General features: G+C 48.1%; 5 protein-coding genes across 5 annotated transcripts; 2 read left to right on the top strand and 3 right to left on the bottom strand.

Moving 5' to 3' along the window:
- The first annotated feature begins 34,770 nt into the window (after nt 1-34,770).
- LOC124686171 (putative disease resistance RPP13-like protein 1) lies at nt 34,771-45,068 on the top strand. The gene is made up of 4 exons (XM_047220157.1): nt 34,771-34,965; nt 35,355-35,895; nt 42,273-44,518; nt 44,818-45,068. Exons 2-4 carry the CDS (start codon nt 35,530-35,532, stop codon nt 44,999-45,001), a joined length of 2,796 nt encoding a protein of 931 aa, XP_047076113.1. The 5' UTR covers nt 34,771-34,965; nt 35,355-35,529; the 3' UTR covers nt 45,002-45,068.
- Nucleotides 45,069-45,975: 907 nt separating this feature from the next.
- Nucleotides 45,976-48,131, bottom strand: LOC124686170 (phytochrome-interacting ankyrin-repeat protein 2-like). The gene is made up of 3 exons (XM_047220156.1): nt 47,764-48,131; nt 46,902-47,073; nt 45,976-46,200 (listed from the first exon to the last, which is right to left on the bottom strand). Exons 1-3 carry the CDS (start codon nt 47,878-47,880, stop codon nt 45,989-45,991), a joined length of 501 nt encoding a protein of 166 aa, XP_047076112.1. The 5' UTR covers nt 47,881-48,131; the 3' UTR covers nt 45,976-45,988.
- A 506-nt stretch (nt 48,132-48,637) lies between these two features.
- On the top strand, nt 48,638-50,516 carry LOC124689432 (protein ENHANCED DISEASE RESISTANCE 2-like). Its single transcript, XM_047222965.1, has 9 exons — nt 48,638-48,898; nt 48,989-49,019; nt 49,131-49,276; nt 49,350-49,451; nt 49,559-49,603; nt 49,707-49,847; nt 49,931-50,026; nt 50,152-50,253; nt 50,337-50,516. The coding sequence occupies exons 1-9, from the start codon at nt 48,638-48,640 to the stop codon at nt 50,514-50,516; spliced, it is 1,104 nt and encodes a 367-aa protein (XP_047078921.1).
- A 2,169-nt stretch (nt 50,517-52,685) lies between these two features.
- LOC124686169 (multiple organellar RNA editing factor 2, chloroplastic-like) lies at nt 52,686-55,329 on the bottom strand. Its single transcript, XM_047220154.1, has 4 exons — nt 54,907-55,329; nt 54,685-54,782; nt 54,507-54,572; nt 52,686-53,134 (listed from the first exon to the last, which is right to left on the bottom strand). The coding sequence occupies exons 1-4, from the start codon at nt 55,296-55,298 to the stop codon at nt 52,989-52,991; spliced, it is 702 nt and encodes a 233-aa protein (XP_047076110.1). The 5' UTR covers nt 55,299-55,329; the 3' UTR covers nt 52,686-52,988.
- A 2,039-nt stretch (nt 55,330-57,368) lies between these two features.
- Nucleotides 57,369-60,004, bottom strand: LOC124686168 (wall-associated receptor kinase 4-like). The gene is made up of 3 exons (XM_047220153.1): nt 58,942-60,004; nt 58,666-58,824; nt 57,369-58,357 (listed from the first exon to the last, which is right to left on the bottom strand). Exons 1-3 carry the CDS (start codon nt 60,002-60,004, stop codon nt 57,369-57,371), a joined length of 2,211 nt encoding a protein of 736 aa, XP_047076109.1.
- Between the last annotated feature and the right edge of the window lie 10,228 nt (nt 60,005-70,232).

Below are 70,232 nucleotides of genomic sequence, written 5' to 3'. Positions count from 1 at the left end.
CCCGCATCCGCGGCGGCGGAGTGCGCTATGCCCTTGTTAAACAAAGGATTGGTGGAAACTGGCTCAACGCATCTGGTGCGTGGCCTATCACTTTATATATGGGTACCAAGGGGTACAATACAGATACAGATGCAGTTATACAAATATACAGTCTAACACCCTCCCTCAATCTTAACTGTGGCCTGAGGTACTCAGTAAGTTAAGATTGCATCTACAGCCTGTGAACAAAGGAAGAGACAAAGGTTTGGTGAAGATATCAGCAAGTTGATCCATAGAAGAGATGAACTTGATCTGCAGAAACTTCTTTGCAACCCGCTCTCTCACAAAGTGATAATCAACTTCGATGTGCTTCGTTCGGGCATGAAATACCGGATTCGATGAGAGATATGTGGCGCCGATGTTGTCACACCAAAGGACAGGAGGCTGTCTGTGAGAGATCTTCAATTCTCGAAGAAGAGCCTGGACCCAAATAAGCTCAGCAGTAGCATCAGCAACTGCCTTGTACTCAGCTTCAGTGCTACTCCGAGAAACTGTGGCATGTTTACGAGCACTCCAGGCGATCAGATTTGGACCAAAGAACACAACATATCCCCCAGTTGATCGCCTGTCATCAGGATTGCCAGCCCAATCCGCATCACTGAAGGCAGAAAGCACACCAGAGGGTGCCGGCCGAAGGTTAAGGCCATAAGTAGCAGTGGGGCGAATGTACCGCAGAATACGCTTGACAACAGTCAGGTGAGGCTCGCGAGGAGCATGGAGATACTGGCAGACACGGTTAACTGCATAAGAGATATCAGGTCGCGTGATGGTAAGATACTGAAGAGTACCAACAAGGCTTCTGTAGTCAGTAGCACCATCAGCAGAGAGGGCGGTCCCATCAGTAGCAGAAATAGTCTCAGTGGCAGACATGGGAGTAGTAGCAGCCTTGCACTCCAGCATGCCATCACGACGCAAAAGATCCTGAGAGTACTTCTGCTGAGACAGAGCAAGACCATCCTGGGGATAGATGACCTCCAAGCCAAGAAAATAGTGGAGTTTGCCCAGATCCTTGACAGCAAAATCAGAACTGAGAGCCAGAACCAAACGATCAGTCGCCGCAACAGAGGAGCTGACAAGGATGATATCATCAACATAGATCAGAATATACATAGTAACTTCAGGTCGTTGGAGAATAAACAGGGACGTATCAGCAGTGGAGGGCACAAACCCATGATCACGAAGCGCAGATCCCAGGCGAGCATACCAAGCACGAGGAGCCTGTTTGAGCCCATAGAGTGCTTTCACCAAGCGACATAGATGCTGAGGACGGTCAGGATCAACAAACCCAGGGGCTGCCGCATATAGACCTCCTCCTCAAGGACACCATGCAGAAACGCATTCTGAACATCCAGCTGACGAAGGGACCAACCACGGGTGACAGCAAGAGACAGCAGTAGCCGAATAGTGGTCGGCTTAACAACCAGGCTGAAAGTATCCTCGTAGTCAAGACCATACCGTTGTTGAAGCCCTTAGCAACGAGCCGAGCCTTATACGTCTCGATAGAGCAATCTGCATGCCCGTTTAACCTTGAAAACCCATTTGGAGTCAATAACATTGAGACCGGAGCGAGGAGAGACCAGCTGCCAAGTGCCATTGTTACGAAGAGCCTGGATCTCAAGGTCCATGGCAGCACGCCAGTGAGGAATACCCAGAGCTGCTTGATAATGGCGCGGTTCCGCGGTAGGATCAGACTGCGCGTGAGCTACGCAGGCAGCGATCCATGCAACAGTGCCATCCGTACGTTCCTTGGGCCGATGAATACCCCTGCGACTGCGCGTATGTGGACGAAGAACCACCGGAGCTGGGGGTGGATCAGCACGTGCCTCGTCGAGAGAGGCAGATGACGGTGCAGGAGACGGACTCCCTGGTACCGTCGAGGCGGACGGTGGCATGTCCGTTCCAGGGGAGGTGGGCACAGGCGAGGCCGACCCAGGTGAGGCCAGCGAGGGCGGTGGCGACCGTGCAGGCGACGCGAGTGGTGGCGACCGCGCAGGCGACGCGAGTGGTGGCGACCGCGCAGGCGACGCGAGTGGTGGCGACCACGCAGGCGACGCGGGCGGTGAAGACCGCACAGGCGACGCATGAGGCGAGGACGGCCCACGGCCAGCTGAGTCGGGCGACGGAGCAGCTGGGCCGGGCGAGGCCAAGGAGGAATCCTCATGACGCGTGCCCGCTGCATGTCCCATGTAGCGATCGACGTCGCAGTCGACAGGGGGAAGCTCCTGGTGACGCAGGGTCATGAAGGAGCTCAAGGCGGGCACCGCGTCCAGTACCTGCACCGTGATTAGGCAATAACACAGGCGAATATGCAACATCCTCAAGTTGATCAGGCGAAATAATGGAGGTATGAGTGGATGATGACAGCGAGGGAGAGGATGGCATAGTCAAAAAGGGAAACAGGTTTTCATCGAACACAACATCACGAGAAATGTAGACTCTATTTGTGGGAACATGAAGGCACTTGTAGCCTTTGTGAAGAGCACTATACCCAAGAAAGACACATTTTTTGGAGTGAAACTCAAGTTTGCGACTGTTGTAGGGGCGAAGGTGTGGCCAACAGGCACAGCCAAAAACTTTCAAGAAGGTGTAATCAGGGAATTCATTAAACAACAGTTCAAGTGGTGTCTTCATATTGAGTACTCGAGTAGGCAGTCTATTGATCAAGAAGCAAGCAGTGGTAAACGCATCACTCCAAAACAGAAAATGCACAGAGGCATAAGCAAGGAGTGTAAGGCCAGTTTCTACTATGTGACGGTGCTTGCGCTCAACAGCACCGTTCTGCTGATGTGTATGTGGGCATGAAACACGATGAGATATCCCAAGCTTAGTAAAGAAAGAATTAAGGTTGCGATATTCACCCCCCCCCCCAATCCGACTGAACATGAATTATTTTATGTTGTAGGAGTCTCTCAACATGCAATTGAAACTGAATGAACACATTAAACACATCAGCTTTTGTTTTCAGAAGGTAAAGCCACGTAAAGCGACTGTAGGCATCAATGAAACTGACATAATATTTGCCCCATACATCAGAGAAAACAAGCTCTAATGGTGAAGTAACAACTCGAGATGAAGACACAAATGGTAACTGGTGACTCTTTCCCTGTTGACAAGCATCACAAACTGCTAAAGTTTTATTACTAGATGAGGTAGGAAGCTCATGTCGATGCAAAACATGGCTAACAATGGGAGACACAGGATGACCAAGTCGGGCATGCCAGTGAGATGCCGACGTGCGAACAGCGCTGAAGACCTCCGGAAGGGATGGCGCCTCCAACGCATACAGCCGCTGATGGATGCGACCTCTAAGCAGAACCTCCTGTGTGGCCCGATCCTTAACGAACAGATGAAACGGGTGAAATTCACAAAACAAATCATTATCATAAGTAAACTTACGAACAGATAATAAGGGTCTAGTGACATGCGGGACACGAAGGACATTACGAAGATGAAGCCTACGAGAGGAACTAGACAGAAGGGAAGCCTGACCAACATGAGTAATGGGCATACCTGAACCATCAGCGGTGCGGACCTGGTCACGGCCACGGTAGGGCTCCTGCGCATGAAGCCGACCAGCCTCATTGGTCACATGACCCGTAGGCCCTGTGTCGAAGTACCAGGCGGGGTCGATCGGATAGGACGGGGTGTACCCGCCTCCACCGTGAGGGGCAGCGCCAGGTGACATAGGCATCCCAAATGGGCCTGCCGAAGATAGTACCCGGGATTTACTGAAGGCCCACTACCCGAAGAATAAGAAGATTCGGGAGCCCAAGATATATTAAGGAAAGTTAGAGTTGTAATAGGAAGTGTTATTTGTAATCTGGCGGGATGAGTTAGAAACCGTCCCAGACTCTGTAAACTTGTACAATACGAAACCCTCGGCTCCACCTCCTATATAAGGGGGAGTCGAGGGACAAACAAAGGATCGAATCTACTGTCAACATAACCCTAGTTTTCATAATCGTCGAGTACTTTTCGCCTAAACCTTCGAGATCTACTTGCCCTCTACTTCTAGCAAAACCCTAGTCTACAATCTGTAGGCATTGACAAATTAATCCTTTGTCAATTGGCGCCGTCTGTGGGAATTAGAGGTTGCAAGGAGCTGATCTCGATGGCACGTTCAAGATCTTCGACATCGTCAACAGCAAGCAACACGATGGATCGAGGTAACAAGGGAAAAACTGATCTATTCAATTTTATTCCTCACCCGCCCTCCCGTATGGATGCATGTGCCTATCTGGAGGAGCCCATCATCATGACGTTCGGAGAATTCCGATTTGGCGTCAACAAGGAAGGATCCTACCGTCTCGAAGTTCCGATCTCGTCGGAATTGTCAGCGGTCGATTCTAACTTTTCGTCGAGTGACGAGGAGTTTTCGTCGCCATACTTCGTCGACAACAAGGCAAGCGGAAAGCTCGCCAAGATCTTCAGCAACACATCCTTCGAGTCGTCTGCGGACTCCTTTATAAGCAGCGACTCCGACGAGCGTCGCATGACTTCAACTTCATCGACAAGTCTGTTGCCATCGGAAAGGTCTTCACCACTCTATATGATGGTGTCACCAATCCTGATAAAAATCAATACGCAAAATATCATCAGATCTATGTGATAGAAGGGGCAGGTACATCAGAACCACAAACGTCAGAAGCTTTCGACGAATTGGGAAATCCATACGTCGATCCCGCTGATCTCAGACATGGCTTAGGCACTAAATATGCCGGATCCTCAACTCGCGCAAGAGTACAGCTCCCGCAAGAAGCATGGGATAGGGCTGCGAAAGCCATGGATGGTTCAGAACCTATGACCACCACTGCTACTGTACAAGAACTTCAAGCATATCAATATAGACTTGCTCGAGTAAGCAGAGAGTTGGAAAAACAGACAGCATCCCTGAATAGGAGGAAAGAAGCAGCTTCTGCATCAAGCAGACGCCGAGCAGACTTAAGTCGCCTTTCAGGAAATACGGGAGATAGTCACAGAGAAGCTCGGAGGAGAGCAATGTCTCGGCTGCAAAACATACCCGAAGCAGAAAGAGGAAACATAATCCAAAATCTCGACATGTCCTTTATGTCGATTGATGAAAGAGGAAATATCATCCCAAAAATGCCAGAAGCAGGTTACATGGCAACACAAGCGTACATCTTGGCGTCTAGACCACCTCCTGGGGACCCGAGAGAACCATTGTTCAATATGGCGATGGCTGGAGTAGGCGTAATGGGAACAGCGTTTACAACAACGCCTCCCGAAGAAAATCCTAGGCAAAATAGTCCACGACCCAACACAGCAGTCCAAGATCCCCCAAGGACAAGTGGAGCGAGAGACACAGCAGTCCAAGTAAGGGTGGACAGAGCACGACAAGAAAGAAGGGAGCGCCAGCACTCACCAGAGGTTGCCGATGAAGATATGTGTGGGCTCCCGTGTTTCACGAGAAGAGTTCGAAAGACTCGAGTCCCTAAAGGGTTCAAACTACCCGAAAATTTCAAGAAATTCGACGGCCTGCAAGATCCTGACGATTGGCTCGTGGATTATCTCGAGATGGTGAAGCTGGTAGGAGGAACCAGAGCAACAGCTATGCAAAGTATTCAAGTTCACCTGAGCGGTGCCGCGAGATCTTGGATAAAGAAACTCCCCCTAAATTCCATCGACAGCTGGGATAACTTTGAGGACATCTTCGTGAAAAACTTCCGATCCACCTGCAAGAAACCTGCGTCGTTGGAAGAGTTGAGGGCGTGTCGACAAAAACACGACGAGTCGATGAGGAAATATATACAGCGGTGGAACATCATAAAAAACTCGGCAGAAGATATATCTGATGAGAGGGCAATAGATGCGTTCGTAGCAGGAGTCCGCCGAGCAGATTTCATCGAAGACTTAGGGAGAACTAACCCTAAGACCATATCAGCACTCATGGAGATAGCCAATAAATGGGCAGATGGAGAAGACGCAATATACAACAAGCGACACAGGTCGCCAGAAGAGGATCGTGGTCGAAGTTATCAAAATAGAAGGCGATTTTCTCGCCAGTTCTACAACAACGATGCTCCCGGCCAAATATTGGCTGGTTTTCGAGGAAATCCTGGAGGAAATAATCGAGATGATTATCAAAGAAGTAATGAGCAACAAGGCGACAGTAGAGGTGATTTTCGCGGCAACAGGCAAAATAGTGGACCCAGGATTCAAAGACCTTACGTGTCTCCCGAAGAGATGATGAACGGTCCATGTCAAATGCACTTTTACCTCGACAACAATGGAAAAAGGCAGTCAGGACATCTCCAGAAAGACTGCCGTAATTTTCAGGCAATGCTACGAGCCGCAGGAATTGCAAATGCTCAAGCAAATAACAGAAACCCTCGGGAGCCAAGGAGCGAGATCCACCTTCCACCTCCTTCCGCAATTACCGACGAAAATCGACACCAGCTCAGAATAGCGGCAGCACCACACCCTCCTCCATATGTTGATCCTAACTCTAACGGTGTGGTCTCCATGATTCAGAAAGCTAGGCCATCCAACAGGGCGCAGAAGGTAATCTCTCGACAAGTGTTTATGGCAGAGAAGATGCCTCCACCAACAGTCGAGTACTTAAATTGGTCGGGGCAAGACATCGGCTTCACAATCGCAGACCATCCACAGCAAGTCCCTCGACCAGGACAATCAGCACTCATCTTACCCGCAGTAATCGCTGGTTTCGACGTGTCGAGAGTTTTCATAGATGGCGGCAGCAGCTTAAACCTCATGTATGCAGATACATTGAGGAAGATGAACATATCCTTGGCAAACTTGAAACCAACTGATACACGTTTCCACGGGATTACAACAGAGAAGCCAAGTTACCCATTGGGCAAAATAAACCTCGACGTTCAGTTTGGAACCCGAGAAAACTACAGGATAGAGAATCTGGAGTTCGAAGTTGTGGATTTCCCGTCGCAATATCACGCTTTGTTGGGACGACCAGCGTATGCCAGGTTCATGGCAGTGCCGCATTATACATATCTGTTGTGGAGGTTGCCTGGGCCCAAGGGACCTATCACAATCAAAGGAAGTTTTGCGTTATCTGATAAATGCGACAAAGATTTTCATCGACTGTCAGAAACCTTCGGGATGCAAGCAGAATATGCGGCGCCACGGTTCACCGATTATGATGTACTGCCAGAGGTAGGGAGATCTTCTAAGGAGACGACTTTCAACACAAACAAGGATTCAAAAGAGGTACAGATCCACCCGACAGATCCAAAGAAAATGACGTCCATTGCCACAAACATGGATGTCGCATAGGAAAGCGCGCTCGTCGAGTTCCTCCGTGAGCACTGGAAAATCTTCGCATGGTGTCCAGCTGACATGCCAGGAGTACCCAGGGAACTCGCCGAGCACCACCTCAATCTGGATCCTCTCGCACGACCAGTCAAGCAACCTTTGCGACGTTTTTCGGAACCTAGCTGCAAAGCAATGTTATCAGAAATAGATCGACTCAAAGACGCTGGTTTCATCAGAGAAATATCTACAGAAGCCACATGGGTAGCTAACCCAGTGATGGTGCCGAAGAAACACACAATAGTCCTTCGCATGTGCGTCGACTTCACGTGTCTCAATAAACATTGTCCTAAGGATCACTTTCCCCTCCCAAGGATCGATCAAATCATCGACTCCACGGCAGGATGCGAACGTCTTTCCTTTTTGGACGCCTATTCTGGTTATAACCAGATCAGGTTAAAAGAAGAAGACGAAGCCAAGACAGCGTTCATCACACCTTATGGCGTGTTTTGCTACAAAACAATGCCCTTTGGTCTGAAAAACGCGGGAGCAACATACCAGAGGATGATGCAGAAGTGCCTAGCAACACAGATTGGAAAAAATGTACAAGTCTACATCGACGATGTCGTAATAACATCAAAGAAAGGATCGACTCTGATCGAAGACTTGAAGGAAACCTTCGACAACCTCGACAAGTTCTGCCTCAAGCTAAACCCGACAAAATGCTCTTTTGGAGTTCCCGCAGGAGAACTTCTCGGGTTCTTAGTATCAGCAAGGGGGATTGAAGCTAATCCCGAAAAAATACAGGCCATCGTCACTATGAGAAAGCCAACAAAGCTGAAAGAAATACAACAGTTAACGGGGCTAGTCGCAGCTTTAAGCAGATTCGTCGCCAGGCTAGGAGAAAAGGCGCTGCCGTTCTATGCATTGATCAAACAGGGGGATAAATTTCAATGGAACGAGGAAGCGGATAGAGCCTTCGAGAACCTCAAGCGAGCAATTTCGACACCACCGATACTGGTGGCGCCGAAAGAGAAAGAACCTCTCCTGTTGTATATTGCAGCCACACCTCAGGTGGTCAGCACGGCCCTAGTGGTCGAGAGAGAAGAAGAAGGCAAACTTCATGGAGTTCAGAGGCCAGTATATTTCATTAGTGAAGTACTGTCGCCCTCAAAACAGCGTACCTGCAATATCAGAAACTGGCGTATGGAGTATTCACGACAGCAAGAAAATTGCGACACTATTTTTCGGCGCACCCGATAATAGTGGTCAATGAGGCTCCCTTGTCAAATATATTGAACAACCCAGAAGCTACTGGTCGTGTCTCCCTTTGGGGAATAGAACTTTCCCCTCGGGACATCACGTATGAAAAAAGAAAAGCAATCAAATCGCAGGTCTTACCAGATTTCATTGCAGAGTGGATGGAGCTACAAAACACGGGACCTCCAGATTTATCGAGAACTTGGACCATGAACTTCGACGGGTCCAAAAGACTGGAAGGTGCTGGAGCAGGCGTGATATTGGTATCACCCGAAGGCGACAAGCTGAAATACGTTTTGCGGATGACGTTCCCAAACGCGTCCAATAATGAAGCAGAATATGAAGCCCTCATACATGGGATGAAGATGGCGAAAGCTTGCGGTGCAACCCGACTGAAAATTTTCGGTGACTCTCAATTGGTGGCACAGCAAGTCATGAACCAATGTGATGCAGTCAACGAAAGTATGATAGCATACAAAGAGGTGTACAATGAACTCGAGAAGTTATTCGATGGTTGTGAGGTAAACCACATCAGCAGGATGAGCAACGATGAAGCCGACGTTCTCGCAAACATCGGGTCACAGTGTCTCGCGATTCCTCCAGGCGTGTTTTGGGAAGAGATAAGCGAAAGATCAACAAAGCCAGCAAAAACAAAGAAGGAGAAGAAAGCGAAATCTTCGAGTACCACCAACGACACGGTAGAAGAAGAAGAGGAGCAGGAGCTAGTCATGATGGTACAAATTCCATGGATGCAGGCTTACGTATCATACATCCTAAGGAAAACGATACCCGACGATCCAGTCGAAGCAAGGCGAATAATCAGGAGATCAAAAGCTTTCACTGTGGTAAAAGGGGAGTTGTATAAACGAAGTATTTCGGGCGTGCTGCAACGATGCGTTACACCCGAAGAAGGAAGAATCATCCTGAAAGACGTGCACGAAGGAATATGCGGGCACCACGCAAGCAGCCGAGCTATCGCGGCTAAGGTTTTCAGAGCAGGATTCTATTGGTTAACAGCAATCAAGGACGCAAAGGAAATAGTGAGAACTTGCGACGCGTGCCAAAGATTCGCCGCCAGACCTCACTCTCCTGCAGCAGAACTTATGCCAATCCCATTGTCTTGGCCTTTTGCTCAATGGGGCCTCGATATGGTGGGAAAACTACACAAAGCTTCGCCAGGAGGTTACGAGTATATGCTTGTTGCTGTCGACAAATTTACAAAATGGATCGAAGCAAAGCCGATAAATTCACCGGACGGCGCGTCGGCGATTAAGTTCGTGAAAAGCATCGTCTTCAGATTTGGAGTCCCTCACAGCATCGTCACAGATAACGGCAGCAACTTTACGTCCAAGGAGTTCAAAGCATACTGCGCAGAAGTGGGCATCAAGCTGAGTTTTGCGTCTGTCGCACATCCACAGACCAATGGACAAGTCGAGAAAGCCAATGGCATTATCTGCAACGGCATCAAGAAACGTCTGCTAGGACCACTGGAAAAAGCTCGACATACTTGGCCGGAGGAGTTGCCGAGCGTTTTGTGGAGTATTCGAACAACACCAAATACGGCGACACAAGAGACGCCGTTTTTTCTGGTCCATGGCGCCGAAGCAGTCCTGCCGATAGAAATCGAGCATGATTCCCCAAGAGTTGCCGAATACAATGAAGAAATCTCGAGAGAAGCACTGCAGGACGACGTCGATGCACTTGACGAAGCTCGGGATGAAGTCCTGTCACGAGTCGCTAAATATCAACAGGACCTGAAGAATTACCACAGTCGACGATTGCGGCCAAGATCTTTTCAAGTCGGTGATCTAGTTTTGCGACTCAATCAAAAAAGTCATGAAAAACTCGAATCACCATGGCTTGGACCTTACATCGTCACAGAGGTAATCGAAGGAGGAGCATACAGAATCAAAGACAAGAAGACAGGGATTGCGGAGCCAAATCCCTGGAACGTGGCACACCTCAGGCGTTTTTACGCTTAGAAGCCGAAATATAGTCTCCTCTGTAAACATACAATGTATTGAAACGCCCGCGAGTTTTCAGACGCACTCTTTTCCTTTTTCGGGGCACCGAGTGGGGCCGGAGAAGGTTTTTAATGAGGCGGGCTCGCGGTGCTGCAATATAATAAAGATAGTGTCAATATAACTTTTCTTTTATCGATATGCTCAAAGTCTTGACCCGACGAATGCCAATATAGTTGCTCGAAAAAAGAAAAACCTCGCCTTAGTATTAACATACTTCGTGAGTCAATAAAAACACAAAATAGTACTCAACAAGGCAGCTCGGAGGCTGATTTCAGACAAAACTACATAGTAAATAAATGCCTTGGTTTAAAACCTCGCATTATACAAATACAGCGAGCAGCCACCGAAAATACTCGGGGGCTAGACAAAAATAGACATATGATGATTGCTTCACAATATAGTCATAATCATGATTTACAAGGGAAAATTATCTACCAAAGGAAAATAATTAGTCTTGATTCAATATATCATCAAGGGTAACTCTGTTTTCCTCAGGGGCAGCGCCAAGAAAATCAGCATAATGACCGTCTGCAAAAAAGTCGGCATCCATCCGAAGAAGGTCTTCAATCATTTCTTCGGCTATAGGTGAAACCTTCGTGTTAATACGATCGACACCAACTCTTCGGCGCCGTACCTTCTCGTGAACTTTCTCAACAACTTGGGTCAGATCAAGCTTCGAGTGGCAGATCTGAAGCATGATAAGGGCAAATCTGGCGCCAGCCACCAGTTGAGCTCTGACAAAGTTATGGATCCTGTGGGCATCCTTAAACTTCTCCACTAACTCGGGAAGAGTTTTTGGTTGAATGTTCCGAGGAAACATAGAGTTATAAACCATAGACAAAGTCCTCGTACAGAAGTCAAGATATTCGCGAACCTGAAGCGCGCGGTCTTGAAATCTTACGATTTGGCGAGTCCGTTCAGGTGTGCCCCAAAAAGTCGACCCATGTTCACGTGCAAGCCGAAGAAGAACATTGGAACGAGCCTCGACACGTTCATCTTCAGTTGCAGTATCCAAAAAAGCACCTATTGTTTCATAAAACAAGTCAGTGGGTAATAAAGAGGCAAGCAGCAAAGGAAAAGAAGAAGCAAGGCAAAGATAATGAAACTTACCCGCCATATCCAAGCTAGCATCCATTAGGAGTTGAAGCATAGAGTTTTCTCGAGACGTAGCTGCAGCAGTCTCAGCAACAGCGGCGTCCTTTTCAGTCATGGCATCTTGCGCTTGTTGGAGTGCAATTTTCTCCCTTTGAGAAGATTCTCGAGATTGCTCCATAAGCATAAGCGACTGTTTCTTCACGGACTGAAGTTGTTGTCGGAGTTCTTGTAAATCTTCCGACAAAGGTGTGCTGGAAGAACCTTCAAGGAAAATGTCATCGGTTCTTATTTTCTTCGACAAGGAAGACGCGGGAGCAGCATCGGGAGAAGAAGGATTCGTTGAATAATTATCAAATATCAACTGGAAAATAAAATCCCCGAATCAAAGATAGCACCAAAAGGAATTTCATTGATTGTAGAAAATTTACATGGCCATTACAAAAGAAGTTCTCCTAAGGGACTGGCAGGGAACTTGTCGCCAAGACTAGAATGGCGACAACAGCAATGGAAATAAAGAAAGCAAAAACTAGACCTCTGGCCTTGAAGAACTAGGAGTCGAAGATGGCTTGATCCCGAGATAGGCCAGGATCTTCTTCGTGTTAAGCTTTGCCGCCTTGATCAAGGATCGCCATTTTGCTTGTTCTATTTGCTCCGTGTCGCCAACTTTGGCCCAGTCAATAGTTTGTTGACTATCAGCAACTAGGGCAACAGTGCTCTCCACGGCAACCTTCATGTTCTCATGGCGCATCTTCAGCCCAAGATCTTCGGGAGGATTAAAGCATTTGGCAAGACCAAGGAAAGTTGCGGGCTCCTCTTTCTTCGGGAAGAAGTAGGGGAAAAGCTTCGACAACCCTGCCTTGGCTTCATCCATACCTTCACGAGCTTCCGTCCCATGAAACTCAAGGAATGACATGGCGTCAAGAAGAGAATCGTTGTCGGGATTCTCAAGTTCAAATTCTTGAGAGGTCCTATCTGTCAAAATAAAAATAGAAACTTTGGTCAACAAACAAGTGCAAAAAAAAAGAAAAATCCAAAGAATATGAAATGGAGACAATACTCACTGACAAAGCGACGACTTTGTGTCTTTATGCGTCTGATGATTGCCGCTTCGCGAGCAGATTGCGCAGCTATATGATCGCTTAGCGAAGTCTCGGCGTCATGCAGACGTTTCCGAAGATCTTCGACACCAGCAGCATCGGCCTTAGCCTCGTCGGCTTCTCGCCTAGCTTCAAGTGCATTTGATTCGGCCTTCTTACGAGCCTCTTCACATTGCTCCAACTTTTGAGCAAGCGTGTCAGCACGTTCGTTGGCTTCTGTTAGTTTCTCTGAAAAAAGGAAGGCAAAATTAGCTATAAACGTCGACAAGTCATGAAGAAAGGAAGCAAAGAATAATCAGGCATTACCTTCAGTCTTGCTGGCGTAATCACGGTACCCAACGAATTGGGCACCGATGCGAAGAAGCTCTTTGATCATAGGCTGTCAAGGGAAGACAAAGAAGGGAAATGTTGGCATGGGAAAAATGAAAACACATAGGAGCAAACAGAGAAAATATAAAACAGCGACAAGAGTGTTAGCAACTTACATCATCCAAGAGAGGGTTAGAAGAGCTACTCGATTGAAGAGTAAGCTCTGGATTTATTTCAACCCTTGCCCTTTTTGGTGAAGGGACAAGGGGGCTTGCCGGAGGAGTAGCAGCGCCGACATTCTGTCGAGGAGGCGACGTTTCTTCTCTTTCGACTGGCGTATCCGAGGCAACTAATGTATGTGACGTGCTCGTTCGAGCAGCCACAACAGCAGTTTGTACCCCTTCTTCATCATCACTACGAGCAAGCGTCGACAATATAAAAAGCAAGATAGACAAGAATCTTCGAGTACAAGTAAACAAGAAAAAGGGTACTTACGAACTGATGAGAGACTCGAGGTATGGATCATAGCCTGCTTTCACGGTGCGAAGGAACGGCTTCGTCGACTTTGGAGGTGCTGGAATCTTCGACATCATCCCTTTTCCTCTTGTTCCTTGGAGAAACAGCGGGAGGAAGAGATTGTGCCGACGCGGTGACTTCGAGAGACATCCTCTTTTTCGTCGGATCCCGCAGATTTTCGAGATTCTGCGGGTTCATTTGCAAAGGAGGGGGCATCTGGGTTATCATCGGAGATAACAGCCCTTTCTTCGACCTCCCCACCTTCAGGAAGAGGAGGAAGTGAAACAAGATTTGGGTGGTCCTGTATAAAAAGAGGGAAGGATGTCAGAAATGAATAACAACATAAAGAGCAAGGCAATAGACAAAATACGCAACAATGTTTACCTTGGGAAGCGCATGGGCGGCGCAGTATGGTTTCACGCGATAAGTGGAAGGGATGGAGTCTTTCTTCTTGAGGGATGAAATCCTTCGAATAAGCCTATCCAAATCCTTGGCTTCCAGATTCGTCGACAGGCGATCCGTGTCTTCATCGCCAGCATAATTCCAGAAAGGGTTTTTGCGAGCCTGCAGAGGCTGCACCCTAGTCTTAAGGAAATATGCCGTAATTTGGATGCCTGATAATTCTTTTCCACGAGTATTTTGCAACTCATGGATGCGAGTCATCAGGGCCTCTGTCGAAGTTCTTTCTTCCTCGGTAGCTTCTGCATCCCAGGAACGGCGGCGAAGGATTTTCTCGGCACCGTCAAAAGGAGGAATATTGTCTTCGGCGCAGCCATTGTTTTCTTCACGGATGTACAACCACTTCTTGCGCCATCCTTGAACAGATTCAGGGAGTTTGACGTCGAAATAGTTGACAGAGGAGCGAACGGAAATAACAACGCCGCCTATATTATAGGCGACATTGGCAGAGCCATTTCGGCGACAAAAGAAAATGCGCTTCCATAATGCCCAGTTAGGCTGGACACCAAGGAAGGCTTCGCAGAGGGTGATAAAGATAGAAATATGAAGGACAGAGTTGGGTGTGAGATGGTGAAGTTGGAGACCATAAACATAAAGTAATCCCCGAAGAAAAGGGTGAATGGGGGCGGAAAGACCGCGGATGAGATGATCAACAAAACTTACCCGATACCCCATTGGAGGGGATGGGTAGCTCTCTTCACTGGGAAAGCAAACCGCTTTGGGTTTCTTGGTAATCCCCAGCTTCTTCATCAGATTGAGGTCCTGGTTCGTGATCTTGGACCTCTCCCACTCCGCCGCTCCTAGATCCGCGGCAGCCATCGACGAGTCAGGTGTGCTGTGCCTGGTCAATCGACGCGGTGGCATCAACAATGGCGGAGGGGTGTAGCTACAAAGGGAAGAGCTTTGAGAGATGAGGAGCGCAGGAGGAAATTTTGCAGAGGACAGTAGGGGGACGGCGTGAACGGAAGTGTTCGAGGAAGAAGAAGAAGACCTTATATACAGGTGCGGTGAAACGGCGGAACCGTTGGATGAAAAAAGAATGCAGTAGATGATTGCCACGTAGATTCAAGGGCACAATGGTATTTTAACATTAACGAGGTTACAGAACGTGCGCCAGAAAAAGGGGAGAACATGTGTCCCCCACTTGCACGACGTGTCCGACAGATCAGGGATTGGGACCCACAAGGCAGCGAAACAAGGGGTAATGGTCAGTTTCCAAAATAGAGATCGTGGCTATCATCAGCAATAACGTCGTCAAAATAAAAGAAAAATTCGACTGCGAGTTTTCAAGAGTTTATCGACAACGCAAAGTTATCTCGGGAGCCTTTGATCAAATACAAGTTTTTGCTCAAATGCTCGGGGGCTACTTTGAAGAAATAGAAAACTTCGAGTATGACAAGATAGAAATGGCGAGAGCCTATGATCAAATGCAAGCATTTGTTCATAGCCTCGTGGGCTACTCCCATCGGGAGCGCTGGTCGCGCACCCGATAAATATAAAAAGTGTCGAGAAAGATTATAAATATAGTGGCAATGGATACTAATCTGTGGAGCCTACACCCAAGCACAAGTCCTTGGATGTAGCCTCGGGGGCTACTCCCATCGGGAACGCTGTTCGCGTGCCCGATGAATTTTATTAAAATGAAGAGACGAAAGTGAGTATATTTCGAGTTACACAGATAACTCTACATATACTCCCATCGGGAAGACAAAATAAGTCATCAAATATGACTCGATAAAATGTGCTATTCCAAAGGCGAAAAGCACTCGACAATATATTCCCGAACGCCAAAGTTGCGATCAATTTCTGAATGCCGCAAATTTGCGAAGGTAAGACCCCAGATCCGTTCTGCTGGGCGTGGCATCGCCAAAGACTGCGCTCTGCTACTTTTATCCGTATCAACAGATACGAAGAAAAATCCTAACGGACGCGTTAGGTACCCGATAAATTTGACTGGGACTTGACAGAATGGTAAGACCTTAAGCAGCACCTATCGAAGTTTGCACCAGTATCCCGAGATCATGTCCAGGGACGTGATCTTGAAGTAGGTTTTTGCGGATTGCCACTAGAGCAGTTAACTAGTACCTGATCCGTCAGATGAACTAGCCCCAACTACCATTATCCCTGTACAATATAGAATTTTATGTGAAGAAATATGGATAAAAGATCTCGAATAAAAATAAACAGTAGAGATTTTCCCTGACTCTACGATTCAAGCAAAATCTCGGGGGCTACTGACATAGGCATCCCAAATGGGCCTGCCGAAGATAGTACCCGGGATTTACTGAAGGCCCACTACCCGAAGAATAAGAAGATTCGGGAGCCCAAGATATATTAAGGAAAGTTAGAGTTGTAATAGGAAGTGTTATTTGTAATCTGGCGGGATGAGTTAGAAACCGTCCCGGACTCTGTAAACTTGTACAATACGAAACCCTCGGCTCCACCTCCTATATAAGGGGGAGTCGAGGGACAAAGAAAGGATCGAATCTACTGTCAACATAACCCTAGTTTTCATAATTGTCGAGTACTTTTCGCCTAAACCTTCGAGATCTACTTGCCCTCTACTTCTAGCAAAACCCTAGTCTACAATCTGTAGGCATTGACAAATTAATCCTTTGTCACCAGGGTAGCCCGTGGAGCTCTGCTCGGCGATGGCGGCTTGCTTTTAATTGCCGCGCCCGTCATTGCCGATCCCGAGAAAGTCTCGTTTGAAGCGGCGGTGGCAGCGAGAGGCGTAATGGCCATGTACGCCACAGAGGCGCTGACAGTCGACATTAGGGCGGCCACGACGATCGTTGCGAGGCGGTGGCGATGGAGAGGGCTGGTGACCGCCACCTCTGTAACATCCCAAATTTCAATCAAATGAACAAGAGAGAAATTCAAGATCCCAAAAATCAGAGTTAACAAAAACTTTTTCTCATCATATAGGTTTATGCATGTAGATCATCATATTAATTATTTTTGAGTGTGCAATTGCCATGATGCTTGCTTATGTGTTCTCTCTCACTCTAAAACCCTAGCCATGATTACTTGATCACTCAAATTCAAAGAAAAGTGGAATAGAAAAGAAAAGTTAAAAATCAACTTCACATACACATATGGCTTAGGCCATTTTTACAAATCTTTGATCTAGGCCAATTTAATTGGCACCATTGGGTGTAAATGGATACTAAACATATATTAACAACTTTGGAAACAATCAAACCCAATTTAAATCAAAATTGCAACAAATAGGAGCTCACATATGATTATGGTCATATGTGGCATTTATAATCTGGTACTCACTTTGAGCCACTGTATTTTCACTTTTCACTTCTACACTTGGTCAATTCTTTTCACCTCATCCAAGACAACATCAAGCACTCCAACTTTGCCCAAAGCCACCACCCCAAATTCATCACCAATCTCAAATGGGAAGCAAGCAAAGTTGGAACTTTGTCACATATGTAAGATCACATGCAACATAAATTTTTGCAAATCAATTCTATTTGGATCACCACCACCACCAAAAGGGCTCTATTTAATATATGAGTACACTCCAATAAAAATTTTCTCAAAATTCGAAAATTTGTTTCTTGCGGGCATTATGTCAAACACCTTGCTGGCAGTGTAAAATCTTGAGCCCATACCTCAATTTTCTACTTGGACTTGGTCCAACTTTGACCTCCCTGCAACCCTGGCACTTCCCTCTCACCTCACCACACCCATCAGCACCAGTGCCACCATCCACTTGACTTCAACATGGTCAAACCATGCCATGCCGTGGCATGGCATGCCACCATCATGCCATCCTCTCACCTCGGTCCATCTCCAGCACGCACCACCATGTCAACCGCTCTCCCTCACACTCCCTGGACACGCCCATGCCATCCACTCGGCCGAAGCCACGCCACGCACACGCCGGGCATTGACGCGCCCGGACGCGCCCGGGCACGCCCATGCCGCGCCGGAGCGCGCATGGCGCACACACTGGACGCCCAGAGCACGACGGCGCCCGGCGTCCTGCGCCACCTCCGCCCTTGCTATCAGCGCCGGCCGACGCGTGACAGCACCAGGAACCGCCCGGACATGGCCCCTGGCCCGCGGGAACGCCGCAGACGACGTGAGCATCCACGGCATCCCGCCATGACCTGCAAGCTCCGGTCACGATCGCCGCCGCTGTAGTCCCTCGTTTTCCTCACCGACAAGCGCGTCAGCCTCGCCTAGACGTCGCCCACACCGCTCGCCCACGCCTTGCCCCTTGGAGCCCCTGGAACGACGACGCCGTCGACGACTGCCGCGCCACCCCACGGCCACCCCTCAATGCTATAAAAGGGGGACTCCTCCCACTGATCTGAGCACACCATTCGCCTCCACTCATCACCACACAACTCCTCGCCACTTCAATTCCACCCAATCGTCGCCGGAGGCCGCCAATTGCAAGATCGCCGCCGCCGCCAGTACACGGAGTCGCCGGAGCAGGAGGCCACCGTTGGAGACGCCGCTGCTTCCAGGCGCTTCCCCATCATCGACCACGTCGCGGCGCACCCTCCAGACGACCGCCGGAGCTCCGACGACCCCTCCGACCCCCTACTGCAGCCGCCGGTGAGTTCCTCGCCCGCCGTCGACGACGACGCGCGTGGACCGTGCGATCGGGTTCTAATCGCACGGCTCCCCTTCCCCGTACCGCTTCGGCTGGCCAACCCCGCTGACGTGTGGCCCCCACCCGTCAGGCGGCCTGCTCGCGCTGGACGCGAAGTGGGCCGGCCCAGCTTCTTTTTCTTCTGCAGCCCAGTTATTTTCCCGCGCGAGCCCAATAGTTCAAATTCGAATTTCCAGAATAACTAGAATATGCAATCTGATGCTGACTTTGAAATTTAATAGAGACAAATCCACTCAGCCAAATTTTACAAACTTTATATATTTGGAAACCTTAGGAAATTATCTACACAATGCCACTGGTTTGAACCCTAGATCTGTTATAGAATTTAAATGAGAAAATAAACAAGGCAGGGACTTTTCTGCATTAGAATAATTATTAAAAATCAACCAAACATGCTTTTAAGTTAATTCCAACTCCTATACTTCACATTTCACTTATACTAATTGTTTCTACAAAAATATGCCATGCTTACTGTGTATGATCATGGCCTAGTTAAATTAAAGGACTATAGGACTATTTCTAGTCAAAACTATTGTCCAAAAATATTAGTAAATCATATGGGAGCTTTTCTTCCATTTAAATCTTGTCATGAACAATCCAATATGAGGTGAAGACTCTGGTCATAAAAATCTCATATGGTTTGTTGATGATATTAAATCATTACCATGCTAGAATTAAATTGTATGGGGTGCTACACCCCATTTAAATCATTTTCTCAAAATGATAAGTGTGAAGAGGTTGACTTGGGTCAACCTAGGTCACATATTATACATAAGAGAAATTAAATCTTAAAAAGATAATGAGAGGAAATTATTTCTCTGAATAATTCAAAGCAACATTTAAGATTATTATGAGAGGAAATTATTTTTCCTAATCAATAAGAAAAAACCCATCCACCAACATAATAGTGATATATGATGCTAGTTTAATATTGTGTGAATCATGTGTGTGCTTAGTTTAGTACATAAATTGGTGTGATGATTGTGTACCCCGTATTCGTATTTTAGACGCTAGTACCGAGGAGTATCCGGAGGAGGAGGAGGTCTACTGTCAAGGAGAAGAAGACCACTTTGACCAGTTTCCCAACCAAGGCAAGATAATACTCTTGCAAGTGTTAGCTCATCCTGAGCCAAGCACCACCCAGTTACTTTATATTATGAGCCTAATTCCCAGTTTTATTTTAAGTTTTACTTATTGTTATTTTGTACTATTGTTTCATAATTCCATAGGGTTAATGTTAGATTAGTACAAGAGTATCAAAGTTAGCCTAGGAGCAAAGCAAATTACTTAGCACCCCTCATCCTTAGATGCTAGTGCTAAATTAAACATGACTACTCTAGATGGGAACATATGTGGTGAAATGTTGAAATGACTTTTGAAGGTGAATATGACCAAGAGAAGATGGTGATTTTTGATTAAAAACTAGTATTGGTTTGGATGCGATACCTTTCCAATTATTGAGTACCCCCACAATACCTGATTATGGGTAAGGGCTTAACTAGAAGTTTATGTATCTTAGTATGAGTTCCCTCCGAACACACATCATAGGGGTTATGCCGAGGCTGCCTCCGTTGTTGAGAAATGATGTGAAGTGAATTGTACGGCCAAGCCACTGTGCGGTTCCCGGGTTGACGAGTTGGTCTTCATCTGGGAGGCCAAGCTCATGGGGAGAGGTGCTCATACTAGGGTTAGTAAATGAAAGGTTATGGTTGATGATCCGCGTATCGTGTTACGATGATTCGGGGAAATCCCGACGGATGAAATCAAATGTTGTGGCACAAGTGTGCAACCTCTGCAGAGTGTAAATCTATTCGAATAGCCGTGTCCACGGTTACGGACGGTTGGAAAGGCCATACAGTTTCCAGTATTAGAATTTGATCATGTTGTTGATATGAATGGTGAATGGTGACTGGAATATTTGAACACACAACAGAGTTGTGGGAATGACACTAATGTTCCCACTTGAGTTAGTTAGCACTTAAATAAGTCTTTAGCAAATACCTGCGAACAAAAATTGGCTTTAGGCAAATAAACTAGAGCTTAGTACCCCACTACTAGAAATGTTAGCACTTACACTAGTATTAGTTTGCGAGTACATAAAGTACTCACGGCTGTGTCCCTGGCTATTCAAATGGCCAGACTATGAAGAGGAGCAGCAGTACGAGGAGGACGGTCGGCAGGAAGTCTACAACAACTAGGAGTCCGCTAACGTCAAGCGTTGGCCTGTGGACTATAGAGTCCTTGTATCTTACGCTTCCGCTATGAACTTGTGTTTGTTCGTTGATCAGTTCGTTGATCGTTAGATCAACTATTTGTGTAATATGGATCATGTGATTCCAATTTGTAAGACTTTATGAGTTGTAATGAATGATGACTGTGATACTTAACTATTATGCCTCGCAACAACAATATTCCCGGGATTGCGATGTATGACATAATAGGCATCCGGACTTAAAAATCCGGGTGTTGACAAGTTGGTATCGAGCCATTGTTTGACCTTAGGAGACCCTAGTTTAGAATGGACGTTCCGAAAAATTTAGTTTCTAAAACAAATTGAGTGAATACTTGGGAAAAACTTACTCATTCTCTTTTCTACCGGATCTTTTCAAAAATGATGACCATGCTCTTCTTTTTAAATACATCTAAAATATTGCCACACTTAGTCACATCTCTAACTTACTCATCCATTTCACTTTCAGATGGAGCCCTACGTCCGGACGGAGACCTACGACCCGGAGAACGGAGGAAGTCCGGTGTTCGAGCGCGACTTGTACCTTGTGTCCGAGAGGCTCGAACGTCCACCTCCCAAGTTCCATGGAGTCCGGATCCACGACACCCCCACCGGGGAACAGCGAGTGGATGATCACCGCTGACTTGAAGGGAAGTTCGGAGCCTCCCATCTCGGAGAGGATCCTTTTCTCCTTCAAGGCATGCAAGCTGGCCGGACGGGCTTGCTCACGCTCTTCGGGAGGGACTTGCTCGGGTGTGCGGACAGCACATCGCCGCACTCCGAGGAAGCCGCTTCGCCTACTTCGCCAGGCACGACACCATGGGAGAACCCATGGCACCCTCTTCGCACCCGGTGCTCATGATCCATGTGCAGCATTTGGACTTCATGCTTCATGAGACCCGGAAGGACTTGGAGCGGACGCGGGTTCACAACCACCGTGCCCAAATGACTGTGGCTCACCATGCCGAAGCTATCCAGATGCTCGCCAAGGACCGCAAGATACTCCGCCTGCAGCGCGCCAAGAAGGATGCCACTATCCGCCGCCTTCGCGAGAAGATCCGCACTTTGGAGGTGACTGTCCGTACCCGAGCAGGACCAGATCCAGGAGATGGAGGAGGAAGGAGATGACATTCGGGGAGGCGATGACTTCTGAGTGATGACAACGACTTTGAGGATGATGAGTTCACTGATGAGGAGGACTACGAGTTTCTGGAAGCCGCGGAAGATGGGATCATTCCCATTGATGTGGATGAAGATGACGAGTAGTAGTTGCACTAGCTTCACTATCGTAGGTGTGAGTTGTATCCCGCACCATGTATCGTAGCTTGGAGAAGAAGGGTTCTTAAAACCCTTAGTGTGTTAGCTTGTAATCTGTGATGCTTGCTATGAATGAATGAATGTTTGTGTGTTATATGCATCATCAAAAGTCTTTAAAGTTTAAAAGTTACCCAAAAATAAGCCATAGAAAATTCCCTCTTATCTCATGATCTATCTATCTGTTCAGATGGCTCACCGCAACGCGAACTCAGATGCGATGATGCAACTACTGCAGACCCTGATGGCAGACAGGGAGACAGATCGAGCTGAACGTCAAGCCAGCCTCGCAGCACCGCAACGGTTAGCCAACAACCAGCAGGGCCATGGACACCATGACCATCCAGGATCCAAACTCAAGAATTTCCAAAACACCAACCCACCTGTTTTCAGCAAGACTGAAGAGCCCTTAGATGCAGATGATTGGCTGCAAACCATGGAAAATAACTTGGAAGTAGCTGGAGTGGATGAGAATGAGAAAGTGCTGTTTGCTACGCACTACTTAGCAGGACCAGCAAGAGCTTGGTGGACCAGCGCCCGTGCATTAAATGCCGGACAGATGATGACTTGGGCTGACTTTAAGCTCAAGTTTAGCAAGTACCATGTACCACCAGGTTTGATCAAGAAGATGAGGGATGAATTCCGGGAAGCTGAAGCAAGGCCGGATGTCGGTGGTAGAATACCGCGACAGGTTCCTCACCCTGTCAAGGTACGCCCCGATGAAACCGACACCAATGAGAAAAGGAAGGAGAGATTCTCGAACGGCCCGCACGACGAGATGCGAGACGATGCTGGTCAACATTCCCTTTGCTCGACCTTGAAGCCTTAGTGGATTCTTCCATCCAAATGGAAGGCAAGTTGCACCAGGCCAATGAAAACCGCAAGCGCCGCATGATGAATCGAGTGGGCCCAGCAATGCCCCGAGATACCGCCCTAGCTCAAGCAGTGGTTTCGCCCCCAGAAACAACAAGCCCCAGAACCAAGTGTCGCGCCCCGGTTTTCAGAACCGGAGCGGAGGAAACCCAAGGCCAGGAGGCCCCCACCACAACAGCAACAACCCCAACTCCTATGTGCACCACAACAGCAACTTCAACCGCGCTCCGCCGCGAGCCCCCAACACCAACAACACCAACACCAACACCGCACCAAGGACCGGAAGCAATGCTATTCCGGTTGGAACCAAGGACAAGACCACAATCACCTGCTATGAATGTGGAGTGGTGGGACACTTCTCCAATGAGTGCCCCAAAAGGCTGGCCAAGCTCGCCGGCAACACCGCTGCACCTGCTCAGCAGCAACGCCGTGTCTCCACCGGCAAGAAGTTCGCCCCCAACAACCCGCACAACCGCGGAGGTCGCCTCTACCACATGAACGCCGAAGAAGCCCAGGAAGCCCCAGATGTGGTGCTGGGTATGTTCTCTGTTAACTCAATACCAGCAAGAGTGTTGTTTGATTCCGGAGCATCACATTCATTTGTTACTGAAGATTTTGTGAGCACTAGTAAGATTCAACCAATCAGCTTGAAACATGTCATGATAGTTCAAATACCTGGATCAACAACTAAAGCTAGAAAATTTTGCAAAGAAGTACCCATCAGAATTCAAGAAATAATGTTTTTTGCAAACTTAATTGTTATGGGAACAAAAGGATTGGAAGTAGTACTAGGAATGGATTGGATGGCGAAACATCATGGATTGATAGACTGCGCCAAGAAGGCCATCACCATGACTAGTAGCACCGGAATAACAATAGAACATGTGTCTGAAAAACTCCCCAGAAATTTCACTTGCAACCAAGGAGTAGCCAAACCAACTCTGGATCAGATCAGGGTCGTTTGTCGATACGCTGATGTGTTTCCGGATGATCTACCCGGTATGCCCCCGGATCGGGATATCGAGTTTATCATCGAGTTAATTCCTGGAACAGGACCTATAGCCCAGAGAGCCTATAGCATGAACCCGGCAGAACTAAGAGAGCTGAAGAAGCAACTGGATGATATGTTGCACAAAGGTCTGATTCGACCAAGTTCGTCGCCTTGGAGATCACCAGTTTTGTTTGTGGATAAGAAAGATGGTGCCAATCGGTTATGTACGGATTATCGTAAACTTAACGATGTCACCATCAAAAACAAATACCCCTTGCCAAAGATAGAAGATCTGTTTGACCAGCTAGCCGGTGCCACAGTATTCTCCAAGATTGACCTTAGGACTGGCTACCATCAACTGAAGATCCGTGCAACGGATATCCCAAAGACTGCCTTCACCACCAGATATGGACTGTATGAGTACAATGTCATGTCATTTGGATTAACCAATGCCCCCGCCTATTTCATGAACCTCATGAACAAAGTCTTCATGAACTTTTTGGATAAGTTTGTCGTTGTTTTCATCGATGACATTCTTATCTACTCCAAAACCGAAGAGGAACATGAACAACACTTGGAAATAATCCTAGAAACCCTGAGGCAGCACAAGTTATATGCCAAGTTCAGTAAGTGTGAGTTTTGGTTGAAGGAGGTAGGATTCCTGGGACATATATTGTCCGCAGGAGGAATTGCTGTAGATCCCGCCAAGATCAAGACTGTCACAGAATGGAAAGCCCCAACCACTCAGACCGAGGTCCGCGCATTTCTCGGATTAGCGGGATATTACCGCCGATTCGTTGAAGGATTTTCCAGCATAGCCCGACCCATGACTCAACTGCTGAAGAAGGACAAGAAGTTTGAATGGACTGCCAAATGTGAAGAAAGTTTCCAACAGCTCAAGAACAGATTGACCACAGCCCCAATATTGATCATGCCGGATATCACCAAGCCATTTGATGTCTACTGTGATGCGTCCAAGATTGGTCTTGGATGTGTGTTGATGCAAGGAGGCAAAGTGATATCATACCTGTCCCGACAACCGAAACGAGCATGAGCAGAACTACCCAACCCATGACCTCGAACTCGCGGCCGTAGTGTTAGCCCCGAAAGTTTGGCGTCATTACCTCATGGGTAATCGATGCGAGATCTATTCGGATCACAAGAGCCTGAAGTATATCTTCACCCAGAAAGAGCTGAACATGAGGCAACGCAGATGGTTAGAGCTAATCAAGGATTATGATATGGAGATCCACTATCACCCCGGCAAGGCCAATGTAGTAGCAGATGCCCTGAGTAGACTGCCTTGTCAGTTAAACTCCATGATAGCAAAGGAACAGCCTAGCCTACACCAAGAGTTTGAGCATTTCAGAATGGAGCTAGTTAGTGAAGGATACCTAGCCAGCATAGAACTGCAACCCACTTTGATTGGACAGATCAAAGAAGCCCAGAAGGGAAATGCCAGCATTGACGGAATCAAGAGTCAGATAGCTGCAGGAAAGGCACCAGGATTCACCATCGATGAAGAAGGAGTACTTTGGTACAACGGTCGCCTGTGTGTACCGTCAGATTCAGAATTGAAGCAAGTCATACTGAAGGAAGCTCACGACACCCTGTATTCCATTCACCCCGGAGGAACCAAGATGTACCAAGACCTGAAGGAACAATTCTGGTGGCACGGAATGAAGCGAGAGATAGGAAGTTATATCGCCAAGTGCGATATATGTCAGCGAGTCAAGGCAGAACATCAACGACCCGCGGGATCTGTTGCAACCCTTACAGATTCCTGAATGGAAATGGGATTCTGTCGGTATGGACTTTATCACGGGATTGCCCAAATCTAGCAGAGGAAATGACTCCATTTGGGTTGTCATTGATAGGTTGACCAAGGTTGCACACTTCATCCCTGTCAAGACCACCTACCAAGGCCCAAAGTTAGCTGAGTTATACATCTCAAGGATAGTAGCCCTGCACGGAACCCCGAAGTCAATTGTGTCAGATAGAGGATCACGAGTTCACCTCAAGATTCGCGCGAAAGTGCATGAAGGACTAGGAACCCGTCTGAACTTCAGCACAGCCTATCACCCACAGACTGACGGACAGACCGAGAGAGTCAATCAGATACTAGAAGATATGCTGAGAGCCTGTGTACTGGAATATGGATCCAAGTGGGAAGACTGCTTGCCCTATGCAGAATTCTCGTACAACAACAGTTATCAAGCCAGCTTACAGATGGCCCCCTTTGAAGCCCTGTACGGAAGGAAATGCCGTACCCCTCTGAACTGGTCAGAAGTCGGAGAAAGCCAAGTCTTTGGACCAGATGTTCTTCGAGAAGCCGAAGAGAAGGTGCACAAGATCCGCGAGTACCTCAAGACTGCACAATCCCGACAGAAGAGCTACGCGGACAAAAGACGCCGAGAGATGACCTTTGAGATTGGAGATTTTGTCTACCTCAAGGTGTCACCCCTCAAGGGAATGCAGAGATTCCAGCTGAAAGGAAAACTTGCACCCCGATATGTCGGACCATTCAAAGTTCTGAGTCGCCGAGGCGAAGTGTCTTATCAACTGGAACTACCTGAAGAAATGGCAGCCGTGCACAATGTGTTTCACATCTCACTGCTCCGGAAGTGCCTTGAAGTACCGGAGAAGACTGAAGTATTCAAGAATATAGATCATCGTTCGGTGGATATCAACACAGACTTGACATACCGCGAAGTACCTATTCGCATCCTGGAAGAAGCATACAGAACCACCCGCACCAGGAGTATCAAGTTCTTGAAGATTCAGTGGAGCAATCACACGGAAGACGAAGCCACTTGGGAACGCGAAGAAGACATGAAGAAAGAATACCCCGATCTCTTTAGTACCTAGTTTTCTCTCGATCTCGGGACGAGATCTTTTGTAAGGGGGAAGGGTTTGTAACATCCCAAATTTCAATCAAATGAACAAGAGAGAAATTCAAGATCCCAAAAATTAGAGTTAACAAAAACTTTTTCTCATCATATAGGTTTATGCATGTAGATCACCATATTAATTATTTTTGAGTGTGCAATTGCCATGATGCTTGCTTATGTGTTCTCCCTCACTCTAAAAACCCTAGCCATGATTACTTGATCACTCAAGTTCAAAGAAAAGTGGAATAGAAAAGAAAAGTTAAAAATCAACTCCACATACACATATGGCTTAGGCCATTTTTACAAATCTTTGATCTAGGCCAATTTGGTTTGCCCCATTGAGTGTAATTGGTTACTAAACATATATTAACAACTTTGAAAACAATCAAACACAATTTAAATCAAAATTGAAACAAATATGAGCTCACATATGATTATGGTCATATGTGGCATTTATAATCTGGTACTCACTTTGAGCCACTGTATTTTCACTTTTCACTTCTACACTTGGTCAATTCTTTTCACCTCATCCAAGACAACATCAAGCACTCCAACTTTGCCCAAAGCCACCACCCCAAATTCATCACCAATCTCAAATGGGAAGCAAGCAAAGTTGGAACTTTGTCACATATGTAAGATCACATGCAACATAAATTTTTACAAATCAATTCTATTTGGATCACCACCACCACCAAAAGGCTCTATTTAATATATGAGTACACTCCAATAAAAATTTTCTCAAAATTCGAAAATTAGTTTCTTGCGGGCATTATGTCGAACACCTTGCGGGCAGTGTAAAAACTTGAGCCCATACCTCAATTTTCTACTTGGACTTGGTCCAACTTTGACCTCTCTGCACCCTGGAGCCTCCCTCTCACCTCACCACACCCATCAGCCACAACTTGCCACCGCATCCAGCTTGACTCAACATGGTCAAACCATGCCATGCCGTGGCATGGCATGCCACCATCATGCCATCCTCTCATCTCGGTCACTCTCCAACAAGCACCACCATGTCAACCGTCTCCCTCACACTCACCCGGACACGCCCATGCCACTCCTTGACGAAGCCATGCCTCAGGGACGCCAGGATCGACGCGCCCAGACACGCCCAGAGAACGCCCATGCCGCGCCAGAGCGCGCATGGCGCACACCCTGGACGCGCCAGAGCGCCAGTGGACCGGAGCCTCTGCGCCACCTCCGCCCTTGCTATCAGCGCCGGCCGACGCGTGACAACACCAGGAACCGCCCGGACATGGCCGGTGGCCCGCGGGAACGCCGCCGGACGACGCGAGCATCCACGGCATCCCGCCATGACCCGCAAGCCTCCGGTCAAGCTCGCCGCCGCCGTAGCCCCTCGTTTTCGCTCACCGATCAAGCGCGTCGGCCTCGCCCGGACGCCGCCACACGCCGCGCGCCCATGCCTTGCCCCTTCGCAGCCCACGGAACGACGACGCCGTCGACGACCGCCGCGCCAGCGCCCACGGCCACCCCTCAATGCTATAAAAGGGGGACTCCGCCCACTGATCTGAGCACACCATTCGCCTCCACTCATCACCACACACCTCCTCGCCACTCCAATTCCACCCAATCGTCGCCGGAGGCCGCCAATTGCAAGATCGCCGCCGCCGCCAGTACACGGAGTCGCCGGAGCAGGGGGGCCACCATTGGAGACGCGACTGCTTCCCGACGCATCCTCGTCCTCGACAACGTCGCGGCGCACCCCGCCGGCGACCGCCGGAGCTCCCAGGCGTCCTCCGACCCCCTACTGCCGCCGCCAGTAAGTCCTCCTCTCGCCGGAGAAGAAGACCACCCTCGACCGTGCGATCTCGTTTTAATCGCACGGCTCACATTCGGCGTACCGTTTCGCTGGCCAACTCTCGCTGACGTGTGGCCCCCACCCGTCAGGCGGCCTGCTCGCGCTGGACGCGAAGTGGGCCGGCCCAGCTTCTTTTTCTTCTGCAGCCCAGTTATTTTCCCGCGCGAGCCCAACAGTTCAAATTCGAATTTCCAGAATAACTAGTATATGCAATCTGATGCTGACTTTGAAATTTCATAGAGACAAATCCACTCAGCCAAATTTTACAAACTTTATATTTTTGGAAACCTTAGGAAATTATCTACACAATGCCACTGGATAGAACCCTAGATCTATTGTAGAATTAGAATGACAAAATAAACAAGGCAGGGACTTTTCTGCATTAGAATAATTATTAAAAATCAACCAAACATGCTTTTAAGTTAATTCCAACTCCTATACTTCACATTTCACTTATACTAATTGTTTCTACAAAAATATGCCATGCTTACTGTGTATGATCATGGCCTAGTTAAATTAAAGGACTATATGGCTACTTCTAGTCAAAACTATTGTCCAAAAATATTAGTAAATCATATGGGAGCTTTTCTTCCATTTAAATCTTGTCATGAACAATCCAATATGAGGTGAAGACTCTGGTCATAAAAATCTCATATGGTTTGTTGATGATATTAAATCATTACCATGCTAGAATTAAATTGTATGGGGTGCTACACCCCATTTAAATCATTTTCTCAAAATGATAAGTGTGAAGAGGTTGACTTGGGTCAACCTAGGTCACATATTATACATAAGAGAAATTAAATCTTAAAAAGATAATGAGAGGAAATTATTTCTCTGAATAATTCAAAGCAACATTTAAGATTATTATGAGAGGAAATTATTTTTCCTAATTAATAAGAAAAACCCATCCACCAACATAATAGTGATATGTGATGCTAGTTTAATTTGTGTGAATCATGTGTGTGCTTAGTTTAGTAAATAAATTGGTGTGATGATTGTGTATCCCGTATTCGTATTTTAGACGCTAGTACCGAGGAGTATCCGGAGGAGGAGGAGGTCTACTGTCAAGGAGAAGAAGACCACTTTGACCAGTTTCCCAACCAAGGCAAGATAATACTCTTGCAAAGTGTTAGCTCATCCTGAGCCAAGCACCACCCAGTTACTTTATATTATGAGCCTAATTCCCAGTTTTATTTTAAGTTTTACTTACTGTTATTTTGTACTATTGTTTCATAATTCCATAGGGTTAATGTTAGATTAGTACAAGAGTATCAAAGTTAGCCTAGGAGCAAAGCAAATTACTTAGCACCCCTCATCCTTAGATGCTAGTGCTAAATTAAACATGACTACTCTAGATGGGAACATATGTGGTGAAATGTTGAAATGACTTTTGAAGGTGAATATGACCAAGAGAAGATGGTGATTTTTGATTAAAAACTAGTATTGGTTTGGATGCGATACCTTTCCAATTATTGAGTACCCCCACAATACCTGATTATGGGTAAGGGCTTAACTAGAAGTTTATGTATCTTAGTATGAGTTCCCTCTGAACACACATCATAGGGGTTATGCCGAGGCTGCCTCCGTTGTTGAGAAATGATGTGAAGTGAATTGTACGGCCAAGCCCTGTGCAGTTCCCAGGTTGACAGTTGGTCTTCACTCGGGAGGCCAAGCTCATGGGGAGAGGTGCTCATACTAGGGTTAGTAAATGAAAGGTTATGGTTGATGATCCGCGTATCGTGTTACGATGATTCGGGGAAATCCCGACGGATGAAATCAAATGTTGTGGCACAAGTGTGCAACCTCTGCAGAGTGTAAATCTATTCGAATAGCCGTGTCCACGGTTACGGACGGTTGGAAAGGCCATACAGTTTCCAGTATTAGAATTTGATCATGTTGTTGATATGAATGGTGAATGGTGACTTGAGTATTTTGAAACACAACAGAGTTGTGGGAATGACACTAATGTTCCCACTTGAGTTAGTTAGCACTTGAATAAGTCTTTAGCAAATACCTGTGAACAAAAATTGGCTTTATGCAAATAAACTAGAGCTTAGTACCCCACTACTAGAAATGTTAGCACTTACACTAGTATTAGTTTGCGAGTACATAAAGTACTCACGGCTGTGTCCCTGGCTATTCAAATGGCCAGACTATGAAGAGGAGCAGCAGTACGAGGAGGACGGTCAGCAGGAAGTCTACAACAACTAGGAGTCTGCTAACGTCAAGCGTTGGCCTGTGGACTATAGAGTCCTTGTATCTTACGCTTCCGCTATGAACTTGTGTTTGTTCGTTGATCAGTTCGTTGATCGTTAGATCAACTATTTGTGTAATATGGATCATGTGATTCCAATTTGTAAGACTTTATGAGTTGTAATGAATGATGACTGTGATACTTAACTATTATGCCTCGCAACAACAATATTCCTGGGATTGCGATGTATGACATAATAGGCATCCGGACTTAAAAATCCGGGTGTTGACAACCTCCCATGGGCAGCGCAGCAGGCGGACCGACAGGAGGTCGACGGGGACGGTAACCACCAGAAGCAGCCCCACAGTAAGCAGCGTGGGCGTTAGGATCATTCACGTGCAGCTCGGCATTACGAGCGTTGACGCGCTGCTCAGTAGAGAGAAGGCGCGAGTAGAGATCTCGAGGAGACAGAGACGTCTCACGACCCCGCACCGCCTCGACCAGATTGTCATAGTCCTGGTCAAGACCCTGGAGAACAAAGTCCGTGAACTCCGTATGCCGAAGCGGCTGCCCAATGGCGGACAGAGTGTCAGCCAAGGTCTTGATCTTGTTGAAGTAGGCATGCGCGGAGGAGTCAAGTTTCTTTAACTCGTGAAGCTGCTGACGGAGCGCCAACGCACGAGCGGAGGAGTTCACCGAGAAGCTGTCCGCCAGCGTGCCCCAGACGTCGAAGGACGTGGAAGCAAACACCACCAGACCGGCGACACCTTCTGTCAAGGAGGACTGAAGCGCCGATAGAATGGCCTGGTCCTATGCGACCCACACACGGTGCGCTGGGTTCTCAGCCGAGACCTGAGTGCCGGTGGCGGTGACGAAACGAGGCGGGCACGGGTGACTCCCGTCTACAAAGCCTTCAAGATGATGACTGCGAAGGAGCGGCAGAATTTGTGCCCGCCAATACAGGTAATTGTCCTGCGTGAGACGCACCGTGATCAGGTGCGTAAGCTGGTAAGGGCCATTGCCCGGGCCATTAGCAGCCGGGGAACCAGCAGGGACGGCGGCGTGGGCCGTGGTGGTGACGACGGGCGAAGCCAGGGCGTCGGGCGCAGCCAGGGGGTTGCCGAGCGAGGCCGAGGATGCCGAGGTGGCCGATGGTAGCAGCGGCGACACCGCACTGAGCAGCATAACCGGCGCCGGCGTGTAGGGCGGCGGCGTAGGGAAGAACCCCGAGGCGAACTGTGACGAACCAAGATAGAGAGGGCGCGACGAGGAGGACGCAGCCATCTGACTCGTGTTGTTGCTGGCGGCGAGGATGGCCGCAAGTTGGGGCGGGATGAAGGGCGGTGGCGCGGTAGGAACCACGGAGGCGGGCAGGGCAGCGGAAGAGGACGGGGAATCACCAGGAGCACTCATGGTGACGACGATTGTGGCGGCGGCGCGGCAACCAGGAGTGGCGGCGGCGGCGGCCAAGGGCAGGGGCGGCGGCTAGGGTTTCGTAACCTAGTCTGATACCATGTTAAACAAAGGATTGGTGGAAACTGACTCAACGCATCTGGTGCGTGGCCTATCACTTTATATATGGGTACCAAGAGGTACAATACAGATACAGATACAATTATACAAATATACAGTCTAACAGCCCTCGACTGCGCCCCTAGGCTCGGCTTCTACTCTCCGTCTCCTCTGCCTCTGGCATCTCTGGAAACACTAGAACGACGTGGTGTTCAATGGACTCGCCCCCTCGCTTGTGCTGATTCGCAAACGGTGCTGTGACGACGATGTGCTTTGGTGTGCTCGCCTACCGATGGACCGCCGTCGCGACGTCGATCTGTGGCTTGCCAACTTCCTCCTGGGCGCCTCTAACCCCCTTTTCTGTTCTCCCCTGAGCTCGCCCTTGTCGCGTTGGGTGTAGTCTCCCTCCAAAACCCCCTATACATGCTGTTGTACAAAAACCACACGGGGAATTCACCTCAATCCTTGGATGAAATGAATACAAGCCATTCAGGTGGGAGCCTTCGCGCTCACCCCCGGTGAAAATTCAAAAACAAAGTCCTAAGCGTCAACGACACATGGTAGTTTAGGGTTTCTGGGACTGCGACTCATCCTAAGATGCATACATGATACTCATAAAAAAATTAAATTATTAGCACCAAAAATAAGCCAGGCCCTATCCTCTCATATAAAAAATGTAATTCTTTCATTAAGTATATTCATATTGTCGAACCAAATACTAGCATTTACATTGTGCAACCGAGAGGTGGTGGCGTGCATCCAACACTAGCAGCCCCCGCATTAGAAGTGTTTTTTTTACCAAAAAATGATAGTTCGATGGACTAGATGATGTTATGAAGTTCTCTATAAACTCTTAATTTTATTAGAAGAATTATTAGCATATATGCATATATTGTTATTCTTTTGTGTGACTACACATAGAATGCATTGTAATTGATGTTCTCCAAATTCCCATTATCTCTATTTTCTATGAGAAATAACTTTGGACCATGCTAGCAAGACAACATTATTTCTTAGATGGTGCAATGGTATATTTGTATTGTATTTTTCATGTTATGCGGCCACTGGATCTTCTTGAACAACACACGATGTATTATTAATATAAGGGAAAAAATAATACACAACAACAACCCAAGGACATAACAGAGCGAGCGAGCAAGACGCACATTTCCTTTGTAGTGTGAGAGAAATATGTCATGAAAACGTTTAGCAACGGATGATGTCAGAAAGTGAAAAATCAAAAAATGTTTGCTACTCGTTCATAATTGGCATACATGTGTAAAGATTTAATTCGCAGGTCTCAAATTGTGGATTTTTTAGTATGTTGATGAAATTGTGGCCGTGTGGGTTTTATGGAGTAAAAAGAAAATTACCATGCAGTTGGGCCAAGTTATCGAGGTCCACTTAGACGGGCTATTGAGAAGTACTAGAAGTAAGGCCCACGCATTGGTTTCGAGGGTGCGGGTTCTAGCCAAACGGGCCGTGTACTAGCATTCCAGCGATCGCCGCCGCCGCCTCCAACTCCGGGGACCAGAGCCGCCGCACACCTGCACTCCGGCCAGCGGAGTGGCGCGCCCTGGTCGTTTACAGCCTCGCCGCCGTATCCTCCGCTGGTTGGAGTGCTTTGAGGCAGATCTCGAGCAGGGTGTGGGGAGCCTTCTTCGGAGATGCCTCCTCCGTGGGAATCGAGCCACATCTCCTCACCCTTCCCCTACACTGTTTACCCACCGGCCTCTCCCGCTGGCCAAGCGGAGCACGTCGACCTCCGAAAGCTCTCGGAGGTCATCTTCATCTTCTGAAACTTTCTAGTTCATTAAACGATGTTCATCTTTTGCAGTTCGCAACAGAGGCTAGTTGGTTTCACTGTCTCCAAAATTCCAAATTTGTCCTCTAAGCATTTCTAGGTGTGTGAGTCGTTGTCGTTACTTTTGTTTTTTTCTCATATTGATAGAAATAGTAGCAGTACATAATCTCCCTATCAGGACCGGTTCATGCACGGTTACTTGTTGACCATGGTAGCAGGTAGCTGTTTCTATCTTAATGCGTGGGAGCTTGTTGTACCATGGCTACGATTTTCCTACTATCATGAAAGCGAACTGTAGTATATGGTGCCTGTTTATCTCCAGCTCAACTTGTTCCAAAACCAGTTTGTTAGTCCAACCATCTCTCTCAAATGGCATACTGTATATATACAGAGCAACAGTATATTAATATGGTTCTAGACTGACTGACTGGTGCTTCCTGGTCTCCCATCCTCTCACTCTGCATCTCACCTACCTTGGTCTCCCTCTTCCCCTTGCCAATCCCCAAATCCTCCACGGTTCCGTCACCGACCACCGTGATTGCTCTGGGACATAACATCCAGGCGGATCTCGAGCAGGGTGAGGGGATCCCATCTCCTCCAGCTGGTTCCGCTGTCTCTCTTGTTGCCGGTCTTGGAAATTTCATGGTGAGTAGTGCGAGTCAGTCTAGAACGATAACAATCTTCATGACTAGTAGTGTGAGCTGGTTTTTCTAGAACGATAACAATCTTGGAAATTTCGTGGTGAATATCTCTCTCAATTGGTTCTTGTTAAGTATTTTGATAGTTCAAGTATCTCTCTCAATTGGTTCATGTTATGTTTCTTGATTAGGTGCCACTTATCCACCAGTGGGATGCTCAACTTGCAAAAAGTCACGACTTGGTCTTCACATTACTAGCACAAATAATTGATTGAAATAATGTACACATCCAGAGAGATCTGTCTTTTTTGGCTAATTATTCATGCCAAGTTACTTCCTTTGCCTAATTTCACCTACTTCCTTTGCTTACTTAATTTGATCAACTTTGCTCTACAGGGTTCATAAGTTCCCACTGCCAATTATCGGTCAAAGTATTCTCCCAGCTAGCTCAGAACATCGTTAATTGAGCAGTTCTTAGAATACACACATACCCATTTCATCCATTCTCTGAACACCATGGCCTAATCCTCCCATAGTACCTGTCTTTCCCTCCTACCTCTGAAAAGCCTCAATGTCTCTGCAAGCTGTTGCATGGGGCATATCTGTCGCAGGCTGGATCATGTCACCTATCATCTCCAAGCTTCTGGACAAAGTCTTGTCCTACTGCAAATCCAACAAAGCAGAGACACTTCGCCACCTGTTGACGGATGTGCTCCCTCGACTGACGCTTACTTTAGAAGCGGCAGAGGCCATGGACCACAGTAAACTATTCGAGGAGATGGTGAGGGTTCTCAAATCAGCTTTCTATGACATGGAAGACATCCTTGATGAACTTGAGTACATTTGTCACAAACAGCAACTAGATGCGCAGAAAAAGTCAGATAAGAAAAAAAAGGGAAAAAATAATGTGGGTGTTGAAGCCGGCCCATCAAACCAGGTCATTTCTTGCTATCCTCAGTTTTAGCTGTATAGATAGATGCATATTAGCTCATGCCTGCACGGCATCTTTATCCTGGTCAGGTTATTCTCTTTTTCATGTATTTTGGTACGATCAATGTAATAATATGACCTATTTGGATAGGGTTTCTTTCGTATGAGCAACTCCCTCGACCAAAGGTAGCAATAATGATTTTTAAAATATATAGAAAATCTGAAATAATTAGACCTATAAACATCTAAGTCTTCTCTTGTGCTTGTGAGATTTCAAATAAATTTAGTTTTGCACCTTGTATACAAAAATGGTAGGAGCTAGGGTTCTACCGTGTCTAGGGCGTAGATTGTAGGGGAAGGAGGGAGGCTGGCGCGGCCGAGGAGGAGGACGCCGGCGACGGCTAGGGTTAGGGAAGGCCGACTCCTTCGGGAGTCGGCAATAATGATATGATTATTGCTTGCCTTTCAACGTACGATTACATCTGGTATTTATGAGCTAAAAAGAGATTAAGATAAATGGGCTAAGCCCCTAATTGGGCCCACGGTTGGGCCCCCTCCTAACATATGACAGGCCGGTCATAACATCTCTCCCTGCCTGCGCAAACAACTCGTCCTCGAGCTGGTAGTCTGGGTAGTGGAGACAGAAGTCATCGCGCTGCTCCCAAGTGGCCTCCTCCGCTGGAAGAAGACGCCCATCAGCAGTAGGAGGAAGCGCCGGTGTCGCAGCAGGCGGCTCTCCGCGGTAAGGCTTCAACAGCCCCACGTGGAAGACATCGTGAATGCGGGAACCGTCTCGAAGCTGAAGGCGGTACGCGAGCGTCCCCACACGCTCCAAGATGACGAAGGGTCCAGCGTAGTGGGGGCCCAGCTTGCGCTTCGCACGCGGGTCCAGGGATTGAGTGGAACGTTGCAGGAGACGCAGCCACACCCAATCGCCGACCGCGTATTCCACCTCGCGGTGATGTCCGTTGTAGTAGTGCTTGGCCAACTGCTGGGCCTGCACGAGGCGTTGCCGCACCTCGGCCAACACCTCATCTCGTGTGCGGAGGAGCTCCCCCGCCACCTCCGTTCGAGCCGTCGCCGAGTCCACCAGCAATATGGGTGGGGCCGGACGGCCGTAGATCACCTCGAATGGCGTGGCGCGCAGGGCGGAGTGATAGGAGGTGTTGTAGCAGTACTCCGCCCATGCAAGCCAATCCACCCACGCGCGCAGACGGTCCCCGGTGACACAGCGCAAGTACATGGCGATCACCTTGTTGACCACCTCCGACTGGCCATCCGTCTGAGGGTGGAAGGCCATGCTGAACCGAAGTTTCACCCCTGCCATCCGGAAGAGGTCGCGCCACACATGCCTCGTGAACACTGGGTCGCGATCACTGAGGATCGAAGCCGGAAACCCGTGAAGGTGGACAATGCCGTCGAAGAAGGCACGAGCCACGAACGCAGCAGTGTATGGATGGCCGAGCGCGATGAAGTCTGCATACTTGGAGAAGCGGTCGACCACCGTGAGGATAACAGACTTGCCGCCCACCTTGGGGAGGCCCTCGATGAAGTCCATGGAGATATCGGCCCAGACCTGAGAAGGCACCTCCAGCGGCTGCAACATCCTTGCCGGCCGCAGAGTCTCCGTCTTGTTGCGCTGGCACGTCGCACAAGAACGCACCCAGTCCTGGACCAAGGCCCGATCACCGGGTATATAGAAGTCGGCGCGGAGACGGTGGAGAGTCTTCTGGATGCCCTCGTGACCTGCCGAGTGGGCCATCAACAACACCTGATGGCGGAGGTCGTCGTGGTCGGGCACGAAGATGCGGCGCCCATGCAGGAGCAAGCCGTCCGCCAAACGCCATGGCGCGGCCAACTCGCCCGCCTCCAGTTGCTGCTGCAGGAGCTGAGCGTCGGGTGCCGCCTCGGTGGCCCGGCGAATGGCGTCAAAGAGGGCGAAGGAGGGCCTCGAGCGGATGCACAACACCGCCCCCTCGGAGGCACCATCCGCTTCATCATGGTCGGTGTCGCGGCGTGACAGGGCGTCCGCCACGGTGTTGAGGCGCCCGGGACGATACTCGACAGTGAAATCAAAGCCAAAGAGCTTGCTGATCCACTGATGTTGCGGCATCGTTGACAGCCGCTGGTCCAATAAGAACTTGAGGCTATAATGATCCGTGCGAATCCGGAACGACCGCCCCCAAAGATATGGGCGCCAGTGGCGCACGGCCTGCACCAAGCCGATGAGCTCCTGCTCGTACGCGGCGGGCTTGAGATGGCACGCGATGAAGGGTCGGCTGAAGTAGGCTAGAGGCCCGTCGCCCTGGTGCAGCACGGCGCCGAACCCCACCCCGGAGGCATCGCAGTCCAGGATGAATGGCCGGGTGAAGTCCGGCATCTGGAGAACGGGGCCCGTCGTGAGGGCCCCCTTCAGGGCCTCGAATGCCGCGGTGGCCTCGTCATCCCAGGCGAAGGCGTCGCGTCGCAGCAGGCACGTGAGTGGCGCTGTGATGAGGCCGTAATCCTGGATGAATTTCCGGTAGTATCCGGCGAGGCCCAGAAAACCGCGAAGGGCGCGCGGCGAGTGCAGTGCTGGCCAAGCCGCGACGGCGGCCACCTTGTTCGCATCCATGGCCACCCCCTCGGCGGAGATGACGTGACCGAGGTAGGCTACCGATGACGTCCCGAACGAGCACTTCGAGCGCTTAAGGTGAAGATGATGCGCTCGAAGCTCGTTGAAGACGATGGCGATGTCTTTGCAGGTGCTCCGCCCACGAGGTGCTGTAGATGAGAATGTCATAAAAAAAAACAAGCACAAACCAGCGCAAGTAGGGGCGAAGGACGTCGTTCATGAGGGCCTGGAATGTCGTCGGAGCGTTGGTGAGGCCAAAAGGCATCACCAACAACTCGAAGTGGCCGTGGTGAGTCTTGAACGCCGTCTTGGCAATATCCTCCGGGTGCATGCGCACCTGATGGTAGCTCGACCTGGTCGAGCTTGGTGAAGAAGCGCGCCCCATGGAGCTCGTCGAAGAGCTCATCAACCACCGGGATAGGGAACTTGTCCTTCAGGGTCAGGGCGTTGAGGGCGCGGTAGTCGATGCAGAAACGGCACGTGTCGTCCGACTTGCGGACGAGGAGTACCGGCGCCGAGAATGGCGACGTGGAGATCCGGATGATACCCGCCGCGAGCATGAGTGCGCATTGCCGCTCCAGTTCATCCTTCTGCAGCCGTGGGTAGCGGTAGGCCGCACGACCACCGGTGTCGTGTCCAGTAAGAGGTGGATACGGTGATCGTACACCCGGACAGACAGCAGGCCCTGCGGCTCGTCGAAGAGGTCGCCGTGCTGCTGCAGGAGGTGTGTCAGTAGGGGGTGCTTGGCCTCGGCGTCGGTCATGGCCAGGTGGAGCTGCGGTGCCGGGGCGGTGCCCCCAATGCCCTCCCACCGGACGCGGCGGCCCTGACGCCAGAAGGTCATCGTCAGGGTGTCGAAGTCCCACATGATGGGGCCGAGGGTCCGCAAGAAGTCGACGCCGAGGATGAAGTCGAAGCAGCCCTAGTCGATGTCGGCGCACGTGATGGTGAAGTGCTCGTCGCCGATGGTGAGAGGCACGTGCTGCTCTAGGCCATGGCACCGAAGGCGGTCACCGTTAGCCACCGTGACGCGGAGATGATTGCCGCCCGTTGGCTGGAGGGCTAAGCGGCTCATGGTGGTCGTCAACATGAAGTTATGCGTGGAGGCCGTGTCCAGGAGAGCCACCAGGCGCTCGCCTCGAATTGTCACCGGCAGGAGCATAGTGCGCTCGTGGCGGATACCAGCCAGCACATGGAGCGAGACCACGAAGGCAGTGGCCGGCGCGGTTGTGGTGACGGGCTCGGTCGGCGCTGGAGTGTTGGCGAGTGTGTTCGCCTCGACGTCGTCGACCGTCTCCAGGTAGAAGAGGCGGGGGCAGACGTGGTCGGGTGCGTAGGGCTCGTCGCAGTTGAAGCAAGGGCCGAGGCGGCGGCGCTCGAGCTGCTCGGCCAAGGTGAGTCGCTGAAACGTGCGTGTCGCGGCCGTGGCGTTGGCCGCTGGAGTGGCTGGGTTCGGCCCGTCAGCCCTCGCGGCCGGCGGTGGTGGTCGGGCGGCCTCCGCAGCCCGGCGGCCCGTGCTGCATCGCCTGTGCGCGACGCTCATAGGCGCGGGCATAGTGCATCGCCGTCTGGAGGTCTTGGGGGGCTTGGAGTTCCACGTCCACCCGGATGTGGTCCGGAAGCCCACTAATGAAGAGCTCGGCGCGCTGCTGGCCTGTTACGCCCGGGGCATGGCAAGCGAGGGCCTGGAAGCGCTTGGCGAAGTCCTGCACCGTGGTGGTGAAGGGCAGGCGCCCAAGCTCAGCCAGTCGGCTCCCACGAATCGGCGGCCCGAAACGGAGGAGACAGAGCTCCTGAAAGTGGTCCCACGGAGGCATGCCGCCCTCTTCCTGCTCGAGGGAGTAGTACCACGTCTGAGCGGTGCCTCGGAGGTGATAGGAGGCAAGCCAGGTGCGGCCGGACGCAAGGGTGCGTTGTCCGCGGAAGAACTGCTTGCACTGGTTGAGCCCGTTGAGAGGGTCCTCCGATCCATCGAAGGTGGCGAAGTCGAGCTTGGCGAAACGTGGCGGTGTCGGGGTAGCGCCACTAGGGCCGTATGGCGCGGCGCGGCTTGCATGGAGCCCCGCGAAACCCGCGGAGGCGGCGTCCGGGAGGGTGGGCATCGGTGGTTCCTCGGATGTCGAGTAGACAGGTGGGGGCGACAACGACGACTCTGTGATCCAAGCCGGTAGCGGGGATGGCGATGGGGGAAAGCGGACCTGCTGAATAGGGACGCTGCTCGTGGCGGTGGAGACCGGCCCTGTGGTGATGGACGGCTGCCACGACGACCACGGCAGGGCTGGTGGGGGCGGGAGCAGCTGCACGCCGGGGAACGCCGGTATCCAGGGCACGGTCGCCGGGACGGTGGCGGTGGGCGGCTGCAGCGGCGCCGGTGGCCCCTGGGAGCCGATCAGGTAGAGACGAATCCCTTGGATGGCGGTGACGAGGTTGTTGATGGCCCCGCTCATCTGCTCGGGGGTGTAGACGATGGGAGTCGGCGTGGGGGCGGAAGGCGACGCGATGGCGGCGGCCGTTGAGGCGGGCGGCGGGCCGGCCGGCGTGGTGGTCGCGGGCGGTGCTGAAGACATGATCGAACGAGAGCTATCTGATACCAAGTTGGTAGGAGTTAGGGTTCTACCGTGTCTAGGGCGTAGATTGTAGGGGAAGGAGGGAGGCTGGCGCGGCCGAGGAGGAGGACGCCGGCGACAGGCCGCCTTGGCGGCGGCAAGGAGGCGGCGGCTAGGGTTAGGGAAGACCGACTCCTTCGGGAGTCGGCAATAATGATATGATTATTGCTCGTCTTTCAACGTACAATTACATCTGGTATTTATGAGCTAAAAAGAGATTTAAGATAAATGGGCTAAGCCCCTAATTGGGCCCACGGTTGGGCCCCCTCCTAACATATGACAGGCCGGTCATAACAAAAAAGTTTAATGCTTATATAAATATCCAGTTTGTTGTATTTGTAAATTTCATGGTATTTTTCTAGATCTGCATTCACAAAAGTTTAGTGCTGAATATTTTGCCTTCTACAGCATCCAAATGTGTTACTTTTAAATGATACTTCATAGGGACATAGAAGGCATGGACATTTAAAACTTCTACTAGATATTCAATACTAAAACTTGTACTAAATTCTTCTATAATTTGTGGCATAGTATATACATACTGTATATTTTTTTTAATTCTCGTGAATTTTTAATGCTGAATTAAAGGCTTAGTGTACCTCTTATCTCAAATGGGTAAAATCGAACCTCTCTCGACGACTCATTGTAGACAGGTGGATTTTCACTGTCAGCATTGGGTATCCCGAACGATTTTTCACCCTAGGCCTATCATAAACAACGTTTTCTTTCTACCCATTTGCGATGTGGTCCATTTCTGACAGGAACAGCACACATCTGTGATGTACTGTAGTGATGTTCCATCTTGTAGCTATGTATGTTGCAAAAAACATGCATAGCTTGCACGTGTGCCATTGATAGTTTCACCAAAAAAGTGTGGCATAGATGTATGGGCTGTACAAACTAGTTCTAAAAAATTAGTATTATGTGTAGATAAAATTCTACTTTGTACCAGACAGAAGATACAAAATGACAAATCACAACTTGTACCCAAAGTTCTCAACATAACCATATGAATGTATGTTTGGAACAAATATTGTCAAAATAAACTATACCTAGCATTTTAAGTTTTCTACCCCCGTCCTTAATTACATGTCAAGGTAATTATAGAAAAAAATTGGCTCTAAATTTCTTTTTTGAAATTTGAAATGTTGGTTCATTTTGCAGGATAGTATTATTGAAGCGATTTTGACTCTTCCGGGAGCTTTAAATCGTGATTTGAAGGATAGCATGTGCAAGATAGAGGTTGTCCTTCATAAAGCTCAAAGTATTATTCCACTCGCAGAACTCGTTGAGAAAAGCAAGAAAAGGGAAATAAGCGGAAAATATGTTTTTGCCAAAGATAGCAATAGTTCAGCTCCAAAAGTAAAGGTAACTGGCCGAGATGCGGATCGTGGCCGGATAGCGCAAATGCTTCGTGATACAGAAGACGATGTTGATCCAGGCTCAAGTGACAGTAAATGTTTCTCTGCAATTGGCATTTATGGAATTTCAGGGTCTGGGAAGACAACCCTTGCACAATATGTTTGCAAGTATGAGGAAAATCAAAAGTATTTTGACCTTGTTATATGGATTCATGTGTCTCAGAACTATAATACACGTGACATTTTGAAGGAAATGTTTGAGGCAGCTTCAACGGATAAGCAAGCATGCCCTGATTACAGTAGCCTTGATGTCCTGGAAAAGGAATTGGAGAAGAAACTAAATGGCAAACGATTCCTCTTGGTATTAGATGATATCTGGTGCGATGAGGATGGCAATCAGCAGAAGTTGGAGAACTTACTTTCCCCTCTGAATTGTGGAAAGAAAGGAAGCAAGATTCTAGCGACAAGTCGCAATAAAGATGCGTTTTCAGATCTAGGTCCTGGTGTGGCAGTGTCACGTAATATTTTTCCAATATCTGACTTGGATGGTGATGTCTTCTTGGAACTTTTCATGTATTATGCCCTTGATATTACAAATACAGATGATTCAGAACTAATGGAGCTCGAATGTATTGGGGCTAAAATTGCACCGAAGTTGAAAGGTTCACCTCTGGCGGCCCGTATGGTGGGAGGGCAGCTACGGAAAAAACAAAACAATGTTGATTTTTGGAGAATGGCTCTAGATCGGGACCTTCTGAATGAGACGGCGGGGGCTGTTTGGTGGAGTTATCAGCAACTTGATGAGCAGGTCAGGCGGTGCTTTTCTTACTGTAGTATTTTTCCCAGGAGACATAGTTTGGACCGTGATAGATTAGTTAAATTGTGGGTGGCAGAGGGATTCATACAGACTGCTAATCCAGAGGAGGACCTGGAAGTTGTTGGTCAACATTACTTTGACGAGTTATTGGCAACCTCTTTCATGCAACCAGGAGAAGCAAAATACTATGGAGGCAAATTGTGGTATTTAATCCATGATCTTATGTATGATTTGGCAGAGAAGGTGGCAGCTAATGATTGTTTCAAAATCGAGAGTGGCCTGAGAAGACAAGTTCCTCGTGATGTTCGCTATCTTTTTGTTGCGAATGGAGAAATGGCTACTGAAGAGATTTTTGAACTGAAAAACTTGCGCACTCTCATTATTCATGAATCAGCTAATGAAGTATTCTTGCAGAACGTGTTCAAGAAGCTGCGGAAATTGCGGGTACTGTCCGTAAAATACACATATAAGAAAATCTGGGGAAGAATATTGTTTAAAATGCCAGCTGTTGGTCACTTAAAGCATCTACGCCATCTTGATTTAAGGTTGCCCCCCAACAGCAAGCTAATTTTACCAATAACATTAACAAAACTTTACCATCTTCAGGTTTTAAATTTGAAAAGTTACAGTGAATTGGAATTCCCTCCTGAGATGGATGTGGGCAAGCTCTCCAATTTGCGGCATATGAGCATGGCACATCATGGAATGACATTTCCCAACATTGGCAGGCTAACATCACTCAAGACATTAGAATGTTTTAGAGTCAGTATTGGACATGGGTGTGATATAAAACAGCTGAGGGGCCTAAACAATCTTCAGGGCCATCTGGCGATTGCAGATGTCAGTAATGTTAAAAGCAAGAATGAAGCACTTGAAGCAGACCTAGCAGCTAAGACACGACTGACAGAATTGAAACTGATATGGAACGACCGTTATGATGGTATGACTTCACCAGCAGTTGAAGCAGAGGTACTTGAGGGTCTTTGCCCACCCAGGGGTCTTAAAAGTCTGGAAATCAATGAGTACCGTGGTCTGGGGTACCCAAGTTGGATGGTGGGTGTGCAGAATGGCGGCCCAGAGTACCTAAATAGACTTCTTCTCAGCAAATGTTATCAGTTGGGACCTGCTCCCGAACTATTTGAGTGTTTTATTCATCTTCGTGAGTTAACAATTTGGAGGAGCTGTTGGGAGCACTTTCCAGACAATGTGAAGGACCTCAAGTGGCTCAAGAGCTTAGGGCTCCTTTGATTCAAAGGATTTGCATAGGAATTGTGTGGGATTTGGTTCCTATGGGAAAATTTCCTATACATGTTGTTTGATTCATAGGAACATATCCTATAGGAAAAAATCCTATAGGAATCTTGTAGTGCAATTCCTATAGGAAACAAACATTAGCTCATACCTCATGAAAAAATTCCTTTGCTACAATCAAACACACTTCATCTTCCTATAGGATTCAATTAGACATGCCATTCCAATCCTATACCTTTCCTATTCCTATGTTTTTCCTATCCTTTAAATCAAAGGAGCCCTTAACAATTGAGATATGCCTGAATCTTAAATCGCTTCCAGAACTTCCCCGTTCCCTTGAAATCTTTACAATGGTCGATTGTGAGAGAGGCTTTACCGAGTCATGCAATCAGGTAGATCATCCAAACTGGCAAAAACTTCAGCACGTTAAAAGTTGTCTTGTTTATCATTCCGATGACTTGTAATATTGTGGGGTGATGGCCACTGGACTTGTCTATTTACTATGGTTTGTAATAATTGGGATGATGAATACCTTATGCTATGCATTTCCAATGGTTTATATATCTTGTAAGGATTTATGTCGTTGATTTCCCCTGATGCTTTGTCATATTGTGGATCGATACTCTTATTTGTTTCCTGCATGTCTGGTGGAAATACTGCGCATGGTTATTCCGGAGAATGTTAAGAGAGCAAATTTGATTCTGGTGTTTTGCTGTTATTAGTACTCCGTATGTGCATGTCTCCTTGAATAGGAAATAAAATAAAGTGAGATCTCCATATGTCCACATTGCTGCTAGTAAGAACGTCATTGGAATGAATTTTGTATCCTGTAGCTTTCTGCCTAGTATAAGCATGGGACAAAGCCACAAAGGGCATGTTTGGTTTCCAACCACAATTTGCCAAGCCAAAGTTTGGCATTTGTTCTGTCCTTGCCACATCATATGGGCCATCTGTCAAAGGGTGAAGTGTTTGCCAAGTTACCCTTTGTGGCACCCAATTTTTCAGCCACAAAAGCATACATACAATGCAAATAAAGTGTCTTCAGTTGCAGCTAGATTAATAAGAACAAGTGATGCTTCTTAACGTTCCCAGAAAATACAATCAATTCTGATATTAAAATAATAGTACCAAGTCTTGGAAAACATCATCAACAGTACATAATGGAAGGTTCAACAACATTTGATTTACAAGCACATTGCGAACAATGTTGTTATTTCATACAGATGTTCCGATGCACTGCAGCCTGGCATCAATAGCATATGAGAGTAGAAAGCAAACTACTAACAGATAAACACACACCGTGTTACTGTGGCATACATTACAATACCAATGCATCCCTGCAAAATACTATTCCAGACATATCTTTGGAAGTTCCACGTAAAGGATGTAAATAATTTTTTTCAGGAGTAAATACTCTTTTAAAACAATGAAGCACTGGCTCTTGAGTATCTCTAGTTCTCCGAGCTGAAGGAAGCCTCGCCGCTAGAGTCACTCTCGTCCTGCATGCGCTTCATCTCGTAGGCCCACTCTAGCCCAGAGCAGTAGTGGAGGGGAGGGTTGAACCTGTGGTCGTTCAGGTCAGGGGGTAGGAATGCACCATTCTCAATCAGGAACCTGACCACCCTCTTGTTCCTTTCCTTGGCAGCAATGTGGAGAGGAGTCCCTGAATTGTATAAAGGAGGACTTTCAGTACTCCAAGGATAAAATAAATTTAGCTGAGTAGAAAAATAATATAAACATGTTGATGTAACCCACAGAAGCTGCATAGAAGAAACAAAACTGTATTGCAGAAGGTTCAGTTCAAATAGTAATATAATGAAGGCATGATTATGCTACTCCGTAGAAAAAATATGACAATCCAAGGGTCCAGTTTCAGTAGAGGTACAACAACAACAACATCAAAGCCTTTTCCCAAGCAAGTTGGGGTAGGCTAGATATGAAACCCAACAGAAACATAGGGACAGTTGCAGTAGAGGTAAACAAATAAAAAAGAAGTAACAAACAAAATTGCATAGCAGAAAACTGTACAGCAGAAGGTCCAATCGAGATATAATGTATGAAGCCATGCACATCATTAGCGTACTTGAAAAGAGAGTACAATCACAGTCCGCAAGCAGAGCTGCGAGTAAACCTCACCCACATAGCTAGTAATGAAAAAAGGATCCCACATGGACTGCAAAAAGTTAGCCACTGTAACAGATAGTATAGGCAGTTAAGCAAATGCATTGCTATTAACAGTGGCAACCCAAAACAATCGATACAGAATACTATAAACAATATGATAAGCTTGTTTAGAAAGGTGGAACTGATGGAGGAACAACCAGCACTAAAAATAAAAACTCAGACAGATGCAGGCAATCTTACAGCCACAAGCTCCTTTTGTGCGAGCATCGATATTAGCGCCACGCTCCAGCAGTTCATCCATGACTTTGACATGCCCGCCCTGCGCGGCAAGGTGCAGCGGAGTAGCACCAGGGGACTTTGGCCCCCATGCGGGTGCATTGACATCCATCCCTTCTTTCAGGAGACGTCTCACCTAAGGAAGAAGGGCGAACATGTTATTTCGGGAGCTTGGTTGCCATGAAAATAAAGATTGCGCGCGCGCTTAAGTTGTCCATGACAAATGGCTTAGGATAAGTAAAACCATATTTTCCAATTTGTAAACGAATCTAGCTGGAGATGTGATTCCAGGAATAACATGCCCAAGGTGCATGACTCAAAATCAAACAATTTGAGTGTTCTGTACTTGAAACTAGCCAGGGAAAGCAGCGTGTCTAGCTACTAGACTAAGGAACACGATTCAAAATCTACACAGGACTTTGGCGAAGCTGGATGCAGAATATCAATTTAGACGCCCCAAAGATCATAAAATAATGAAAGAATGGCTTCCTATGCCGAAAGATGATCAAAGAATGAACGAATGGCTTCTTTATGCATGCATGGATTAATATTAAAAAAAACAGCTATGGTATATGCGAAATGATGATCTTGCTCCGATGCAGCAAGTTGCGTTCTTTTCTCGATTGTTCGCATGTGTTTGTGTGTTGTTGACGGCCTGGGTAATCTTAGCTGCAATTTTTCCCGTATTAAACGTGCTATTTTGCATCTCCACAGGAACCGTCATCTGCAACCGTTGATATCATCGCCTAAACATACTAGTACCAAGTTCTGTAGCAAGAAATTTCAATTTTAAAAAATATGGGACAAGCCAAGCAGCACACGTTACCTCCTTGAGGTTGCCCTTGCGTGCGGCGACGTGGAGCTGGTTCCACCCGCGGTCGTCGGCGTCGTCGCCGGCGGTCCGCACGCGGGTCATGCTGAGCGAGCTGCGAAACTGCACCATATTCTACCGTGTCCACACAGATCCAAACTTACCAAACGAGACGGGGAGACGAGCAATCGAATCAAACGGGGATCGAGGGGAAGGGGAAGAGCCGATCAGGGGAAGGAATCTGAGAGGAGAAATCGAGGAATCGGGAGGGGGGTGGGGATTTAGCGGGAGTAGTTGCCCATGCCGGCGGGTGCGAAGGGATTGAGTCCGGGGCCGAGCGCGCGGAGGTTCTTCTGGAGCATCGGCGAGGAGGAAGACGACGGCGAGGGGCGGCGCACCATAGTATGGCTGATCCTAGATTTGGGGTGGATCTGGGGGCAGATCAGAGGAAGGTGAAGAAGGCGGAGTTGGGGATCATATCCTTTGGATCTTTGGTTCGGATTGATTTCTGGCGAGGACCGAGCGAGAGGAGGAAGGAGCAAACAAACCCTAGGAATAGAAACAAGGAAAACCAAATCGAATCCAATCCAATCCCCTCTCTCTCTCTCTCTGCTGCCGTCCCCGATTATATATACCTCGTAGAAAAAAGAATATTGTTTTTTTTTTGTTCTCAGGCTAATAGAAGCCTCGACCCATTGGGCCGAAAGCCCAGACCTGTAATGGCCCACGTAAGCCGTTAGGTTGGCTCTGTTCGCAAAACCATCCTCCTCCTCTCCTTCCCCAACCTCGTCGATCGACCGATCGCAGGAACGACGCCATGGTAGTGATCATTTCGGGGGATTTTACAATTTCCGAGCATAGCCCACCGATTCATTCTAATCTAATACTTATGGCTCTAATCTTCACTTGCCGCCCAGGGCTGCGCGGATATTCTTCACAAACAGATGATGAATGCCATATAACACCAGGGATTCCTGTGATGGAAGACATGGTCGATCCGTCATTCCCGACAAGCCAGAAGCATCATGAAATGGAATCCGTGGTTGAACCAGCACATGGAGGGCAAACAGGTGAAAAAAGCACGTCGGTAGTCGACCAAGAGTCGGATGAGGACCCCGAGGACTATCAAGATCCCCAAGCTAACATAGAGGTTACATATCACACCATGAACAACCAGTTTTTACGTGTTCTCTCATTTGCTTCATAATGCTTTCTTCTTACAAAATCAATGCTTCTACAGGAAGAATCTGACAGTGATGCTAAGGCTACAGGTTTGGTTCCCTCCAAAACAATCATGCTATTTATGTATTCTTATCATACTTTCATAGATAATGTTTATGTTTATGTTTTCTCTAACTCTGATAGCTTTTCCGTGGCAGAAGAACCACCTCCTGAAAAAATCGATATGTCCTGCTTTTCGGGCATCCTTCACCGTGACCCGGAAGAACAAAGCCGCAGCTGCTGGACAGTACCAGACAGCGCGCTCTTCAAAGTCCGTAGCAAGAACTTCCCTACCGATAAATCAAAGGTCTAAATCTTCCAGCCTATGCTTAATTAGTGGTTTGTTTATGGAGCATGTTACACTCATATTGTAGTTACAGATACCTGCACCAAGTTATCTCATGGAGCTTGCGGCGATTGACTGGTTTAAGGATACCAAGCGCATGGATAATGTTGGCAGGCAGAAAGGTTGCGTTGCTCAGGTAAACGTGATCTAATTTACCGGACCATTTCTTAACGCTTATATTTTTCATTTTATAAAATTGAGGCCTTGTTCATACTTCCATTGCTCATGTTACCGGCTTTGTAGGTTGCTGCCGACAAAGGGATGCACACGTTTGTTGTCAACATACAGGTGAGCTATTCTTAAAAGATTTCTCGGTAATATTATTTTAATGCCAATGAAGACCTCTGTCCCAAAAGCATACATTTTTGGTGAAGTTAATATCCTATCGCAGATTCCTGGACCAATTCATTACAGCCTAGTGATGTACTTCGTCACAAATACCTTGGAAGAAGGATCGTTGCTGCAACGCTTCTTCGATGGAGATGATGAATTCCGCAATAGCAGACTGAAGCTTATGCCGGGAGTTCCAAAGGTCTGTTTTCAGAAAAATCTGCGACTATTATGTTGTACTCTTCAACTCCCCTTTGCCTCAACAAATGACAAAAACGTCTTCAGGGCTCTTGGATAGTGCGGCAGAGTGTCGGAAGTTCCTCTTGTATATTGGGGAAGGCCGTCGATTGTAGTTACGTGCGTGGTCCAGGTTACTTGGAAGTAAGTCATCTGTTTTTTCCCAATCTCATGTTAATAGCAATAGGATGACCTCCGGAACAATGAGTACTCATGAAAGTATTTCCAATTTTTAACATGTAATACATCTTTATCGGTTTTTTCTGCAGGTGGATGTTGACATCGGTTCTTCTGCGGTGGCAAATGGAGTTTTGGGCCTGGTGTTTGGTGTTGTCACAACATTAGTAGTTGACATGGCTTTCCTAATACAGGTAAGGGGACCCAAATGCCAATGCTGAACCCTAAGTAGACTGAAAAACAGAAAATATAGTCCGATCATACTTTGTTCGTGCAGGCGAACACGTACGACGAGCTTCCGGAGCAGGTGATTGGAGCAGCTCGGCTGGCCCACGTCGAACCGGCAGCAGCAATAGTTCCTGACCTCGACAATAACAGTGATAGTAAAGATAGCAGCAATGACGACAACAACAATAACACTTCCTCAGAGGACGACTCGTCCAAGAAAACCAACTGATTTTTCTTTTCTTCACGCACAGAGCATTTGATTCTTCTCTTCACCCTCTTCCGTTAGTCAGCTCAAGCACTGCATCAACTTGCAGCCTTGGCTTGAGTTCCGAACTTGAGACAGTATTAATTTTTACGTTTCATTTTTCCACTTCAGTTGTTGATTTCTGGAAGCAACTGGATGTAGATTACATGCTCGCACAATACAGATTGATGAATACGGCCTACTGCATTACACAGTATATATTTGAGACGGTATTAATTTTTTTCATTTTTTTTACACTATTTTTTCCACATAATTTCTTTGGTTCCGCAAAGCAATTTCCTGTAGATTGCACGATCCCAAAATCCCAATAGATGAATACACTTCACTTCATTGTATTCCCACACAGCATATATTACTATATATCCAAGAGTTGATAATCAAATGAGTATGGTACAGTTATGAGGTTACCACTGGTACTAGTATGCGTATGTTGTTTCTCAAAGCAAAGTGACCATTTTGTTTGTTTCCTGAGCTTAATTAACAATGTACTCCCTCCGGTCGGATAAAATTGACGTGGAGTGTGAATAGAGAACAGCTTATGTATGTATTAGTCTGCGTCGATTAAACCAGACCAGATGAGAATGTTCATGCCCAACTGTTATGATACCGTATTTTGTGGATATGGTCCCATGATTGTACAAACATGGGCTTCCGCTCTTTTGGAGAGACGCCCGGTTCAAATTCAGAATAGGGAGGAGAGGAGAGTGGGCGCAATTGGATGTCCAAAACAGACTTCACAAAATTCGATGGAACCGATGTGAGAATTTGGGACAAAACTCGCAATACATTTTTTCAATTGTATCACATAGCTGGAGGGTTCAAGGTGTCCCCTGCTATTATGTAGATGCGGGACAGTGCTGCACAGTGGTATCAAGCATATAAGCTGGTCACTCCATGGCACAATTGGTCCACATTTAGTGCAGATGTGATTCAGATATTTGAATGAAATGCTCAGAGGGACAAGAATAGGGAACCGCTTAATCTGGAAGCAAACGCGCTATGTTGATGAATATAATGTTGTTTTCACATATTGGTGAACTAGATCAGGCTGTATGACCCACATGTTGGAGGAACAATGCTTGTGCAACAATTCACAGGGACTGAGTTGAGAGCTATTGTTGTGGTGCAGTTCCCTCACGGTGTTGCTGAGGCAGCAACACTTGCTGCAGTACAGGAAGGTGTGCTAGAGAAGATGGTAAACAGTGGCACTCTAAACTTTATGGGAAGAAGTCAAGGTCAAGCTTTCCAAGAGGAGAGATCTCTAGATGACCACCCTATCAGTAGAAGTTTGAGAAAGGGGAACTATGGAAGGCAAAGGAGAGACAATGAGCAAGTGTAGACAGATGTTTGCACCTTATTCCAGCTTGAGCTCAAGTAAAAGCCATGGAGGCAACTGGGATTTTATCTGATGAGGTGCTGAACACTTTGGTCGCTAGGGAGGTGAAGAATCTTCTGCCAGTCATGTATCACTGAATGCATTGGCGTGATCCACAACCCTAAGACAATCCAGTTTAGGGTCCTAGTAGGTGACAAAAGTAATGCTACTTATGTTGGACTCTGCCAGCTCCCACAGTTTTGTGGACCAGACTTTGGTGGACAAGTTACACAAGTTACACTGCAAGATAACTTGTACTATTTCTCCTTTGAAAGTGAAGGTAGCTAGTGGAGATTCCATGACGTGTGAAGGAAAGATCAGTCATATGACATGGTGGCTTCATGATCACACCACCTCGCATGATTCAAGAGTTCTGCAGTTGGGAGACTGATAGCATCGTGGGCATGAACTGACTCAAGAAGTGGGGGTTGGAATGAGTTCACCTGCCAACAACAACAGATCAAGTTGCAGGGAAGATTACACACAATGAAAGTTCAGGCAATACCTCCAGCAATGGAGGATATCCTTGCTTGATATTCAGGTGTTTTATGAACCACATAGTCTACCCCATCATAGTGTTTGATAATGCATCTCCACTAGATATATATGGGAAAAGGAAGGTAGGTCCAGTCAGGGCTCTTTGAAAGCGAAACATATAGCATCTTGTTAATCTGTAACACACATATCCTCTCTTTAGTCGTAGGAAAGGGAAATGGCGTGGCAAAAAAAAGGAACTAAGTGACACAGGAGCCAAAATAGGCGCAGCCGACAGCTTCTTGGGAGGTGTCATATCACACCAGGAATAAAAGAACTACATGCCAGTTTGGTGCTTCAGAGTTCAAACCGTAACTATACATCACAAATCTTGCTAAAAATCATCCATCCAAACCATAACAAGCTGAGGGGAAAACTACCGAACTGACGGTCCAGATGCAGTGTTTTATGAAACAGACTAGCAGCACAAGCACAGGCTACATTTTCATCAGGATTAGGAGACGAAATCCCGCAGGTGCCTGCGGAGGAGGAGCTCAGGCCAGCCTTGTAGTTGCGGCGAGACATCATCATCGCTGTTGGTTCTCCCTCCGCCGCGCATAGCGGGTCCTGTCGTTGTACCTCGGCCTGTCCGACGCCCTCTGCGGCACGGGCTCCACCCGCCTCTGCCTCTCTGGAGATCTCTGCACAATCTCCCCGTTCACAAACAGCTCAGCTGTGCATGACGACAAAAACATCGGGAATAGAGTCAGTTTCTCTGCTCCAACACTTCCATGAATTAATACTTGAAAGGGTATATCACTACAGGCAAACATTTGTCTGAAACATTCACAAGCACATAGAGCAAGGCACCCGTATCATGCTAATATTATGTGGACAGCATGCTTTTTGAGTCGCTGACCATGGTGGACGCCAGCTTTCGCTACATCGATGACAATGTCTAGAACAACTGACTGGTATGTGAACTAATTAACAGTACAGATGCATGAAAACTAAGACAGAGTGAAAACACTAGCTTCAGCAGATGGCTGTTGGGCAACCCAAATTACATGGGAAAAAATAGCGGGGCATGGTGTTGTCCTATCAAAGATAGTGGAATGGTGCAAAGGACAGAAATGCACCTTGAACAAAATCACCTTAGACCAGAAAATCTAGTTAATGTTTTACATTATTAGCTCAAACAGAAATAGTGGAAAATCCAGTTAATGTTTCATGGCTCACCAAGACAGATTAGAGCACCGAGAATTGTATTGAAGGAGTCTGTTTCATGATAATTTCTTGACCCGCGTGTATGACCACAATATAACTCATTGTACAGTACGTTTCATGATAACTAAAGATGGATTATGTTTCATGATAACTTCTTGCTACCAAAACCATTATTCCATTAGCAACCAATGCAAGAATCACTCATTAGACTTCATTGATTCAGCCAGATTGAATAGAAAACAAAGGTCTTACAAATATTTTTTTAGACTAAGAGGGAGTCTCTCCCCGATTCCATTAGCAAAGCAGTGAAACCATACAGAGTTCTGGAACTACAAGCAAGATGAGACATAACACAAAAGGTAGAAACCAATCAATATCAGACTATACACAATGCTGAAACCACTTTATACTGTGCATTAATTAATACTGCAGCATACAAATGCTCAGAACACATGCATGGCTCACTGACAGATTAGAGCACCAAAGGTTGTAATTAAAGAGGGAGTCTGTTTCGTGATAACTACAACTACTTGACCCACGTGTATGACCACAAGAAAACCTCAGCAAGGAGTTCATTAGCTAACAAATTAAAGATACTGCCAATAGGCTGAATAGCCCCACTAGTACAACAGAAGCATTTAAACAGCACCAGCAAGATAGATATACTGCAAGTCTAAAATCTCTAACTGATCTAAAATGGTTATCTATGTAGGAAGTCGTAATCTCAGAGGACCGGAAAAACTAACTCCTTCCATTGACAACGCATCAAACCAACATGAAGATTTTTTTTTAATTAACATGTCATGTTTAAACAACCAAGCAAAGAAAGGCACCAGAAGATGACTCCAAATTATTAAATATAATAGAGCCAGAATTACCTCCGTAGTCCTTGTGCTCAGGGTCAACATACGAATCAGGGAGCACGAAGAGAACACCAGGAATCCCTGCAGCACAACAGAATCAAACATATGTATTTAGACACACTGGAATCCCACTACCGGAAGAAGAAACATGTTAGCTCTGACTTTAGATGTAGTAGATAGAGGGCATGTAAACCTTCGAGCTTGTTGGACGTCTCTTCGTCGATCTCGCACCCAAACCCGAAGTAGCGCTCGCACGAAACGTTGTAGATCTTCTTCTTGGCCTCTTCCTCGCTGGGACACATCGAGAGACAGAACAATATCAGATCAACCCCGGCATACATATAAGCGCACAGCGATGCATGGTCGACCGGATCATGGGTGCAACAAGCGGCGAGGAGAGGCGAGGGGCGGGTACCTTCCGAGGACCTTGGCGAGGGTGTGGACGTAGCATTCGATCATCTGCTGCTTGGATGCGCCGTCCCCGCCGGGCTTGTCCATGACGATGAGCCAGTGCTCGTAGTCGCAGCCGGGGAAGAGCGGCGCCATCTCCGTGGGCGCCCGGTCGCCGCCGGAACGCGCGGGGGAGTAGCCGTCGCCGCCGGGCCGCCGCGCCATGCCCCTGGCGCCACCGAGGCGGCGGAGGAGGAGGGAAGAGGAGGCGGCCGCCGGGCGCAGCAGGTCCATTGCCGCTGCCGGGGCGCGGCCGCCACGGAGGATGGAGGGAGTAGGGGAGGAGAGGTGGCGGGAGAGGAGCAGGCGAGACGCGGAGGAAGGGGAGAGCAGCTTGCGGGCCATGGCGGCGGCCATGGGAACCCTAGCGGGGCGGGAGGCCTGGAAGGTTCTGGAAGGCGGAAATGGGGATCGAGCCGATCGAGATGAAGAGCTGGTGTGGGTTTAGAGATGGGTTTAAGCTCTCTCTCTCACTTTGGGCTTTCTTAAAGCCCATGGCCCGAACGGTTTGGGCGTGATTTGACAACGTGAACACCACGACCCGAACGTACCTGGTCCATTACTGTTGCCCCCCCCCCGCCCCCCCCCACCCCACCCCCACACAGCGTTTTCCCTACTAGTTTCAAGTGGTGTGGGAGGGAGAGGTCCATGCAACCTAGGCGGCTGGCGGTGGCACAAGGGTAGGGGCCAGAGGTGGGCGATGCCAAGGCACCATGCGCCATTCCGGAGCGCTTTCATGACAGAGTGGTCTATGGGTAGAAGCGAGGCATTGGCGTTCGGAGTGGTCTCGCTATGGGCTAGAGAGAACAAGCAGTCACGAGGGGTTGAGGAGATAAGGTTCTGCATGGGAACCACATCATAAACGTGGTTCGTTGTGTCCACACACGACGCATGGCACTCGGCGGAGGCGGAGGTTCTCGCAACCTCCCAAGGAACTGAAGCATATTCCAATATTTTACCTCCAATAAACTATTTCTGAAACGGACTAGTTGCTCATGCAAAATACGAATCATATTAGGAATATAATATCAATGAAGTTTCAAAGTAGCTGTCTAACATACTCCCTCGGTTCCATTATGACCATAGGGAGACAAAGACGATGGAAAATAACAGCAGGGCGGAGAAATGTGTTGCAGCTCCTAGGTGCTACCCCACCGATGTGATGCCTCGCCTCGACACCTGTCCTCAGACCTACGGGTTGTTGTTGTATAGAGATGGTATTATTTGACGTATATTGAACATTTCCTAGCCCCACATGGACATCAGTATCATGAACCCACAACACCTATGGGCTGAAGAAATAAATGTCCTGTTGGCCGTTCCTGGACATGGACACTCGACACCCACGCCACCGGGACAGAGGTTCCGGTTCCGACCAGGTTAAATCTGAATTTTTTTGAACATTCTATATGAAAATAGGCAAACGAGATAGAAATATTTCACACCGTAGGGGCTTCCTTATGGCAACATTGTCAAAAACAAGAGATAGCAATAATGTGTACATATATGTATTATTACACCATTAGATACACCATAAAGATGTTCCTACTTATACAAAAATGATACATATAATAATGGTTTCATCGTACATGCACACACATCATGTTTCTCACTTTTTTTTCCGATAAAGTCATCATGTTTCTCACTGTTTGACAATCGCATTTTTCTTCTTGCCTATTTTGATTGATGTTGAATAATTTAGCCCCACATTATGAGTTCTTCTTCTGATCGGAATACATTTCTTAGGTAGCATGGGCCTGCTTCTTTTTGGAGTGTATGGTGTTTTATCGTCATCGTCATCTTCAATCTTTGGGTCGCCGTACCGATAGAATTCTTCCTCGTGCGTGACTCCATCCATTCCAATGATGACCCTTTTGCATCTCCTTATGACAACGCGGCTCGCCCTGGTCGGGTCTCTTATGAAGAAGCATTAAGACACATGCAAGGCTAATACCCATGGTTTATTTTTTGCGGTGGTGTTCGCGCCAACACTCTTGGATCGGACTAGTGGTATACACATGGTAGTGAAATATTGTTCATCTTTAATGATGTTCTTAGCCCACTTGCACAGAACATCTGTACCTTCTTTCTTCTAACGTAGCTTAACTTCTAGATTCTCTCGATACTTCTGTAGTATATATCTTAGATAAAAACGAGTTCAATTAAAATTCATACATTATATAAAAAAATCATAGAAACTCACCGCCACATACAACACAAATAGCAAAAGACTTTAATTAACTTGTTCATACATTTTCTCATACAAAGAACAAATACTCACAATACAAATTTCCTTACAACCAAGGACGCCCACCTTGCTTCTCACATCAACTAGTAAAGTAAATATTGGTAAACTTATAGTTGTCTATCTTATTTTACATGGTGGTACACATGGACGGACTCAACACAATCTTGCTGACAATCAACTTACAACTTACGAGATCGGTTCAGAATGAGAAGGCGCTCTGCCACTTCTGTCATTGACGGCCTTTGATCAACATCAAGGTTAAGACATTCCACAGCAATCTCTGTGAGATTATCAAGAACTTCCAAATTTTCTGTAGCAGCAATGTCCTTGTCAAATAGCTCAGTGGCTTTCTCACCCTTTTTGTGAGCATCCAGGAAATTGCTGACCAAGCTGTTGTTGTCAGAATAAGTGGCCTTCTTCCTGCTAATAAGCTCTAGGATGAGAACCCCAAAACTGTATACATCACTCTTTTCAGTCAACAGACCTGTTTGTAAGTACACTGGATCCATATAGGTCCTGTCACCGATAACTGTTGCAGCATGTTCCTTGTCTCTCGCAATCAATCTTGATATGCCGAAGTCTGAGATCTTCGGCGCGAAGTTCTCATCCAAGAGTATGTTTGCCGGCTTCACATCACCATGCAAAATTTTTATATGTGCTTGTGAATGCATATAAGCTAGACCATGTGCTGATTCTGCAGCAATCCTTAGACGCACGTCCAAGTTAAGAGGCTCCTTGTTGCCCTCCCCATGAAGAATATCGTCCATGCTACCTTTGGAGATGAACTCGTACACTAGCATGGGGGTGTCCACTTCTAGGCAACAACCTAAGAGCCTAACAATGTTCCTATGGATAACTTGAGACTGGATGATGACTTCATTTGCAAACTGCTCGCTCTCTAGCAAATTACCGGTTATTGGTTTCTTTACTGCAACTTCTACTTTATCAACAAATCCCTTGAAAACTTCACCAAAACCACCTTTTCCAATTACATTGCTACTCATCAAAATATGCTTGAGATCCTCTTTTTTGTAAATCTTTATCATTTTAGCCTTCTCTAATGTTGGGCCACCATTCTTACGGTAGAATTCTTTTGTCTTTCGACGCTCTTTGCGAAGAATGATAATGAATGATAGAAGGGCCAGAACAAGGAGACCACCTACCGCACCTACATGGACAATATATAGGCACCATTATTTTGTATAATTTTCCAATGTGTACTATATTTTTTTTCCAATGTGTAGTATATATATACCACTAACAAAAGTATGAATCATGGTTTGATCAAAGTAATATTTACGATTTGTCTTTTCTTTTGGGCTATGAGATAAACAAATTCATTTAATTTTGTGATTTTGAGTACGATGTTTCCTTTTCTTTTCTTGTGTGAAAGTATAAGGTATTACTAAAAGTAAATGACACTAAAATAATGCATAGTGAAGAAATAAAAAATAATCCAAGCAAAATAGTGCTTACCCACAACTGCCTTTGCTACTGTGGGAAATATCTCCGTGCATTTTCCTCCTTTGGTGGTCATTCCGGGTCCGCATGGACAGTCATAGCCGTTAAGCCTGTTCTTGCAGGTTCCACCATTCGAGCAGTTGTACTTCTCATGAAGCTTGCACTCATCGATGTCTGGCAAAGTGAAAAGGAAGCAAACTTAAAGATACAAGAGGTCGTCCAAGTACTAGATCGATCGGGGCTGCTCCGAGCAACATATATATGTACGCATATAAAGTATAAGTCCTTTACCTTGGCATCCGTTGGGGACATATGGGTTGCCATCGTAATGCTCGTCACACTTGCAAATGTAACCTTTTCCGCTGGTGGCGTTGGCGCAGTAGCTGTTTCTGCTAAGGCACGCATAGCCTTTGGCTGGCTGCTGGCCTGCTGCCGGACACGTACCTGTCCTGATGGCGAAGTCGATCACCAGGGGGACGCCCCTGGAGAATTTGTTGGACATGCCCTCATAGCCAGACAAGTCGGTCGTAGAGAAGTTGTACCATGAAGTCTCCACCAACATGCCATACGAGCACGGGCTGATGCCCCCCAGGTACTCGGGCTCGGGGTCGACTTGACGCTGCACCCCCAGCAAGAACACGGTTAGTGGGACCGTGTCCGGGGGCATGGCGGCCTGGCAGCAGCCGCGCCCAGTGCACGATCCATTGGAGGCATACCGCAGGATGCCATTGATATCTGAAAGGCAGTAGAGAATGAAGTTTTCGGAAGTGTTACTTGCGATGGACAACTCGGTAACTAAAGCAACTTCGCTTCGCCATGCTCCCACGCCAACAAGTACGTTGCGCGTCACCGATAGGAGGAATGGCCCCTTATTATCCAACTGTACTCCGGTTATTTTCAGGAGGCGGTCCAAAGTACTGGTGCGGCAGTATGACATGACTGCGGAGTACACTCGTGCCTCGGCCTTCCCGACTGATACATCCATCAGCTCCAACGGCGCCTGCTCGGTCGACAACTCAGATGCGCTGTTGTCCGCGCCCGAGTAGGCTACGCTCTGCTTAATCTGGAGTGTTGCGTTTCCATCTCCTGGTGTGTAGGCGAGGAAGACGCGAGGCGGCTGGAAGGAGGCATTGCAGGTGACCTCGAAGCCTGGGAGGAAACAACCGGCCTTCCCCATGCCGAAGGGGTAGGGGATGCTCACGTCGCCGCACTTATCCGGGCAACCCGGAAGAGCAATCTCAGCAGCAGCGGCAGCCTGGAACATGATCAAGTCAGACCCAGCTGCTGCTGCAAGGAGGAGGAAGAGGAGCATTGGCAGCAGCTGGGAAAGGTTCGAGTGTGAGGGTGTGGTCATAATGCTAGCTAGCTAGCTTTGGTGCAAAAGCTTATCTGTGCCTTTAGCTATGGCACACAATCTTCTTTTATAGACGTACAGTATAAACCATCCGCGTTTCCCAACACCCTTGGCGTGGTTGGCTTCACTACAAACAAGCCACGAAAACAATATATATATAGACTTCACAACCTTAGTCGCGCTTCGTTAGTCGTGGTTGCGCAACCGCGACTAATGGCAGTTGCGAGCCATGACTAAAGCCATTTTTTCTACCAGTGTTAGTTTGAACACACACAAAAACAGATGCATTATTCTACATGCTACAGGTTGAATGTCGGATTTAATACAACACAATTACTTGACTCTTCATGCCACGTGCATTCTCACCGAATTATGATTTTCAAGCCACCTGCGTTTCGCACCCGAATACATATACTATCATGTTTCTGTTAGATGTATATATTTGTCTATTGTAGTTTCCCCATATGTTAGGGGGCTTTCTGCATATGTGCACCTGTACATGTACTATATATTGTGGCCTTTGGCCCCCTGGTAATACAACAAGCATATTTCCCTAACATGGTATCAGAGCCGAAATTGGTTCTCTAAATTTGTCGGCCGACGTTGCTTGTCCGTCGCCGTTCCTCTCTCCGTCGCCGTCTACTTCTCCGTCTTGGATCGATCCCGATTCTGCTCCGGCCCGTCTGCCCCCGCTCGATCTCCTGCTCCGCGTGATTCCTGCTCCGCGTGATCTTCTGCTCCGCGTGGATTCCATCTCCTGCTCCGCGTGGATTCGATTCTCCGCGTTGATTGGATCGATCTGCCTGCTCGCTCGCTTCCTGCTCTCCGACGGCCCGCGCGTGGTCGTGCTCTCTGCAGTTGACTTTTTTCTGAGGTAAAAAAAAACAAAAAAAAAGAGATGTCTTCCTCGGGCTATGTTGCGATCCCTCGCTGCCCGGTGATCTTCGATGGTGCGAATTACCCTGATTTCGCTGCCTTTATGCGTGTCCACATGCGCGGTCTTCGTCTTTGGGGTGTGCTTTCTGGCGAGGTCTCCTGTCCGCCACGCCCTGTTGCTCCTCCGGTGCCTGTTGCACCGCCACCTGTTGCCCTTGCCCCTGATGCTACTCAGGCGGATAAGGATGCAGCCAAGAGTGCTGATGACACTTGCTTCGGCTGATTATGACCGGAAGGTCCAGGACCACTCTCTGCCGTTGCGACTTACCGGTAGGATCCGACCGAGTACACTCGGTGGATTGATGAGGATGCTCGTCTTCTTGCTGTTCTCACCTCCGATGTTACGCCCCGGTATGCTGCTGAGTTTATGGGTCTTCCCACCGTCGCTGCTCGGTGGGCTTTTCTTCGTCGGCGCTATCAGCCGTGCGGGGATGCTCTTTACCTGTCCGTGGTCCGTCGGGAGCATGCCCTTCGACCAGGGTGATTCTACTATTGATGAGTTCTACACTCAGAGTGCTGCTATTTGGCGTCAGCTTGATTCTCTCCGTACAGTTGTGTGTGCCACCTGTCCCTGCTGTCTGACTGTGCGCGCGGATCTGGAATTTCAGCGCGTTTTTGAGTTCTTGTCGCGGCTCCGTACGGAGTTTGAGCCGCGCCGGGCCCAGCTGCTTGCCCGTGGTCGTGTTCCGCTCTCTGAGGTCCTTGCTGAGCTTCGTGCTGAGGAGACTCGTCTTCGTGGTGCTGGTCTTCTTGAGGTTCCCTCTGTTCTTGCTGCTTGTGGCCCTTCTGTGCCGTCTGCTCGTGGACCTCCTATGCCGCCGACTTTGCGGCCTCCGGCACAGCCGATACTACCTACTCCTTCACTCCAGGGTCAGCGTCAGCCCCAGCAGCCTCGTGGTTCGACGTCACCTCCTTGCACCTACTGTGGCAGGCCTGGCCACACTATCTCTACTTGCTGGCGAGGGGATCCCGGCTTACGTCCACCGCAGCATACTCGTCGTCAGACTGGTTTTTCAGGATCTTCTGCTGTTGCGCTATCCGATCGGGACATTATCCGTGGTCTTCGTGGTCCGCTCGCCGGTACGGGCTCTTCCTCGACGGATGCTCGCTGGTTCCGTGCTCGGCTCTTCCGGCACCGCGCGACCACCTTCTTCCACACGTCGGGTACGTCATCCCCGTGGTATCCGGATTCCGGAGCTTCTTTTCATATGACCTCTGCGTCTTCTATTCTTTCTCGCTCTTCGCTCTCTTGTTTCGCTCCGTTCGTGTTATCACGGCTGATGGTACCTCTCTCCCTGTTTCCGGTCGAGGCACCCTTTCTACTACCTCTTCTCTCGTTCTCGATGTTTCCCATGTTCCTAGTCTTAAGATGAACCTGTTTTCCGCTAGTCGGCTATCGATTCCGGTTGTCGTGTCATTCTTGACGCTGATTCTTGTGCTGCATTCGGGACCGCCGTACACAGGCCCTGGTTGGAGCTGGCCCTCGCAGCCTTGAGTCCCCGGGGCTCGGGAGTTAGAGCGGCTTCGCGTTCCTTCTGCTGCCACTTCATCCGCCGGTTCTTCGCGGTTGCTTCGCTCATCATCCTTGGATCTTTTCAGCGGTGGCATCATCGGTTGGGTCACCTCCGTGGCTCCCGTTTATCGTCATTAGTTCGTCGTGGTCTTCTGGGGTCTGTCTCAGGAGATGTGTCTTTGCATTCGTGTCAGGGTTGTAGGCTAGGCAAACAGATTCAGCTTCCCTATCCTACTAGTGCGTCTGTATCTCAGCAACCTTTTGATTTAGTGCATTCGGATGTTTGGGGTCCGGCTCCCTTCCCTTCGAAAGGGGGTCATCGATACTATATTTTGTTTATTGATGATTTTTCGCGTTACACCTGGTTGTTTCTTATGCACTCTCGCAGCGAGGTGCTTTCTATTTATCGGCGTTTTGCAGCCATGGTTCGTACTCGGTATTCCACGCCTATTCGTGTGTTTCGTGGCCGACTCTGCCGGAGAGTATATCTCACGAGCACCTGCGTGGTGTTCTTGCTGAGCAGGGCACCCTTGCCCGGTTCTCGTGTCCCGGCGCCCATGCTCAAAATGGTGTCGCCGAGCGTAAGCATCGTCATATTCTTGAGACTACGCGTGCTATGATGATTGCTTCCTCTCTTCCGCCGCATTTACGGGCTGAGGCTCGTCGCTACGTCGACTTACCTCATTAACATTCAGCCTTCTGCTGCCCTTCAAGGTGGCATTCCTCTCGAGCGTCTTTCTGGTTGCTCTCCAGATTACTCGACACTTCGTTTATTTGGTTGCATTTGCTATGTTCTTCTCCCTCCTCGCGATCGCACCAAGCTGACAGCTCAGTCTGTTGAGTGTGTTTTTCTCGGATACAGTGATGAGCATAAGGGCTATCGTTGTTGGGACCCCGTTGGTCGTCGGATGCGCATCTCTCGTGATGTCACGTTTGATGAGACGCGTCCATTCTATCCTCGTCCCACCTCGGGTACTTACCCGGTGGATGATATCTCTTTTCTTCTTTTTCCGGATGCACCCCCTGCTATCCCGTCTCCTCCCCCTCCTAGTCCTGATGCGCCTCCTTCGGCGCCAGCCTCTCCTCCGTCTAGTACACCTAGTACTCCTCGTTCTCCGGTTTCGGATCCTTCTGATGTTGTCCCTTCTTTCTCTTCTTCTGATGAGTTGTCCTCCGCTGATGACCTTCCTCCTTCACGGCCTGTTCGTCAGCGTCGTGCTCCAGCTCGTTACTCTCCTAGTTAGTATGGTCTTTCTGTCGTTTCCGAGCCGACTTCTTATCGGGATGCCGAGCGTCATCCTGAATGGCAGCTTGCCATGGCCGAGGAGATCGCTGCGCTTGAGCGCACTGGCACTTGGGATCTTGTTTCTCCCCCTTCGGTGTTCGTCCTATCACGTGTAAGTGGGTCTATAAAATTAAGACTCGCTCCGATGGATCTCTTGAGCGCTATAAAGCGCGTCTTGTGGCTCGTGGCTTTCAGCAGGAGCACGGCCGTGACTATGATGAGACTTTTGCCCCTTTGGCTCATATGACTACTGTGCGTACCCTTCTTGTTGTTGCTTCTGTTCGCCGCTGGTCTGTCTCCCAGCTTGATGGTCAGAATGCTTTTCTTAATGGCGAGTTGAGTGAGAAGGTTTACATGCAGCCTCCTCCTGGGTATTCTGTTCCCGATGGGATGGTTTGTCGTCTTCGACGTTCTCTCTATGGTCTCAAACAGGCCCCTCGTGCCTGGTTTGAGCGCTTCGCCTCTGTGGTGACTGCTGCTGGTTTCTCTCCTAGTCTTCATGATCCCGCACTTTTCGTTCACACTTCTCCTCGTGGACGTACTCTTCTTCTTCTCTATGTTGATGATATGATCATTACGGTGATGATCCTGCGTATATTGCCTTCGTCAAGGCTCGTCTTCGTGATCGGTTTCTTATGACCGATCTTGGTCCTCTTCGCTATTTTCTTGGCATTGAGGTTTCTTCCACTTCTGATGGCTTTTCTATCTCTCGAGAAAAGTACATTCGGGATCTTCTTGCTCGTGCTGCTCTTGGGGATGAGCGCACGGTCGATACTCCTATGGAGCTTAATGTTAAGCTTCGCCCTACCGATGGTGATCCTCTTCCCGATCCCACCCGTTATCGCCATCTTGTTGGGAGTCTTGTTTATCTTGTCTGTCACTCGTCCCGATATTTCTTATCCTGTTCATATTCTGAGTCAGTTTGTCTCAGCTCCTACCACTGTTCACTATAGTCATCTCCTCCGTGTTCTTCGTTATCTTCGTGGCACGATCACTCGTCGCCTTTTCTTTCCCCATTCCAGCTCTTTCCAGCTCCAGTGCTATTCGAATGCTACGTGGGCGAGTGATCCTACGGATCGTCGTTCGCATTCTGCTTACTGTGTGTTTCTTGGTGGTTCGCTTGTTGCTTGGAAGACGAAGAAACAGGTCGCAGTTTCCCGTTCGAGTGTTGAGGCTGAGTTGCGGGCTATGGCTTTGTTGATTGCTGAGGTGACTTGGTTACGGTGGTTGCTTGCCGATTTTGGGGTCTCTGTTACGACACCCACTCCTCTTTTGTCTGACGGTACAGGTGCTATCGTATTGCACGTGATCCGGTCAAGCATGAGCTGACCAAGCATATCGGTGTTGATGCTTTTTACACACGTGCACAGGTACAGTGATGATGTTGTTGCGGTTCATTATGTGCCTTCAGATTTGCGGTTGGCGGATTTCTTTACGAAGGCACGGACTCAAGCGCAGCATGATTTCTTACTCTCCAAACTCAGTGTTGTGGATCCACCATGAGTTTGAGGGGGGGTGTTAGATGTATATATTTGTCTATTGTAGTTTCCCCATATGTTAGGAGGCTTTCTGCATATGTGCACCTGTACATGTACTATATATTGTGGCATTTGGCCCCCTGGTAATACAACAAGCATATTTCCCTAACAGTTTCAATGCATTTTCTCAGTCAGTAAATTTTGATAATGGAAAGATAGCATACACAAAAATTGGTATATGCCTCATGGCCAGCCAGAGACTGAAGTTCACTAAACACCTTGCGTCTACCAAACAATAAAGCTAATGTCAGAAGTCAGAACAAATTAGATCAGATTGGCAAAGGTACATGTATCTTGCACGTTGCGGAATGTTGTGGAACGATGAACAAGTCGCCTTCTGCATTGTTACGGGGACAATGTCAGTGTTGTTTTTCTTAAACTTAGACCCTGAAAACAGAGTTGATAGCAGGTTCTGGACCTGCCTGCCTACATCTCTTGCTGGAATTGCTCCGATAGCAGGTTGCATCCGAGTATCCGACAATTACAGCGAGCTTGAGACATGTCGCAGCGCAAGCTCAAGGGCTTCTTCCGACGTATCGGACTGCTTTTTTTTTATGTTTCTGAATAACACTGACCAAACTACAAGATGTATCGGACGGCACACCGCACCTCAACGTAAGCGCACCACCATAGCAGCAGCTCCGTATGTACAGCACCTTAGGGCATCTCAAACGCAGCGACCCATCCAGCGGCCGCGCGTCCGGATGGATCGAACCTAACAAAAACCCGGCCCAGCGTACGGACCCATTCCAAAAACGGATGGCCGCGGCGTCCGGGGCTATCCAAAACCGGCCCAATCTAGGCCGCGTTTGCGTGGCCGCGGATGCCGATCGCTGGCCGCTCGCGTCCGCCCCTTGTCCGCCTCTGGCCCGCGTGTCATAGGGAGATAGCTTCTTTTTTCATTAAAAATAGACATTACATTTTTCTTAAATCTACCTACTACTAGTCTAGCTACGTGTACGGGCCGGCGGCCTTGCCGGCGACTCGCGGGGCCGTGGATTTCACTCGATGCGGGCGGCCTCTACGTGTGAGGATTCCACTCCAGCTTACAAGCTAGGTGGCTCGGCGGCGGCCCTATTGCGGCGTTCCTTCGAGGCCACCCTCCTCCTTTCCGTCCTCTTAGCTTGGGCGCGCTTGCGCTCCGCTCCTGCGGCGGCACCATTCGCTTCCCGCACAACTCGAGCTCCTGCGCGGCGGCGCGTTCCGCAGCGGTCCGTGCCTCTAGGCGGACGCGGCCGGCGGCCTGGGCCTCGTGGTTCTCCTCCCGACGGCGCATGCGCTCTTGGCGGCCGCGCTCCGCCGACGCAGTAGCCTCCCGGGCGCGCCGCTCGGGCGAGGGCAGCTGGATGAGGTGGCGGGCTGCTCACAGAGCGAGGAGCTGGTTCTTCTGGCCGAGGAGGTCACCTAAACGGCGGCGCCCGGCCCGACGGGTGGCCTCGTGCTCCTTCGTCATGCGCGTGAGGTCGGTGAGACGCTCCTCGATGGCGGCATTGATGTTCGTCATCGCGAGGTCGTCGAAGTAGTACTCCGCGTCAACGGGCTCCTCCTCCGCGGCAGGCTCCGCCTCCTCCTCCGCAGCCTCGTACCAGCCGTCTGCGGCCTCGTGCCAGCCGTCCGCGGCCGCCTCCACCAGCTCCGCGTCCTCTTCCTTCTTCGTCGTCCGCTAGGCCGCGACGCGGATCGCCTCGTCGTCGATGACCCAACGCGCGTCCGCCCGCTCCTCCTCTCCGTCCACGGGAATCTGGGCCGGGCGGCGAGGGAGAGCTTGGCCCACGTGGTCTGCACGGTGCGCGGCATGGCGATGGAGGTGGAGAGGGCGCCGTAGAAGGTAGAGGGGGAGATGACGGCGGAGCGGGTGTGAGGTCTGCGAGGCCGGCGCCGTCTTTTATAGCCGGCGGCCTTGGCGGGAAACTTGGGCACGAGCGCGCGCCCATAGCCTTTTCTCGCGCGCGGGAACCCTAGTGCGCGCGAGAACTTTCCCGCGCATTCTCCCACCCGCCATTGTGTTGTCCCGTCGAGGCCTACCATGGCGCAGCGCCGCCCCGAGAAGACGAACCACGTGACGGCTTTTTGGTCACCGCATTTGACGCAGTGTGCGACCCAAACGGACACGCGGACACGGGCGTCCGTATGCCCTTACCGACAGCTGCTGTACGCTGATCAAACTCGGATTCCGTAAGTAATTCGTTTGGGGCCACCCACAAGATCTTGTTTCTGTTTGTAGAGACATCTGATCGATTGATTTGAGCATCTAAGTACACGTGACGTGGGCCTGTTGTCCATGGAAATGAAATCTAGCCAACTTTCTTTTTGTTGATTCTTCTGTGGGAATGGCTAATTGACTGAAAAATTGATGTATTCTAAAAGAAATTGACTGTGAAGTCAAGATAGTCATTCAGTCATTGCTTATTCCCGATAGTTGGTATTTTCTGAACGTCATCTGATTGAGCTATTATATTTCCTGGATGCTGAGAAAAAAATATCTTCAGCGTGTGGAAAATTCTTACCGTGTCCATGGAACTGAAATCTCGCCATTCTTCTTCCTTTTGTTGATTCTCGTGCGGGAATATGGCTAATTGACGAAGAAATTGACGTATTTCTTAAAGAAATTGACTGCGAAGTCAGGAGACTAGTTCAGTCATTGCTTATCCCTGATATGTCATATTTTCTGAACGTCATCTGATTGAGCTATAATATTTTTGTTGTTGAGAAAAGAAACTAAAGCTTAGCTTGTGAAAAATTCTAACAGAGTATTTTGTGGTTGGTTTGCCTGTTCTGACTACAAAAAAGCCCAGAACAGCACAAGGCTCAATCGTCTACAAAAATATTTTGGCCGACGGATGGGCATTTTCGGTGCCCAGTAAAGCCGACACACAAACTTTTATCATGGTTAATGGCATACTAGCGGATATACGCCGTGGTTGGTGCTGGCAAGCGTGGCACCATTTAATGTTACTATAGATTAAGAGAGGCGTGGATTGTGAGATCCATTAATTGTGGGTCCCATTTTAGGGAATGGTCAACCGCATCCCGTTGACTACTCACACATGTCTCAATAACTGGTCTGACCCACTGCTTCCTAGCCGAGTCTTGCATTGCCTTAAATCTATATCTCATCCTCATTTCCAAAACCTTCTCGATCAGTGCGCGCAGACGAAGATTGTCTAGGTTCCTGGTGACCATTCAAATATGCAGCGATGTCGAATAGTGGGCGGATATGTAATTTACTTTATTTCATCTAGATACAATTTGTTTTCTTGATCTAATGACCGTATGTTTTGGGATTTTCTTCTATCAAATTCTCAGTAAGACTCAGAGTGAAACGTTGTACTTATGGCTGTACTTATGGCTTATCGCTACAAAATAAAATGTTTTGTGTAACAGATTTACCCACAGCCTCATAAGGAGTTGGTTAACTTGGGAAAGGAGAGTGAAGAAGTGGGCGATTAATTTGACCATGAGGAGTTGGAGATGGAAGCAAAGGAGGAAACCACAATACGAATTTGGTGATTCACTACATGAGATTAATTCGGGAACCTGCGAAGGGTTGTTCGAATCTCTAGAGACAAATAGAGTTATGTTAAATCACGTATATATTGGCATTATTGATGATTAACGAGTGTTCACTTTTAACTAGTAAGGACCCATATAATCTAAAAAAGCATTTGTATTTAGCTGGGAAATATTAATTTGGGACTCCTTCATGGGCCATTTATGTAGCTGGCGGCTCACTTTTGCAAGGTCCCATAAAACTAACCCTAACCCCCACTCCCACTCCCATTTTCTATTTAACAACTAATCCCAACAAGCTCAAGCAGCCGCACTCACCACTGTGACTCCCGCTCGAACCTAGATGAACTCCCCTTCCCACTTCTCATTTCGATCCCCACAAGCTAAAGACGCGAGCGGTCTGACCGCGTCGCAGGTGAACTCGTGCGGCTTGTCTCCTCAAGTCGTGCCCGATTGATTCTTCCTCCACCGGCGTTTCCATCCTGCATGTCTGTTCCGCATCCTATCTACAAGCCACTGCGGCCAACGTGTCGTGTTGCAGTGTCGCTATCTCATGCTGAACCTGACATTGTACTGCATCCTATCTTTGGCTTTCTAATCTTCTTAATATGACATGCAGTTCTCCTGCATGGGTTTGAAAAGGAAGTACACGTGTGGTAGTGTAGACTTATTTCATTCAAGATTGATGAATGATTATTTGCAGGAGCCCAGGCCAGCCTAGGTTTTAATCCTTAATTAAAAATCATCAACTCATGCTTAATGATTGTGTGCATCTCTAGTTGACGTAGAGTCCTGGAAGTGGATTTCTCCCTATTTTCAAGAACAGAAAATACTTCCATAGTATCGCAATTGGTAGACACGGAAAAAACTTATTCATTTTGTTTTATAATGTGTGATCGAAGGAAATGAGTAACTTCAATCTTATATAACATATTAGAACTTCTCAATGAATGAAACCCAAATAAATGACATTCCTCAATACTCGGATGAGAAATATGCCCACCTTACTACTCCTTATTTTAAGGAGAAAGTAAAAAAAGGATGATGACGTGTGCATACCTTATTGGGTACACACTACTATCATACTTGGTGCTGTCCAACTGGAGGCCCACGAAACCCAAGGAGCATTGAAAACTAACAATGCTACTTACTACCTCTATCCCAAGGCTTAAGACTTTTTTTTTAATATTCAAACGAAGTAAAGTTTAACCAAACTTTTAGAAAAATCTATGAATAAATATGATATTTTGTATACACCATATGAAAATATATTTCATTATCTATCTAATGATATTGATTTTGTACTTTTCATGTTAATGATTTTTGATAAAAACTTGGTCAAACTTAACGTAGTTTGACTTTCTAAAAAAATACTCCGGCCTTAAGCCTTGGGATGGAGGTAGTAATATAGTGTTTGGTATGCTAATATTAATTATAGAGCGCGCA

The sequence above is a fragment of the Lolium rigidum genome, chromosome 2 (assembly GCF_022539505.1).
Source record: "Lolium rigidum isolate FL_2022 chromosome 2, APGP_CSIRO_Lrig_0.1, whole genome shotgun sequence".
NCBI lineage: Eukaryota > Viridiplantae > Streptophyta > Magnoliopsida > Poales > Poaceae > Lolium > Lolium rigidum.
Note: the sequence above shows the minus strand (reverse complement) of the source record. Positions and strands in the feature narration are given on the sequence as shown.

Bases quoted from the DNA above. Each gene is read 5' to 3' on its own strand.
- LOC124686169 (XM_047220154.1), bottom strand. From the start codon at position 55,298: ATGGCCGCCGCCATGGCCCGCAAGCTGCTCTCCCCTTCCTCCGCGTCT. The intron at 54,783-54,906 runs GTACCCGCCCCT...GATGTGTCCCAG, and splicing joins CTCGCCAAGGTCCTCGGAAG to CGAGGAAGAGGCCAAGAAGA. The intron at 53,135-54,506 runs GTAATTCTGGCT...CGTCATGCACAG, and splicing joins TGAGCACAAGGACTACGGAG to CTGAGCTGTTTGTGAACGGG.
- LOC124689432 (XM_047222965.1), top strand. From the start codon at position 48,638: ATGGCTCTAATCTTCACTTGCCGCCCAGGGCTGCGCGGATATTCTTCA. The intron at 49,604-49,706 runs GTGAGCTATTCT...ATCCTATCGCAG, and splicing joins CGTTTGTTGTCAACATACAG to ATTCCTGGACCAATTCATTA. The intron at 50,027-50,151 runs GTAAGTCATCTG...TTTTTTCTGCAG, and splicing joins GTGGTCCAGGTTACTTGGAA to GTGGATGTTGACATCGGTTC.
- LOC124686170 (XM_047220156.1), bottom strand. From the start codon at position 47,880: ATGGTGCAGTTTCGCAGCTCGCTCAGCATGACCCGCGTGCGGACCGCC. The intron at 47,074-47,763 runs GTAACGTGTGCT...CTTCTTCCTTAG, and splicing joins GCAAGGGCAACCTCAAGGAG to GTGAGACGTCTCCTGAAAGA. The intron at 46,201-46,901 runs GTAAGATTGCCT...TATACAATTCAG, and splicing joins CACAAAAGGAGCTTGTGGCT to GGACTCCTCTCCACATTGCT.
- LOC124686171 (XM_047220157.1), top strand. From the start codon at position 35,530: ATGTCTCTGCAAGCTGTTGCATGGGGCATATCTGTCGCAGGCTGGATC. The intron at 35,896-42,272 runs GTCATTTCTTGC...TTCATTTTGCAG, and splicing joins AAGCCGGCCCATCAAACCAG to GATAGTATTATTGAAGCGAT. The intron at 44,519-44,817 runs CTTAGGGCTCCT...ATCAAAGGAGCC, and splicing joins GACCTCAAGTGGCTCAAGAG to CTTAACAATTGAGATATGCC.
- LOC124686168 (XM_047220153.1), bottom strand. From the start codon at position 60,004: ATGACCACACCCTCACACTCGAACCTTTCCCAGCTGCTGCCAATGCTC. The intron at 58,825-58,941 runs GTAAAGGACTTA...TCACTTTGCCAG, and splicing joins TGTCCCCAACGGATGCCAAG to ACATCGATGAGTGCAAGCTT. The intron at 58,358-58,665 runs GTAAGCACTATT...TTGTCCATGTAG, and splicing joins AGTAGCAAAGGCAGTTGTGG to GTGCGGTAGGTGGTCTCCTT.